The following is a 72089-nucleotide window of genomic DNA, read 5'->3' as shown; positions in this document are numbered from 1 at the left end:
AAGTTCACATGTTCTGCTTCAGCAGCCTGGGGTTCACCGGTTTGGATCCCGGATGTGGACCTACACACTGCTTGTCAAGCCATGCTGTGGCAGATGTCCCATATATAAAGTAGAGGAAGGTGGGCATGGATGTTAGCTCATGGCCAGTCTTCCTCAGCAAAAAAGGAGGAGGATTGGTGGCAGATGTTAGCTAAGGCCAAATCTTCCTCAAAAAAGTTTAAAGATAAAAAAGCTGTAAAATATGTATACAAGGCACATATCACACCCTCATTTAATTATGTTTTGACAGATACCTAACAAAAACTCAAAAATGTAATCAGTTATGTTGATTTTTATTATTTGTTTTTCTCTTTTGTGTCTCAGACATGACACAGGTACTGGTAAGACAGGTATGATGCTCAGTCCTTGAGCAAAGAATGCTCACAGTCTCATGTTAGAATCAACAATTTAATCAACAGAGTGAGAAGGAAAATGATGTCTTAGGCAGAGTATTATTTGCAAACAACAAACAGAGGCATTTGACTAGGACTGAAAAGGGAAGAAAAACTGAGTGGAAGTAAATGACTTGAGAATTTTAGCACAAAGATCTGCTTTACCAGGACCCTCCACTCTGTTCTCTATCTTTCCCATGTTGACTTCATAATCTCTAAGAAGGCATTGTCTTCCCACCTCAAGAGCTCTAATTCCCAGCCTCTCTGTCTAGAATCCTTACTTCTCCCCACCATCAATTGTATCCTTATTCCTAGTGTATTTCTAAAACTGAATTTCAAAGCATCTTTACTTCTCTGTACTCTGGATTTAGTTATTTTTCTTGAATTTAGTGGATCCTGCCTTTTTACTTCAGGGTGGTTTAGAGTTTATTATCAATTATTTGTAATATTATTTAATTAGTCATACTCATTTTCTTCAGGATGCATTTCATTAGGACACATTATTATGCAAACATTATTATACATTATTATGGATTCACCATGAAATGCAAAACACCTAGAAGTGCAATGTAAACTCTAATAGCTCTTAGACTAATTAAAATAATGCATAACATAAACATCAAACAAATGAAAAATTGGCACACTAAAATGGAGATTGGAAAGTTTTCCAAAAATAGAGAGTACCTTTTTAGAAACTGAGATATACAACGAAATATAGCATACTTAGGAATCTCCAAAATATTGGTACCATTCTGACTTAGTAAAATACTTACTTTACTAATTAAGGTATTTTAGACAACTTTATAGTATAATAAACGATTTGGAAAACACAAGGGTATGTTTGTTTACATATATAAATACATATTTATTTATCCTATCTACCTATTTGTTTAAAATTAACTTTTAATTTTTAGTTTTTTCAGGGCGTTTTTCACATCTTTGTTCCGCAGGCTATAAATCAGAGGATTTAACATGGGGATCACAAGGGTGTAAAACAATGAGGTCATTTTGTCTTGATCTAATGTGTAGGAAGAACTGGGACGGAAATACATGAAGAGCATCGTTCCTTGGAAAATTGCCATGGCAGTTATGTGGGAGATGCAGGTGGAGAAAGCTTTGAACCTCCCCTCAGCAGAGTGGATCTTCAAGACTGATAGAAAAATATAACAATAAGAGACAAGAACGCCTGAAATGGTGCTCAGTTCAATGAAGCCAAAAATGGTGAATATTGCTAACTCATTGATCTGTGTATTCGAGCAAGATAGCAAAAGGAGTGGCGGGACATCACAGAAGAAATGATTAACCTCCTTTGACTGACAGAAACACAAGTGGAATGTTAATGTTGTGTGTATCAAAGCATCTGCCATTCCCACCAGATAAACCCCAGCCATCAGCAGGGAGCACACTCTGCTAGACATATTGACTGTATAGAGCAAGGGGTTGCTGATGGCCTTGTACCTATCAAAGGCCATCACAGCCAGGAGTACACACTCAGAATCTGCAAATATACAGAAGATGAAGAATTGCAGAGCACAGCCAAAGAAGGGGATTGATTTCTTCTTGGAAAATATGTCTACGAGCATTTTGGGCCCAACTGCTGAGGAATAGCAGAGGTCACAGAAAGAGAGGTGACTGAGAAAAAAGTACATGGGTGTGTGCAACTGGGAATCCATCCTAATTAAAATGATCATTCCAAGATTTGCCAGAAGATTGATGAGATAAACGACCAGAAATGTGGTAAATAGGGTAATTTTGGTCTCAGGGTTATTGGTAATTCCCAAGAGAAAGAATTCGTTCAAGAAGGAGCAATTTCCCCTGTCCATCTTCTTTATCCTTGTTGTAAACTTTTGCAAAAATGATCAAGAAAATTATAGTTTGGCATTTGACTCTTCTGGATTTCTAAAAAGTGTTACCTGTAAGACAGAACATGGTTTGTTCCTGTAAATTGTTTTCTTTGCCCTTAGAATATAGCCCAACAAGTGTCACTTTTAAAGAGGCATTATTGTTTTGTGAAAAAACTAAAAATTTCCGACATTAGAAGTTGATAAACTTTAATTTTAAATCTGCATCTCACTCCTGAGATATGTGACTCATCTTGGCTCCTGTCAGCCAATGTCAGGCAGTAGATTTGAATGAGCTGAAAGCTCATTCTACATCCAAAATAATACAAAAGGCACAATATAGTTAGAGAGACAAGGCCAGAAGATACAGGATTAATATATGTTTGGCAAAAGGATCACATTTATTACATTATTCAAGAAACTCACTGGGGGGAGTGCCAAATGGGGAAAGGGGTCATTTGTACAGTGATGAATAAAAACTAGGCATTTGGTGGTGAACATGATGTAGTCTATATGGAACTAAATACATAATGATGGACTCCTAAAATCTGAGTAATGTCACAAACCAATGTTACCTCAATAAAAAGTATGCAATTGCATGTGTCACTGACAAAGATATTACATTAAATGAGCATTATTATTGTATTGTTTTTGGTGTATGGTGTCTTTAGTGTTTACTGAAACATGACCATGATTTGTAGAACTATTCTATCATTCTCCATCACTGGTTTGCCACAGAATTTATAACCCATTTGCATGAAGGATCTTGGCCAAAGCACAAACTCCTTCAGAAGTCAAAGAGAACTGCTAAAAAGAAGTGAGAACAGCAGATTATGATGAATAAAAGCACATATCATAGATTTTTAATTGACTTTTTCATTAAAATGAAAATGAGAGGAGGAAAAAATGAATGTTTCTGAGGTATATAATTTTCTGTTTCGTTTATTTGTGTAAGTATCATGTATGTATCTATTGATATATGAAAATAGTAATGTGCATTCTGATTTTATTTTTAATTTCTTCTAGACTTAAATATTATAATATGTGGTCTGTATGCACTTGGACTTACATATATTGGTATTTGTAATGTGTTATCTCTTGTTTTTGATAAAAGTAAAGCAAATCTTAAATTTACATATACAATGATATTACTTGCACAGTGATAAAAAATGATGTTTACTTATCAACCTTGATTAAAATATAAATAAGTTAAATCTTTACTATTCTCATAGAAATGGCAATTGAAGCCAATCAAATTCATACAGGGCTAGTAAAGAAATATCACCGTTTGGTTATTATATTGCGGAATTAATTCAACTGAATAAGGCAGGTATAAAATAATTCACTTACAAATTCTTCAATACATGATTGTTCCCTATATTCTTTAAATTTGTTCATTTAGACACTTACCTGAAATGAGCAAGTCTTTGTGCTCTTATCTTTGTTACACACACAATAGGCAGATTGCACTTTATTTCTACCTAGTGACTTTTGGGACCTAAATCTCTAAAGTAACTGCCTTCACTCTTCTGTGTTGTGTGAATGCTATTAATTAAATTTCTATTTCTGCATTTTTCCCTGTGAATGATGCAACAAATTTAGCAAAGGCTGAACTTCCAATTCTTCACTCATCACCAAAGTGATCAAGGACATAAATTTACCAGAATTTATTTTAATGTTATGTTCATGGCACATAGATCTATACCCTCCTCCAGTGAAACCAGATGTCTAATAAAATTCAAATAGGTCCTCTACATAATGATTTCCACTCATATTTATTGTTGATCATGTGTCTTCCATTTCTTAGAAACTCTCATTCACCTCCCATTTAGACATATGGTAATCTTATTTACTGCTTTTTTCATTAGTCATTGTCTGATTCCTTTCCTCCAACTACATGTCAATCACCCTCAGTTTAATGATTTTATGACTGTATAGCATCCACTACACTTAGTATGCTCTTTATTGAATGTTTTTAATCTCATCTCATATGTCTTTCTACATCCCCACAATTCCTAACACAAGGATTGGTGTGATTGATGACTCAGCACATGTGTTGTTAGTTTTTTATTGTGAACCTGATAGATGTTCAACACAGAGTAGAAATAAACAAATTTGAGGGCTTTTCTACAAATGTAGTTCATATGTACAAGGATGATTCTTAAAAAAAAAAAACTGTGGATAAATTTTTTAAAAAAATCCAAGTTCTGTTTATTTCCAAAAATACTTGTGTGCGCTATTATTCATGGTAGTGATTTGAAAGTTACTGGAAGTGTGAAATTTGTGTCTCCCCAAATCCCTCACCTACAGCTACCAATGTAATCTCTACCCTCCCTGAATCTTGATCAAAAGTATTGGTCTCTTTCATTGGACTCCTTCATTGGGACAGAGAGATAAATACTGCATTCCAATTTTCTAACCATAAAGTACTTTTACCTTCCTTTCTATAAATGTGTTTTTTAAGCACCTCTTCATTCAGCACTGAATTTGTGAGGGCAAAAGTTATGAATTCAATATAGTTCATTATGGAGATCTTAACAAATGCTTTGTGATTTTCATATATTATTTAATTTAACTCATCTTCATGTTTGTCATTACATATTTCAAATATTATCTTGTGTTTCCTGAGCTGTCTCTAATTACCTCATTATGCAGATTCCAGAAGTGTTCTACAGAATTAATCAGTAAATTCCTGGAGTTTCATAGACAATATGTTTTTCTGACTCCAAAGCACTTCTCTTAATAGGTTCCTGACTACAGTATAATGAAAAAAGTCTTTTTTTAAGAAAAAATACCAATTGACTACTCTCATTAAATGTTATAGTGTGTTCATATTAAATTTACAAAAACAGCGGTCTACAGATTCTTAGAGATCTAAGAGAACTGACTGGTCATCGAATGCCTGCTTCTAAACCAAGGCAAGATTCTGCCAGTGATGGAGGCATAGGGGAAAAATAGAAAGGAGTTCCAGATTGAATATAATCTGTTTTATTTTTCTTAGCCAGACAATTTATTATTAATTTTGGTGTTCAATGGGTTGTTGTATTGCACAAATCCAGGAAGAACATATAAAATGAGTAAAATGGTGCCCCTGAAGTTGTGCAATGTGGAAACCTTGGAGGATACTCTCTGCATTGGTCATCTTTTGAGTGACATTTTATATGTGAATCATTGCAAGATGCTGACAAGCACAAGTTTCTATGCATTCATTAGGGTCTACTGTTGATTGTAAAGTCCAATAATGTACTCTTGCTGTACATTTTGCTTTATTGTAGTTAATTTATTTATTTAAAACAATTCGAGTCAATACAAAATTTGTGTGCACAAAAGCAATTTATGAAGTGATAAGCATCAACTAGTGTAGGTACATAAATTTTACGTATATTTTTTTCTTCTAAATCTTCACTAGGAACTAGAAAAGGACATAGCCTTTTTTTCAAAGTTCCTATAAATCCAGACCACATCAAAATTTAAAATCATAAAACAAAGTATAATTGATTTGGGGAAAATGGCTCTTAGTGATATATTTCAATGCTTTTTCACTTTTTATTGTTACTTTTTGTAACTAAATTTACTAGCCTAGGAGGTATTGTTGAAGCCAAGCTCAAACTAAGAAATTGTAATAATTTGCTCCCCTTTAAACTAAAGATGCTGGTGCATTTGTGTTATCCAAGAGTTTCACTACCAGTATCTACTGCTCTGGAGCGTGTTTGAAGTAGTAGGAATTGTCCTTGATCACTTTATTCTGATTATTTTCAAAAAATAATTTTTTCATCAGGTACTTCTCTGTCTCCAGTGATGGCAAGTCTCTGGCCATCTGAATTGCACTTGGTTTAGACAGAACGTAAATTTAACTTCGTAAACATGACTGCCCTTGAAGAGCATTTAGTCTAACTTCCCTCCAATGTTTTCCATTAAAATCTGAGTTTTAGGGACTACATTATTATTACAAATTTGTTAACTAACCTCTTAAAAGAATTTGTATTTAATTGAAGACCATGAAAGAAAATGATTTAGTTGGAAATTAAGATATTAGAGATAAGTATGTGAGAAAAAGTCTGTATCTATATGACTTCCCTGGTGCCACCATAATACTATGTAGGCAATTGTCTACTTATACCCTCCCTCCTTCAGAAAACAGCTATATAGCCCTGAGTCACAGGCCGTTGTGAATTAGCTCAGTGCATGATAGTGATACCAAGGAAAACCAGGTTCATTAAATCTCCTTGGTGATGGGACCAATATTAGAAGTTCATAAGTTGAATAAGACAATTTTGATTTACAAAAAAGACAGCAATTTTAATAGCAAAAGGGATAATTATTCACTGAAATATTCTATGAAATTTCTACCATTTATTTTACAAAAATATGCCAAACATTAGTGTATACAAGGCATTACTAGAGATAAAATTCATAATAATAAAATTCTGAAGTTTCTTACACTATGATGGTGAATAGACGTTGTTTTTGGAAAGCTTTTTGGTATCTAAAATATATTGAGAGAATACTTAAATGATAAGTACACAGCTAGAAAACTTTAAAAATAATACCCCTTTAGCCATCACGCAGACCAAGAAACAGAGCATTATCAGAATCACCAAAGACTTCTACTTCCTCCCTCCTAAGTCACTAGTCTCTTACCCCCAAGGAATAATTACTTTCTTGACTTTTATCACCATAGATTAGTTTCATAGGGTTTTCAACCATCCATAATTAGATGCCTATAGCACGTACTGTTTCATTCAACAACAAAATTGAGCAGTCCATCTACATTGTTGCATGTAGTTGCAGTATATTCATTCTTATTATTGTATAGCATTCTTTTGTATAAATATGCAATCACACATGTATCTATTTTCATGTGGCGAGGCAGTTGTTTCCCTTTTTTTCTATTCCCCATAATTTTAATGTGAACGTTCTTATACTTGTTTTTGGGTAGAGATACATACACCTTCACTTATCTTGTGTATAAAACCGAGAGCTGGAAATGTGTGTGTGTCTGTGTGTACAAAATTTAGGTTTAGTAAATATTATCATACAGTTGTGCAAATCAGTATGTCAGTTCACACTTCCATCATCACACCATCAATGTGTGAGTCTTCTAGCTATTCCACATACTCACCAGTTGTTAATATCATCTGTCATTTTAATTTTAGCCATTATGTAGAGTATGTGATTCCCCTGATGACTAATGAAGTTGGATACCTACTTTTGTTAGGTGTCTCTTAAAATCAAAATGCAGAACAGAAAGCCGATTAAATGAGTCTCACTGGACGATATCGTGGCTCCTTCAACCCATGCTATCTAACTATATGTCATCATTGCCACTTCCACTTCAGGTCAAATTATCCTAGAATTGTGATATAGTCACACTCATCTGATACTCCTTAATCTCCCCAAAGACAGAATTTGGTTTCTGCATTATGCATTGAGAGAATCATATCAAAATGGATACAGAATGTGGTAGCTGGAATGCACAATAAAGTTTATCTAGTTCAAATCCATCTTTTGACTGGGTGGAAACCAAGGCCCAAAGAGAAAAAGTGATTTGTTGAAGGTCGCAATTACTGTAAATTGATGGTAGATTTCGGACCCAATTTTCTTATCATTGCTTTACCATTTCATAACGTGTTTCTAGAGACGATTTAAAGCAGGTTACACTTGCTTTCTCTTAGGAAAGACCTAGATACATCAAATTAGTGAAAATTCTTGCTATTTTGATTTAAGAAATTTTGCTAACCAGCTTTTCACCAGTAGTGAGCTAAGTGCTTGTATCATTATACATAGACCCTAATCAGTCATCGCTGGTTACCCTTATGGTTAGGGATGCCAATGCCTGGTCAGAAATAAGGAACTCTTGTGAGAGACTAGATCTATACTATTGACTCATTATGTACAGACATTGATAATATTTTATCTAAATTATAATATTTGTCACCAACTGGTGGTGAGCATTTTATGAGATGCTTGTGAGTTAGAGAAAGAGTTAAGGGAATAGTTAGGGTTGAGTTAGATAAGGCAAATTAGATGAAAATATTTCAATACTAGCTTTCCCTGACTTTCTATAGAAAGTCAGGACAGAAATCTCTTGCAGGTCATTAACCCATCCCCTAGTTGAACCTTGAATTCCCCAATGTTTCCACTAAGTAATTTTAAAAATCAATTAATTCCATTTTTAGGCTCTCTTTTATTGAGCTTGAAATATCTCATTAATGGACTTAACATTTTCTTCTCTCTAGTTCACATATTAGACTTAGATTTGCTTATAGGAGTCAAGATTCAGATGAAATTTGATTTAAAATATATTACAGTTGTTTTATGGGAGAGCATTGTGCTACTCGATGGCATCTTTATACTTCTGAGATTGACACCAAGCTTTGCTTGGGCTTTAGTCTGATTTGATCTCTCCTGCCAGACTGCTGTTCAAGGTAGTACATAATTCATAGGTAACATGTCCAAAATAGCATGGATTGAATGAGGAGATATTATGACTCAAAGAAACATTTCCCTATTGTTTTTCTCTACCTTTATATATCGCTCTATCAGGTCTCAGAATCCCAAAAAGACTATCACCCTAAAAAGCAGAGGAGTATCATTGTCCTATTTGGGCTTTGCTGTCCATCTGAAATTTTTTCACTGAAAGGTATTTTCCAAGGGCACCTACATAGCCTTAGATATTGAATGACATTGCTTGTGCAATTGTAGCAAACATATGAGTGTCCTTGATTCGTGTATGATCTTTCAGATGTGTGTCCTTGTCCTGTTTCTAACCAAACCACTTCTAGTGATTTGATCATCATCAAGCTAGAGCAGGCACAGATGAAATCATTAAATATCTTATATACATTCAGATAAGAGTTCCTTGGTTTAATTATTTTCCAAATTATTTATTTGTATGTTTTTAACTTTCCATTACTTTTAGCATCCACAACCACTTTATGAGCTTACATATAAGATACAAAAAAAATGAATTCAAGTCGCATACTAGACCCTCAGTGATTATTTTTGGTTTCATATGAATTAATATTAAAAAATAACTTTTTTGGTATCTTTCTTTTTTCTTTCTTTCTTTACCTAGATGCTATGCTGCTTCTTGGGTAAATTGATAAAATACACAGCCCTTAAACTCAGAATGTTCATAATCTCACACTGAAGATAAGGATTTAGAAAACGTAGTCATAGATTCAACAGTGTTCTGAAGAGCAGGGTGGTCTGTGGAACAAACTTGAGTACTGGACGGAAGGAAAGCCCCCTGGAGGAAGTGACTGGGTTGTGAATTACAGCTCTATAACCTACCACATTGGTTTTCTTTAAATTCCACAGAAATGACATGATTCTGCCCACTCAGGGCCCCTGTAATTGCTGGTCCATTTGCCTAGAATGCTTTCTCTACCTACTTGCATCTTTCAGTTTACTCCGATTTACTTTTTAATCTGAAACCTCAGATTAATTTTCTCCATTTTGAGGAAGCACTTTTTAACTTCCTTCACTATATCTGAACAACCTGCTTTGGGTTTATAGTGTTCAGTCCTTTTACATTGTGGCATAATTATGGTTTATTATAAATAGAGTCATGCACTGAATAATGATATTTCAGTCAATGATGGACCACATATACGAAGGTGGCCCCATAAGATTAGTATTGTATAGTCTAGGTGTGTAGTAGGCTATACCATCTAGGTTTATGTAAGTATACTCTGTGATGTTGGCCCAATGACAAATTGCCTAACAACGTATTTATAAGAAGATATCCCTGTTGTTAAGCAATACATGACTCTAATCTGATTAATTATTTAATTACTATTTGTCACATTCTTTAAATGATAAGACTCACTAATATAAAAACTGCTGGATTCAGGGGGGCTGACCCTGTGGCATAGTGGTTAAGTTTGTCACCCTCTGCTTCAGTGGCCCAGGTTTGGTCCCAGACACGGACCTATACCACTAACCAGTGGCCATGCAGTTTTAGTGACCCACATACAAAATAGAGGAATATTGGCACAGATGTTGTTTCACGGTGAATCTTCCTCAGGAAAAAAAACAGAAAAAAATTTTAAAAAGTGCTGGATTCACTATGAAATACAAAGCACCCAAAAGTGCAATGGGTATTTGGATACAGTCAATAACTTTTAGAAAATTATATAATGCACAAATGAAACATTGGTAAAATAGAAATTGGGCAAAATAAGAACTTTCCCACAAATAGGGAGTACCAAATATAAATTCAAGACCTAAAATGAAGCATGGCATATGTATGGAATGACAAATTTTGGTATGGTTATAAGATAGCATAAGTACTTATTGGATCACCCTACATTAGTCAAAACAATTTTGATCTTCATGTATTACAGTGTAAGTTCAGAGGAAAAATATTTACATGAAACTTTTCAATAGAACCACTTTTTAAGTCTTTCAGTACCTCTTTCCCATCCTTATTCTGTAGGCTGTAAATCATAGGGTTTAACATAGGAATCACAAGGGTGTAAACCAATGAGGTCATTTTGTCTTGATCTAGGGAGTAGGAAGAACTTGGTTGGAAATACATGAACAGTAGACTTCCCTGAAAAATTGCCACAGCAGTTAAGTGGGAGATGCAAGTGAAGAAAACTTTGAACCTCCTTTCAGCAGAGTGGATCCTTATCACAGCTAGGGTGATATATCAATAAGACACAAAAAGTCCTGAAAAAGTAATCAGTTCAATGGAGCCAAAAATGGTGACTATCACTAACTCATTGACCTGTGTGTCTGAGCAAGAGAGCAATGGGGGGGAGGGGACATCACAGAAGAAATGGTTAATCTCATTTGACCCACAGAAACATAAGCGGAATATTAATGTTGTATTTATTGAAGCATCTCTAATGCCCACCATGTAAGCTTCAGCCACGAGCAGAGAGCACACTCTGCTGGACAAGTTGACTGTGCAGAGCAAGGGCTGCCAATGACCTTGTACTGATCAAAGGCCATGACTGCCAGCAGTAGACACTCAGAATCTACAAAGGTAGAGAAGATCAAGAATTGCCGAGCACAGTCATAGAGGGGAATTGACTTGTTCTTGGCAATGAAACCCACCAGCATTTTGGGTCCAATTGCTGTGGAATAGCAGAGATCACTGAAGGAGAGGTGGCTGAGAAAGAAATACACCAGAGTGTGAAGCTGGGAATCCTTTCTAACTAAAATGATCATCCTAAGATTTGCAACAAGATTAATGATGTAAACAACTAGAAACATGGTAAATAGGATCACTTTGATTCCAGGGGTACTGGAATTCCTTCTCCAAGAGGAGGAATTCATTCCAAGAAGAGCAATTTTCCTCATTCATTCTTCTTTATTTTTCTTCTAAAATGCTACAGAAATGATCAAGGAAATGGTAGATCAAAGTTTTAACTCTTCTTGATGCGCACAAAAATATAATCTGTAAATCAGAAAGGACTTATTTCAGTACACTATATTCTTTATCATCAGAACATAGCCTAAACAAGTTTGATTGTTATGTTGTTTACAAAAGTTAAAGTGTCTGGGACAGGATTTTGAGAAAGTTTGATTTTAAATTTAGATGTCATCTATAAGATATGTGGCTTGTGTGAACCCTCACTGATGTATCTCAGCAATCAGTCATGAACTGAAAGCTCATTACATGTCAAAGGTAATACGAAAATGACGCCTAAATTAAAGACAAAGCTGGATTATACAGCCTTATATTTGAAAAATAAATATCCAATTTGGCTTAAAAGTGATTAATCTTAGTGAATTCTTCAAAAATCATGATTTGCTTAAGACGTATTAAATTCAGACACAATGAACATATTTGTGTTTCAAAAATAATGAACAATATGATGTTAACGTTTTTGGTCTACATTGTTTTACTATTTATTGAGACATTAAATATATTTTAATAAATTTTCTCTAGAATATATTTCTGAGTTGCCTCATTATTATTACCTACATGTCAGAGCAGTCTGGTGGCAAAGGACATTTCCCTTGACAAGAAAAAGCAAAAAATGCTAAAAACAAGTGGGTATACAGAATTTAACATGTACGTTTCCATCCCTTTAGATTTTAAACCTGACTCATTCATTAAAAATAGAGGTTTGAATAGAAATAATGAATATATCTTTGGTATATAGGCTTCTGTATGTGTGTGTGTGTGTGTGTGTGTGTGTGTGCATGTGTGTGCATGCACCTATGTCTCTCTGATGGAATATGAATGATGGTCTCATTATTTTCTAGATGATTAAAAGTGATATCTGGTTTGTATGGGGATGAATATACAGTAATTAGTATTTGTATTGTGATATCTCAATTTTTACTATTTAAAAATACTAGAAAAACACCTTAAATTTTCATATACTTTTCCACACTGATTAAAAAAATAAACATTATTCATCTTAATTTGGGCTAAGGTATAAGTAAAACTGTTCATTTGCTAATAAAAATGAAGTGAATTCACCCTGCTTTATTAAGGAATATCATTTTTTGCCATTAGGTTTCAGACGAATAACTAGAGGAAGTAAGTAAAAAAAATTTAGTTACAGCTTTCTAAATATTTGCTTCCTCATTTTTCCAAATGTAACGTTTTTATTCTTCACTTTTTAAATTTGGTGACTCAGAAACCAACCTGTGAGGAGCTTGTTTTCTGTGTTTACAGCTGTCAGCTGAACAATATAGACAGATCACATTTTACTTTTCTTAGTGATATTTGGGACTTAAATCGCTAAAGCCTACACCCTCACAGTTTTGGACTATGCAAGCATGCAATTAATTAGGTTTCTAGTTCTGAATTTTCCCCTGTGAATGCTTCAACAACTTCAGCAAACGCTGAACTTTTAATTCTTACGCTTGAACCAGATCGATCAATGTCAGGAAGGTAAAATTATTTCATACTGTGAGTCATTGCTACCCTAAGTCTACAGAATCTTCCTCCAGTGAAATCAGACATCTAATTAAACTCAAAGAAGTCCTTTACTTAATTTTTTAATTTCAATTCTTATTTATTCTGTTGAATTTATTGCATTAATGTGTTTAATAAATTATTTTAACTATTATTTATCTTTAATTATTTTTATGTTTCTTTCATTTCTGAAACAATGTCCTTCACCTTCCCACTAAAAACACACCAATTTTACAATGGTTATAATAAATACTTTTTTTTCATTAAGTCCATGTGATTCCATTTCTCCAGTCACATCATTCAATCAGGTGTCGATTGTTTTATGACTGTACTATGTCCGCTATACCTACCACAGTTTCTTTAAATTATCTTTACTTTATTCTTACCTATGTCTTTTACCACATTGCAATCTCCTTAGAAATAATAGCAGTGTTTGGCTAATTTGCATAGTTCCCGTAGCCCTAGCACCAGGACTTGCACAACTGATGTCTAATTCAATACTTCTTAAATATTTTAAGTGGTTAGGTGAGTGATGGACCGATAGTAAAAATAAAGAGGCTTTTGGAGACCATTTCAGCTAATATTGATCACACATACGTGAGTGTATGGAAAAAGCTTTAAGAAAATCCAAGATCCTATTTTTCTAAAAAAAATTTAGTTTTACCTTTATTCATTGTAATATTGCAAAGGTGAGAAGCATTTGAGTGTAAATTTGTGTCCTCTCTAAATATTGTTAAAATATCTATACTACCTAAAGTGATCTACACATTTAATGAAAGCTCTATCAAAATCCCAATAGTGTTTATCACAGAAATAGGAAAATAATCCTGACATTTGTATGGAACCAAAAGACACCTGGAATAGTTAAAAGTCTTGAGAAAGCAGAAGAAAACTAAAGGCATCACGCTTCCTGATTTTAAACTAACAATATTAATTCTTCTGATTCCAGAGCATGCAACATTGTTCTATTTATTTGTGTGTTCAATTACTTTCATCAATAACTTACAGTTTTCAATATATATATCTTTCACTTCCTTGGTTAAATTTATTCCTAAGTATTTTATTCTATTCTTTTTGATTCTATTATAAATAAGATTGTTTTCTTAAACTCTGTTTCTAATAGATCATTATTAGTGTATAGAAATGCAACTGATTTTTGTACAATGATTTTGTTTTTAGCAACTTTACTGAATTTGTTTATTAGTTCTAAGTGTTCTTCAGAGGAGTCTTTAGGGTTTTGTATATACAATATCATGTCATCTGCAAATAGAGACAATTTGATTTCTTGCTTTCTGATTTGGATGGCTTTTCTTTCTTTTATTTCCTAATTGCTCTGGCTAGGACTTTCAGCACTACGTTGGCTAAAACTAACAAGAATGGGAATCTTTGTCTTGTTCCTCATCTTAGAGGGAAAGATTTCACCTTTCACTGTTGACTATGATGTTACTTGTGGGCTTGTCATTTATTGCCCTTATTTATATTGAGGTAAGTCACTTCTACACCTAGTTTGCTGAGTTTTATCATGGAAGGATGTTGAATTTTGTCACTTGTTTTTTCTGCATCTTTTGAGAGGATCATATAATTTTTATCCTTCATTTTGTTAATTCGTTGTATTGTTTGATTTGCAGATGTTGAACCATCCTTGCATCTGTGGAATAAATCCCACTTGATTGTGGTATATGATCCTTTTAATTGACTTTTGAATTTAGTCTGCTGAAATTTTGCTGAGGATTTTCACGTCTACGTGCATCAAACATATTGGCTTTTAATTTTATTTTCTTGCAGTTTCCTTATCTGATTTTGGTATCAGGGTAATACTGACCTTATAAAATGAGTTTGGAAGGGTTCCCTCATCTTTGGTTTTTTCAAGAGTTTGAGAGAGATGGGTATTAATTCTTTGCATGTTGGTAGAATTCACAGAGAAGCCATCTGGTCCTGGACTTTGTTGGGAGTTTTTTGGTTACTGATTCACTCTCCTTACTAGTAATTGGTCTGTTCAGATTATCTGTTTCTTCATGATTCATTCTCTGTGAGTTGTGTGTTCTAGGAATTTCTCAGTTTCTTCTAAGGTGTCCAATTTCTTGATGTATAATTGTTCATAGCGGTCTTCTATGATTCTTTGTGCGATACCAAGTATAATGTATCTTCTTTCATTTGTAATATTATTTATTTTTGTCTTCCGTTTTTTCTCTTTGTAAGTCTAGCAAAAGACTTATCTATTTTGTCTATCCTTTAAATACCAGCTCTTTTTTGATTGATCTTTTCTATGTCTTTTTAATCTCTCTTTCATTTATTTACGCTCTGATGTTTGTTATTTCATTCCTTTTACTAACTTTGGACTTTGTTCTTTCTAGTTCCTTGAGGTATAAAGTTAGGGTGTTTATTTGAGACCTTTTTTTCCTTAATGTAAGCATTTCTAACTATAAAGTTTCATCTTAGAGCTGCTTTTGCCACATCCCTTAACTTTAGGCATGTTATATTTGTATTTTTATTTATCTCAAGATATTTTTTTGAATTCTCTATTGATTTTTAGTTTGACCCATTGGTTGTTCAAGAGCATGTTGATTATTCTTTATCTATTTGTGAATTTTCCAGTTTTCTACTTCTGTGTGTTGTCTAGTTTCATACCATTGTGTGCTTGGCATGATTTTAAACTTCAGTGGTATTCCCGAATGGAAGTCCTGTTGGTTATCAGAGCCAGGATATCTGGGGATATGTTCCTCAGATAGCAATCACAAAAGCTGGGGTGCAGATGTCTATGCAAGATCCTTCCAGGGATATACTTCTGACTTGAGGTGAACAAGAGGGAGAGAGTGGAGGGGGGTGCCCACAGGCTTTTCTGATCTCCAGGGAGGATCTCAGTCAGCCACACAATGCTTGCTAAATTAGCAGCCTGTCCCTGAGGCAGTAGCTTTTAATGTTTGCGTATAGATTCCATTCAGGGAAAGACTGAGAGATTTTCTGCCTGCTCTCTCAGTTCTGAGCCCTGGTGTGATAGCTGCAGCTAGTGCTGGCTTCTCTTAATAACTACTTCTTTATTTGCTACAGTCTCATGGGTCTTGTTTAAACAAGTCCCATTGGCTTTCAAGGATAGAGGATTTGGAGGCCTATCCCTCTGCTGAGAGTCTTAAAAGTTGGGCTTCTAGTTGTGGAGTCCAAATCGTTCACTTGTCAGGGAGAAGCTGAGAGCTAGAGGTTTCCTCCCAATTGTATGTCCCTGTGCTGGGGGTAGGATTTATTACAAAAGTCTGTCTCAGCTTTTCCTAGCCATTTCATTGTGGATATTTTTTCATTCTTCTGATGTGTAAGAGTCACTCAGCTGTTTTTTTGATTTCCTTCAGAGGGAATTGTGGCATGTGTAGCTGTTCATTTGGCGTGTCCATGGGAAAAGGGGAGTTCAGGAGCTTCCTATGTCACTATCATTAAAGACCTTTCCTTAACCCCAAAAATACTTTATTTGGACAATTATATTGTCCATCAGTCACTGGGGATGTGTGAGAATGATGTCATGTAGAGAACCGAAGAAGGGAAGGGAATGATAGAATGGAAGTAGAGAGGCTATAAAACATCATAGTATTTTGATGTGGTGTCCCCTATTTATGTAGAATATGGAGATAAAAGAGTCCTTAGACGACATCTCCCCAAAGTTCTGTTTCAGTCATGAATCTCCTAAAAATATATTCCTTGTAATGTGTTATTAAGCCTAATATATTCAGGGTGAGGAAGCACACAATTAATTCAATCAATCAATTCTAAGTTTGGAATTTCATTTACAGGGCTTAACATTCTCATCTCTTTAGTTCAAACCCTTTCATCCTGATAAAACTGTCAATATATTGATAATCAGTCTTTTGATTCTAAAATATATACTTTTCATAATGGAGGGAGATAAGTTAAAAAGGTGAAATATTTACTTCATCTAAATTAGCAGCGATCCACTGACATCCCATTTTTCTTAGACAATACATTTCAAACAGTGTTTTCTACCATGCTGCTACTCATAAGTAACAATTCCAGAAGAGCATTTGTTAACTGAGGAAATATAGTTCAGTTGAAAACCCTTAAAGCCTTTTGTCAAAAAGAAGAGAAATAGTCTCCATAATATTTTTTTTTTCTGTCATGATAATGTGATAGGTCACACTGTCCCACAAATGCTCTTTGGAAAATCAGAGAGTCTTCTTGGGTTTTACTTCCATTTTGAAATGATTTCCCACAAAGGCATTTTACAATGGCAACTAGAAAATCTAAGACATTCAATGGCCTTTAACTTCTATCATTCTAATGGATAATAAAGAGTAACCTTGAGTCTTTCAAGGTCCTTCAATTCTATAGCCATAACCATGTTGTCTCAACAAGCTGATTCAGTGCTTTAACTGTCAGAAGCAATAGCAGAGACAGATGAAACAGACAAATATTAAGAACATACATAGGCAAATCCTCTTTACTTTAAGTGTAATCGGCATGTATGTCTTTACAGAACCATTACTTTAGTATCCACATCCACTATACGTACTTTCATAAAAGTTATAAAATGTATATATACAAGCCACATACCATAACTTCAGTTAATTTTGTGTTACTGACATCTAATAGGCAGTCAAACATGTTATCTACAATTTTATTTTATTGTTTTTATTTGTTTGTTTTGCCTTTTGCTGTCCCAAACACTATGCAGGTACTTTGGATAACAGGGATGGAATTCTCAGTCCTTGAGCAAAAATGGCTCAAAATTGCATATTAGAGACGGTGATTGAATGAACAGGGTGGTATTAAAACAATGCTTAAAGGAGACAGCTGTCTGTGAACTATAAAAAGGGACATTTAACCAAAGCTGAGAAAGGGGAGGAATTGAAGAGAAGCTTCCTGCAAGAAGTGATAGAGGAGTTGATAGTAAATAATTACAGCGCAATGATGTAATTTATCAAGGCACTTTACATTGCTCTTTATAACCTATCCTTGGGATTCTTTAATGCTAAAACGTTATAAAATCGGCCACGGGAAGACTTCTGTACCTGTCAGGCTCTCTTTCTAGAATCCTTTCTGCTCCCCAAATCGCATTTCTTTTTAGATCTAAGACTATTCAGATATTCATTTCCATCCAGGGAAGCTTTTCTTCTACCGACTAGATTTTCACATTTTTTCTAGATTGTTAACCTCCAATTTTTAACTTTATGAAAGTTTTGAGCCTTATTAGGAATTATTTGAGTGTTTAGTTAAGTAACGTCTATTTATTTTTCTTCATTATAGAGTTTATTAGTATAGAAACTCCTGGATTCATCCTGAAATGCAGAGCATCTAAATGCACAAAGAGCACATAGTGAACACAATAAATCTTAGTACTTGAAATGATGCTTGAGTGAAAGTATGATTAAAAAAAGTGGCAAAATTAGAAGGTTTGGGAACATTTTCTACAAAAAGATGGATCACAACTAAATTCAAGACCATGGTAAATCTTGACAGATTTGGGGAACTGCAACATTTTCTTGTGGTCGAGCTTTATTACAGATACTCATTTATTTAAATATGTGAGAAAATTATGTTTCTCTTGTATCATATTATATAATTTTATGAAAATAACAATCATTAAATGTGTGAGTGTGTATGTGTACACACAAGTATTTAAAACCATCTTTTACTTCTCAATTTTTCTAGGGCCTCTTTCACATCCTTTTTCCGCAGGCTATAAATCAGAGGGTTTAACATGGGAATCACAAGTGTGTAAAACAATGAGGTCATTTTGTCTTGATCTAAGGAATATAAAGAACTCGGCCTGAAATACGTGAAGAGAATAGTTCCCTGGAAAATTGCCACAACTGTTAAGTGAGAGGCGCAGGTGGAGAAAGCTTTGAACCTCCCCTCAGCAGAGTGGATCTTCAAGACTGATAGGATAATATAACAGTAAGAGACAAGAACTCCTGAAATGTTGCTCAGTTCAACGAAGCCAAAAATGGTGAATAATACCAACACATTGACTTGTGTATCAGAGCAGGAAAGGAGGAAAAGTGGTCGTAAATCACAGAAGAAATGATTAATCTCATTTGACCCACAGAAGCATAAGTGGAATGTTAATGAGGTGTGCATCAAAGCATCTGCCATTCCCACCAGATAAACCCCAGCCAGGAGCAGGGAGCACACTCGATTGGACATATTGGCTACATAGAGCAATGGGTTTCTAATGGCCTTGTACTGATCAAAGGCCATCACAGCCAACAATAGACACTCAGAATCTGCAAAGGTACAGAAGATGAAGAATTGCAGAGTACAGCCATAGAAGGGGATTGATTTGTTCTTGGCAAATACATCCACCAGCATCTTGGGACCAATTGCTGTGGAATAACAAAGGCCACAGAAAGAGAGGTGGCTGAGGAAAAAGTACATCGGTGTGTGCAGTTGGGAATCCATTCTAATTAAAGCAATCATTCCAAGATTTCCCCCAAAATTAATGAGATAAACAACTATAAACATGGTAAACAGGATCACTTTCATCCCAGGGTTATTGGACATTCCCAAGAAAATGAATCCATTCAAGGAGGAGCAATTTTCTCCAATCATTCCTCTTTGTTCTTACCTAAATTTATGAGGAAATAATAAAAAAAATGATAGATACATTTTAACTTTTCCAGAAGTCCACAAATATTTGAACAGGAGAACACAATTTCTTTCTGTAATTGTTTTTTAATGCTCAGAAAATTATCCAGCCATGTTCCCATTAAATTACTCATCAATTAAAGAAGGGTTGCTAAGTATTTGAGAATGATAAAAAATAAATTGAGATAGATATTGGAAAATTTTTATCTGGTGTACATATCATTCATAATATACGTGAATTTCTGTAAGTTCTATTTCTCCAGACTTTAAGTTTCTTCTCTCTGGCGTAGATTTAGATGAATTAATATCTCATTCTACACTCAAAATAATGTGGAAGAGACGATGTTAGTGGGACCAGGCTGTAAGATGTAGGACTAAGCATTTTCTAAGCCTGAAAATAGTCACATGGACACAAAAAATGATTACCATTGTTACGTTCCTCAATATGGTTGGCTTAAAAGACTTGATGTTAATTCTAGAAACAGTGAGTATCATTAACGAATAATAATGAAAATGATTATGTTACTGTTCCTGGTCTAAATTATGTTTAGTTTTTGGTGAGACATGAAATAACCATTAAACCTTTCCTCTAGAAATTCTTATTGCTCTGTCACAATACTCATGCCCTATTTGTGGGAGTTGTCTGGTGCCAAAGATGACTCTCTTGACCAAAGAAAAGTGCTAAAAAGAAGTGAAAACAATAGAATACAACACATACATTTGCATCTTTTTGGTTTTTAAATGGAGTTTTAAATTTAAAAGATGTAAATAGAATGATGGACAATACATCTTTCTGAGATATAAAGGCTTCTCTTACTTGTGTATCTGTATATTTATGTGTGTGTCACGTGTTTGAAAGCATATATGCATTTGTTGATATATGAGAATTTATTTTTTCTTGGAGTTAAGTAAATATAGCATGTGGTTCACATGGAGGTGAATATGCATGTTGCTATTTGTAAGGTGCTATCTAAATTATTTCTGAAATAAAAAAACTTAAATTCATGTACATACTTCCCCAGTGATAAACAGTTCTCCTGTGACCCTGGATTAAAATAAAATCATTAAAATACTATTTTGTGAATACTAATAATTTCAGTCAGTTCTGTTCTGAGAAAAAATATAATTTTTTGATGATAGATTGCTGAGTTTATTAAACTGTGTCAGCAGCTGTAAAAATCAATCATTTATAAATTTCTTTTTCAAAAATGTCAAAAATTTCCCCTATGTTCCTTAAATTTGGAGACTCAGGAACCTACCTGAGATGAGTAGGTCTTTCTGCATTTGCTACAGGTGGCTGAAAAATAGGCAGATAGTGTTTTATTTTACCAGATAGCATGTGGTACTTAAATCTCTGACGCTTTCACCCTCAGGCTTCAGTATATGCTAACATGGGATTAATTATATTCCTTGTTCTGTATTTTCCCCTGCGAGTACAGCAAGAACTTTAGCAAAAACTGAGTCTTATTTCTTCACTATTGTCAACATGTTGATCTGACAGGAAGAAAGCTGCAAATTACTTTTGTGTTGAGCTTCACATTTACACTGAATCTGAACCCTCTGCCTCAAAGGAGAAATTCAATAAAATACAAAATGATCCCCTTCTTAGTAATTTTCATCTCCTTTCTATTTTTCATTTTGTTTACTCTATTTGTGAAGCATTCTCCTTCACCAACGCATTTGGGAATATTATTATCCTTTGATGGTACTAATTTTACTGAGACATAATTTTATATACTATAAAATTTACCCTTTCCATGTATGCACTTCTTTAGTTTTTTGTATTTTCAGAAAGTTGTGCAGCCATCACCACTATCTAATTCCAGAACATTTTTCACCACTCGGGTAAGTAACTCATACTCAACAGGCACTTCCCCTTCTTGCCGCCCCACTACTCCTGGCAACCACCAATCTGCTTCCTGACTGTATGAGATTGCCTATACTGGACAGCTCAGATCTTGGCATTATACAATATGTGTGTGTGTTGGGGGGGGGGTTGTTGATAGTGGTCTTCTTTTACTTAGCATAGTGTTTTCAAGATTCATCCATGTTTTAGCATTTTCAGAATTTCCTTTTTTATGGCTGAATTATATTTCATTTTATGAATAAGGTACATTATCCATTCATCAGTTAATGGACATTTAGGTTCTCTCTACTTTTTAACTGTTATTCATAATTATGCTTAAATATTCCTGTCAATGGAAACTATAAAGGTCACTTTCTTCAACAAGCATTGTCTCATTCTCATCCCCAAAATGCATCTCATCCATCCACACTTTGTTGATTTTATGACTCTATCACATTCTCTATACTTAGTAGACTCTTTTTTGAATTATTTTTATTTTATTCATATAAAAATCTCTATTACATTTAAGCCTTTATAAATACTTTCAGTTTTTAATTTTATATTTCCCAAAGTCTGTAGGACAAGGATTTACAAAGGTAATTGCACCCTAAATATTTATCCTTAAATATTTTAGGTTACTTGAAATGGAGGCTGGTGTATGAATAGCAATGCACTAGTTTTTGGAATTTTTTTCTGCTGATATATTTCCTATGTGCAAGTATGATCCAGTTAAAAACTTGTGCGTGGATAATCATTTTTCAAGAATAAATTTAGGGGCGGGCCCCGTGGCTGAGTGGTTAAGTTCAAGCTCCCCTTCGGCGCCCCAGGGTTCGGATCCTGGGCGCTGACGTGGAGCTGCTCTTTAGGCCATGTTGAGGTGGCTCCCACATGCCACAGCTAGAAGGACCCACAACTAAAATATACAACTGTGTACTGGGGACGTTTGGGCAGAAAAAAGCAGGGAAAAAAAGGGAAAAAGTGGCAACAGTTGTTAGCTCAGGTGCCAATCTTTAAAAAAAAATAAAACAAATTTAGTTTGCTACTATACATACTAATTCTTTAAGAAATTGAGAATAGTTGTAAGTTTGAATTTCCTGTCCTCCCCATATACTTCCCAAGAGATAACAGTGGAATTCTCCATACTTCTTAAACCTTGATTATCCATCTTGGAATCTGATGTGACTGGGTTACTTCCCAAGGTCCCAGAGTTAACTCTGATTTCACAAAGACAATGATTGAAATGCCTGTCACTTTTCCTTCTATATAGCCGCCATTCCAGTACTGCTTTATTCAGTGGCTTTGTAAGTATGTACAAAACAAAGAATAAAAAGGTTACACACATTCTCATGCATTTAGTTAAAGTGTTAAAAATATTAATAAAAGAATCTGGAATGAGAAATCTCAAAGTTCTGCAGTGGCCTATGATGGTTTGGCAGATTAAAGATGACTGCACACATCTTACACCTTTTCCTTAAAGACAATGTTCTTATATATCCTCCTGTTGAATTTTTGCTGTTCTTTAACTGCTTTGACTAACAGAAATATGCAGAACTATTGTATGTCACTACTGAGAGCCGCCACGTAGGAAGTCCAACTATCCTTCTGGGTAAACCGTATGATAGACTCTGAGACTATATGGAGAGGGAAGGGGGCCAGCTGAGTAGATCTTTCTAGGCATTCTCATCCTGGTGCCAGTTATGAGAGACCCTATAGCCTATCCCAACTCTCAACTGAATACTTCACTGTGACCTCAGTCAACATAAGGAAGAACAGAATAATTGACCAATGATCATTGTTTTAAGCCATGCAATGTTTATATAGTAAAAGGTAACCAGAATAGTATATAGAGAATATAACTAGAGAGAAACTTTGTTTCAGGAAGTATTTATTTTCACTATTACGTACTTTTATATTCTATAAATAAGGATGCTTGTTTCTAGACTCAATTCTTAAACTCTTCCTTTGTCTTTGATTCATCAGAATACTATCCAAATTTTCTATTTCTAAGTTTCCTTAGGAGAAATAATTGGTCTAGATAGTTCACAATAAAATTTCCAGTACTAAAAGGCTATGAAGGAACCCCAAAAGCACAGCATGAAAGGCTAACACATTCAGAGATAAGTATGTAAAATCAACTCTAAATTTCATTAATAGTGAGCATAAGTGTTGTTTTCAGGAATACCTGGATTCCATTAACAACGTTTGGAAATGGAAAATGGGAAAAAATACACTGATCTTACATCTGCAGTGTATCTTCACTTTTAGAATTATGATGATTCACAAGTATTAGTGTTATCACTAATCATCTTATAGTTTCCTCTTTACTTAGTGAAGTAAAACAATAACTTTTATAAGTAAGAATTTATGGTCCATTTTAATTCCCTTAGCAATTATTTTATTAACTCTCTACAGTAAATGAGTGATACCACAAAGCAGTTCAGAGAAATGTTATATTCAATAGTAAACTAATAGCTTGGGCAAGCATTGAAGATAGAGGATTGCCCCCAGAATATTGATTTGTATATAGCATGGCAATTTTGTCACTTGGCATGAGAAGAAAAATTAATGTTAGCAAGCACACACCAGAGGAGCGACGGTGGAAACAAGTGACCAGAACCCTACCTAAACCCCCTGCAATTACTCCTAAACACAGAGGGAAACTCTAGAGTTACACACTTGAGCCCACAGGGAGAGTCTCGCCCCGCCATTGGTGGGGAGATCCTGCCTGGTGTCCACGGCGCCCGGAGGGTCCCAGAGAGAATCACAGAGGATGTGGCGGCCCCCCAGCTGCCGTTGCCTGCCCCGTGGGGCAAGCGATTGCTGGAGATCTCAGAGAGGACTGGGGCTGGGTGAAGCTCCAGAGGCTGGCTCCGTGCCCCAGAGGGGAAGCTCCACAGTTCCGCCCGGGCAGCAGACACAACCCTCTGTCTACCATTAGCAGAGGGGCCACGCCCAGCACTCACAACTCTGGGAAAGCCCCGGAGAGAATCCCAGAGGGTGAGGATACCCCCAGCTGCTGTTGCCCACTCCGTGGAGCAAGGGATTGCCAGAGATCTCGGAGAGGACTGGGGCTGGGTGGAGCTCCAGAGGCCAGCTCTGCGGCCTGGGGTGGAAGCTCCAGAGTTCCACCCAGGCAGCAGACAAAACTCTCTGTCTGCCATTAGCGGAGGGGCCATTCCCAGCATCCACAACACCAGGAGGGCCCCGGAGAGGAGAATAACAGGCAGGGCAGCAGCTGACCAGCTACCACTGAAATTAGGATCTCTGGCTATCCCCCAGTCAGGGCAAAGGGCTCCCCGAGTTCCTGGGGAACAGGACTGGGGCTGGGTGGAGTTCCAGCAACCTAGCTCCGTAGCCTAGGGGGAAACTCTATAGGCACACAGCAGCCTCAGCGAAAGCCTCTGCACAGCACTAGTAGAGAGCACCCATCTGGCAGCCACAAGGCTGGAAGACCCCGGGACAAAAGTAGCATAGCTAGGTGAGCTAACCACAGACTGTAGAAGATGCCAATAGCTCTGCTGTGACCCATAGTGGACAAGTGAGATTTTGTGGGCATATAGTAGTGAAGCTAGCAAAAGTCAATGACAAGGAGAAAATACTAAGGACAGCCAGGCAAAAGAAACTAACCTACAAAGGAACCCCCATCAGGCTATCAGCATATTTCTCAGCAGAAACTTTACAGGATAGAAGAGAGTGGAATGATATATTTAAAAATCTGAAGGACAAAAGCCTGCAGCTGAGAATTCTCTACCCAGCGAAAATATCCTTCAAATACGATGGAGAAATAAAAACTTTCCCAGATAAACAAAAATTAAGGGAGTTCATTGCCACAAAACCTCCTCTTCAGGAAATCCTCAGGAAAATCCTCATTCCTGAAAAATCAAAAAAAGGAAAGGGGCTACAAAACCAAGAGCAGAGGAGATAAGTAGAAGGACAACAACAGAGAGTAGCAGCTCTTCATCAGAACAGATTAAACCATGGGACGAGAAACAAAGGAAATTGAAGAAAACCGGAAAACAAGACATAACATGGTAGTGGTAGGCCCCCACATCTCAATAATCACTCTAAATGTAAATGGATTGAACTCCCCAATCAAAAGACATGGAGTGGCAGGATGGATCAAAGAACAAGACCCAACAATATGCTGCCTCCAGGAAACACACCTCAGCCCCAAAGACAAACACAGACTCAGAGTGAAGAGTTGGAGAACAATACTCCAAGCTAATAATGAACAAAAGAAAGCAGGTGTCGCTATACTAATATCAGACAAGGTAGACTTCAAAGCAAAACAGATAAAGAAAGACAAAGAGGGACAATACATAATGATAAAAGGGACTCTCCAGCAAGAAGACATAACACTTATAAATATATATGCACCCAACACAGGAGCACCAAAATTTGTAAAGCAACTCTTAACAGAACTAAAAGAAGACATCAACAACAATACAATAATAGTAGGGGACCTCAACACACCATTAACACCAATGGACAGAACATCCAGACAGAAAATCAACAAAGAAATTATAGAATCAAATGAAAAATTAGACCAGATGGACTTAATAGATAATATAGAACACTTCATCCAAAAACAGCAGGTTACACATTCTTCTCAAGTGCACATGGAACATTCTCAAGGATTGACCATATTTTGGGAAACAAAGCAAACATCAATAAATACAAGAGAGTTGAAATAATATCAAGCATCTTTTCGGATCATAATGCTATGAAACTGGAAAGCAACTACAAGAAAAAAGCAGAGAAAGGTGCAAAAATGTGGAGACTAAACAACACGCTTCTGAACAAACAATGGATTATTGAAGAAATTAAAGAAGAAATCAAATATTATCTGGAGACAAATGAAAATGAGAATACGTCATACAAAATCATTTGAGATGCAGCAAAAACAGTCCTAAGAGGGAAATTCATCGAAATACAGGCTCACCTCACTAAACAAGAAAAAGCTCACATAATTAACCTCAAACGACACCTAACAGAACTAGAAAACGAAGAACAAACAAAGCCCAGAGTCAGTAGAAGGAGGGAAATAATAAAAATAAGAGCAGAAATAAACGATATTGAAACTAAAAAGACAGTAGAAAGGATCAATGAAAGAAAGAGTTGGTTCTTCAAAAGAATTAACAAAATCGACAAACTTTTAGCCAGACTCACCAAGAAAAGAAGTGAGAAGTCTCAAATAAATAAAATTAGGAATGAGAGAGGAGAAATCACAACAGATACCAATGAAATACAAGGGATCATAAGAGAATACTATGAAAAACTATATGCCAACAAATTGAACAATCTGGAAGAAATGGACAACTTCCTAGACTCCTACAACCTCCCCAAACTGAATCAGGAAGAAATGGAGAATCTGAATAGGCCAATCACAAGTCAGGAAATAGAAACAGTAATCAAAAACCTCCCCAAAAATAAGAGTCCAGGACCAGACGGCTTCTCTGGAGAATTCTACCAAACATTCAAAGAAGACTTAATACCTATTCTTCTCAAACTATTCCAGAAAATTGAGAAAGGTGGAGTACTCCCTAACACATTCTATGATGCCGACATCACTCTGATCCCCAAACCCGACAAGGACAACACAAAGAAGGAGGACTACAGGCCGATATCACTGATGAACATAGATGCAAAAATCCTCAACAAAATTCTGGCAAACCGAATACAGCAATACATCAAAAAGATTATACACCATGATCAAGTGGGATGGTTCAACATCTGCAAGTCAATCAGCGTGATACACTACATCAACAAAATGAAAAACAAAAACCACATGATCACCTCAATAGATGCAGAGAAAGCATTTGACGAGATCCAACACCCATTTATGATAAAAACCCTCAATAAAATGGGTATAGAAGGAAGGTACCTCTACATAATAAATGTCATGTATGACAAACCCACAGCCAACATCATACTCAATGGACAAAAACAGAAAGCCATCCCTCTGAGGACAGTAACAAGACAAGGGTGCCCACTTTCACCACTCCTACTCAACATAGTACTGGAGGTGTTGGCCAGAGCAATTTGGCAGGAAAAAGAAATAAAAGGAATCCAAATAGGTAATGAAGAAGTAAAAGTCTTGCTGTTTGCAGACGACATGATCTTATATATAGAAAACCCCAAAGAATCCATAGAAAAACTATTAGAAATAATCAACAACTACAATAAAGTAGCAGGGTATAAAATCAACATACATAAATCAGTAGCATTTCTATACACTAACAATGAACTAACAGAAAAAGAACTCAAGAACTCAATGTCATTCACAATCGCAATGAAAAGAATAAAATACCTTGGGATAAACTTAACCAAGGAAGTGAAGGATCTATACAATGAAAACTACAAGACTTTCTTGAAAGAAATTGACGACGACATAAACAGATGGAAAGACATTCCATCCACATGGATTGGAAGAATAAACATAGTTAAAATGTCCATACTACCTAAATGAATCTACGGATTCAATGCTATCCCAATCAGAATCCCAAGAACATTCTTCACAGAAATTGAACAAAGAATCCTAAAATTCATATGAGGCAACAAAAGACTGCGAATTGCTAAAGCAGTCTTGAGCAAGAAAAACAAAGGTGGCGGAATCACAATCCCCGATTTCAAAACATACTACAAAGCTACAGTGATCAAAATAGCATGGTACTGGTACAAAAACAGGTCCACAGATCAATGGAACAGAATTGAAAGCCCAGAGATAAAACCACACATCTATGGAGAGCTAATCTTCGACAAAGGAGAAGAGGGCCTACAATGGAGAAAAGAAAGTCCTTCAACAAATGGTGCTGGGAAAACTGGACAGCCACATGCAAAAGATTGAAAATTGACCTTTCTTTTTCACCACACACTAAAATAAACTCAAAATGGATCAAAGACCTAAAGATTAGGTCTGAAACAATAAGTCTTCTAGAAGAGAATACAGGCAGTACACTCTTTGACATCAGTTTCAAAAGAATCTTTTTGGACACTATAACTCCTCAGTTGAGGGAAACAATAGAAAGAATAAACAAATGGGACTTCATCAGACTAAAGAGTTTCTTCAAGGCAAATGAAAACAGGATTGAAACAAAAAAACCAGCTCACTAATTGGGAAAAAATATTTACAAGCCACTTATTTGACAAAGGGTTAATCTCCATAATATACAAAGAACTCACACAGCTTAACAACAAAAAAACAAACAACCTGATCAAAAAATGGGCAGAGGACATGAACAGACATTTCTCAAAAGAGGATATAAATATGCCCAATAGACACATGAAAAGATGTTCATCATCGCTAATCATCAGGGAAATGCAAATCAAAACTACACTAAGATACCATCTTACACCCGTTGGATTGGCAAAAACATCCAAAACCAAGAGCGACAAATGTTGGAGAGGTTGTGGAGAAAAAGGAACCCTCATACACTGTTGGTGGGAATGTAAACTGGTGCAGCCACTGTGGAAAACAGTATGGAGATTTCTCAAAAAGTCAAAAATAGAAATACCCTATGACCCAGCCATCCCATTACTGGGTATCTATCCTAAGAACCTGAAGTCAGAAATCCCAACAGTCCCTAGCACCGCTATGTTCATCGCAGCATTATTTACAACAGCCCAGACGTGGAACCAACCTACATGCCCGGAAACTGATGATTGGATAAAGAAGATATGGTATATATACACAATGGAATACTACTCAGCCATTAAAAAAGACAAAATTGGCCCATTCGCAGCAACGTGGTTGGACCTCGAGGGTATTATGTTAAGCGAAATAAGCCAGTCAGAGAAAGAGGAACTCTATATTACTCCACTCATAGGTGGAAGTTAACATATTGACAAGGAGATCTGATCAGTGGTTACCAGGGAAAAGGGGGGGTGGGGGGAGGGCACAAAGGGAGAAGAGGTATACCCACAACATGACTAACAATAATGTACAACTGAAATCTCACAAGGTTGAAATCTATCATAACATTAATAAAAAGAAACACAGATTATCAGACAATTGGGGAAAACTGAACATGGACTGATTATTAGATGATATTAAGGAATTATTAATTTTGCTGGATATGATCATGAAATGGTGATTATATTATGTTTATAAAATAAGTCTGTGTGTGTTAGAGATTTTTACTGAGGAATTTACAAGTGAAATGGTACGATGTCTTGGATTGTTTTAAAACAATTCAGCAAAACAGAAAAAGTACTGGTGGGAAGGGTGAGTATAAATAAGAGCACCAGAATGTTGATAATTGTTGAAGCTGAGTGATAGGTGTATGGAAGCTTATTACAGCATTCTCTCCACTTTACGTATGTTTGAAACTTTCCATAATAAAAAGGTATGAATTCCCTCGCTCACTTGTCTCCCCAGGTGAAGCCATTGAACTCAAAAGAGAAAGATCGTGTTAGATCAAATAAAAATGTTATAAATTAAAAAAACTTCATCAGCCCTTATTATTAATGATTACTTTGATAATATACCATGTAAAATAATATTTACTTCATTTGTTAAGTTGCACCTGGTAATCTTCTAGTTTTAAAATGGAATTGTTCCTCAGTCATCAAAGAAATTAACTTCCTTAGTTTTTTAGAAGTTTATAAAAAAGACTTTGCTATGATTTATTAAATGACAATTTTTTAAATGTGCTATAATTTCACTTATTTGAATCTTCTTGAGCCAATATTTTCAGTCTTCTCATTTAATTGTAGGAGGTGGCAAGCTAGAGAAAGATTTGCTCCCAATATTACAACACAAAGTGCTAGATACTCCACAAAATTTAAACATTTTGGGAATCCCCTGGATAGCTGGAGTCACTGAGAAAACAACTAACACAAGCATAGAGTTGCCAGTAATAGCATTCCATTAGGGGAGGGGGCAGGATGAGGAAGATCAACTGTGGGGGACACGTGCAAAGGGAAGACTTAAAGTTTAAAGTGGGTTAGACATTGAAAATATAAGCCAATTGCCGTTCTAAATATAACCTGTTATATTTAGAAATGTGAAGCTTGTGCACTGAGGTGGCCATAGTGTTAACACCACTGAAGTGCAGATTAATGCCTACACTTAATGTTAAGCAAAAGAAGTGAGTTAATTTCCAGGCAAAAATGCCATTTAATTAATTCTCTGTTGTCCTACAAATGATATATGTTCTTAAGCAAAAATTATAGGGCAACGCAAATAAGCAGAAGAAAACAACCCACCACAAAAAGACAAAGATATTGACAGAATTATGTTCAGATATAACCTAGGTATTAGAAACAGCAGACCAGCAACCTAAAATAAATATAATACTTATGGGCTCTAGTAGAAAAGGTAGACAACATGAATGAATAGATGGGGAATTTCAGCAAAAGTCATGGAAACTATAAGACTGAATCAAATAAAGATGCTAGATAAATTAAAAAAATAACAGACAAACAATATTTTAAAGGACACAACAATAAGTTCAATACAGATTAGGAAAGAATAAGTCAAATTAAGGATAGACAAATGGGGAACACTCAAAATTGCATGCACTCAGAAAAAGAGTGAAGAAAACAAAAACACTTAAGATCTGGGTAACAGTCAAATAGTAAAAATCACTATGACTTTAAACTCAGTAGAAAAACAGAAGAGAGATTGCTGGGAAGATAGTGGTGTGGGAAGACTGTGGGCTCACCTTCTCCCTGGACCCAAAAAAGTCACAACTACTCTTGGAATTACTCCTGAGAGAGAATTGAAAACTTGATGGAAAGAACACCTACAACAAGGGACAGTGCTGACTGAGGTGGGAGAAGCCGAAATTTCTTTCTGGAGAGTAAAAAGCCACCTTTTAATCACAACACTTCATGTCTTGGAGGAGAGTTAATGTATGAAGCATTTTCTGGAGGGGTAGGGGATCTGAGCCTGCCAGCTTTGCCACAATAAGCTGCTTTTGGACTCAGCACAAGCAAAACGAGTGTCATAATATTTGGCTTTGCTGGCCATTTACAACAACATGGAATACCCCTAGAAAAGCTATCAGACATAAGGGAAAGAAAAGCCTGCTCTTAAAGGGCCCAAGTACAAATTCACCCATTTTGGAAAGCAACATAAAATCACCAGAAAGAAAGATGCACAGTCCTTTGGTGATAAGAGACTCATTTCATAGGCTCTGGGTGTATCTCAGTGATAGGTGAGATCTCTGAAGGCTGGGACCACATCCCCAGGGATAGAGACCTTGATGGCAGCCATTGTTGTGATCTAGTACACGTGTGCTGACATAGATGTTGGTAGAAGTCATTAAAGTACTTCCCCTGGCCTACTAGGGCAGGGGACTGCTCCTCTCTCTAGAGCACTGATATAAGATTTAATCCAGCTCAGCCAGGGAAGGCAGCCTACCTTAGGGACTAGCTCAAACCAACAGAAAGCTTTTGTGCAACTTATGGGCCAAACAGGCAGGGTGCATTGGATATTTGAAGTAGGGTGAGTAGGTCTGCCTCTGCAGGGCATAGCGTGCATGAGGGTATGACATGTATGAGGGGTGGGCATATGTTGGAAGAGTGTGTGTGGCCTCTGCAGCAGGGTGACTGGGTCTACTTCAGTTTGTGAAGGCATATGCACAGGCCAGGTCTAGCTGATGGTGTGTGTGGGCCTGGAGGTGGTGAAGCTGGTTGGCTGAAGCAGACTTCTGCTCCTCAAATAACCACATAGGCATCAGCCCCACCTTCCAATGTCTGAAACAATTCTGTGCTGCCACACCTGGGGCTGGTTCCACTCAGCTGCACTCCCGAAAGAGCTGACAACAGCCTTTCAGGCTGGAGACCTAGAGCAATTGTAAGCCCCTGAGCCTAGAAATAAGCCACACTGGAGGCTTGCTTACTTAAAGGAAAAACCATAGCAGGAATGAGCTATTAGAACTTGCAGCCAACTCTGCTAGAGTTCCCCATGCCCAAGAAAGTGACTGAAGGGACCATAGCCACCACACACAGCTGAACATTGCAACCAGCAAGCCAGGGCAGAAGCCTAGCCTTCCCATGTACCTGCAGCAAGAGCAACCCTATCATAACAAAAAGACATCAGTAGCCCACACAGAGGACACACCTGAAACATTTGAAACTGGTGATGAGAGGGAAGCACACTCCTGGGCCTTATAAGGCATTTCTTACATAAGGCTACCTCTCCAACTTCAGGAGACACAGCTCATATACCTAATACATAGACATAAGCACAGAGAAAGAGACAAAATGAGGAGACAAAGTACTATGTTCCAAATAAGGGAATAGAATAAATCCTCAGAAAAATAACTAAATGAAACAGAAATATACAATTTTCCCGATAAAGAGTACAAACTAATAGTCATAAAGATGCTCACTGCTCTTTGGAGAAGAATGGATGAATTCAGTGAGAACTTCAACAAAGAACTGGAAAATATTAAAACAACCAATCAGAAATGAAGAATACTACATCAGAAATGAAAAATTCACAAGTAGGACTCAAGAGCCAGTAGATAATACAGAAGAATGGATCAGTGAGTTGGAAAAAAACTAGAGGAAATCACCCAAGCTGAAGAGATAAAAGAAAAAAGAACTGAAAAGAATGGGAACACTTTAAGGGACCTCTGGGACATCAAGTGCAATAACATCTGTATACTAGGTGTCCTAGAAGGAGAAGAGAGAGACAAAAGGGCAGAGAATCTATTTGAAGAAATAATAACTGAAAACTTTCCTAACCTAAGGAAGAAAAAGGCATCCAGGTAGAGGAAGCACAGAGAGTACCAAACAAGAGAAACTCAAAGAGGTTCAGATCAAGACGTGTTATAATTCAAATGCCAAGAACTAAAAATGAAGGCAGAATCCTAAAATCTTCAAGAGAAAGGCAACAAGTTACATACAAAGGAAAACCCATAAGGCTATTGACTGACTTCTCAGTAGAAACCTTACAGGCTAGAGGGAGTGGCATGATATATTTAAAGTGCAGAAAGGAAAAAAAAAAAGCATAGCCAAGAATGTTCTACCCAGCAAGTCTATCATTCAGAATGAAAGGAAGGGTAAAGAGCTTTTCAGACAAGCAAAAACTAAAAGAGTTTGCAGTGAATAAAAGTCTTCCAAGAAATGCTAAAGAGACTTATTTAAGTAGGAAATAAAAGGCCAGAAACAGGAATAAGAAAATTATTAAAAAAAAAAAAAATCACTGATAAAGGCAAATAGACACTAAAGGTAGCAGATGAACCAGCAATGAAGCTAGTATGAAAGGCAAAAGTCAAAAGTACTAAAATTATCTATTTCTATGATAAGAGGGTAATGGAGATACAAACAAGAAAAAGAGGTTAAATATGATATCAAAAACATAAAGTGTGGGACGAGTAAAAGAGTAGAACTTTTATCAAAAGGTCAAACTTAAGAAACAATCAACTTCATATAGATTGCTATACACATAGTTATTATATAGGAACACCATAGTAATCAGAAACCAGAGACCTATAATAAATATACAAAAAAATTAAGAGAATGGAACCCAAACATAATACTAAGTAAAGCCATCTAACCACAAGAGTAGAGAGCAAGAGAAGAAGAAAGGAAGATGAACTACTAAAACACCCCCCAAAAGTAACAACATGACAATAAGTGCATATTTATCAGTAGAAAATTTAAATATCAATGGACTAAATGTTCCAATCAAAAGACATAGGGTGACTGATTAGATTAAAAAATCAAGACCCATATATATTCTGCATACAAGAGACACACTTCAGACATAAAGGCACTCACAAACTGAAAGTGGAGTGATGGAAAAAGATACTCCATGAAATTCCAAAGAAAGCTGGGGTAGCAATACTTATATCAGACAAAATAACAGAACAGAAACTGTTAACAAGAGACAAAGAATGGCACTACATAAGGATACAGCAACAATCCAACAAGAGGATGTAACACTGAAAATATTTGAGCACCCAACATAGGAGAACCTAAATACATAAAGCAATTGTTATCAGACATATAAAGAAAATAGACAGCAACACAGTAATAGTAGGAGACTTTACCAATCCACTTATACCAATGGATAGATCATCCAAACAGAATATTAACAAGGAGACATTGACCATAATGACACATTAGACCAGATGGACTTAATAGATATATACAGAACATTGCATCCAAAAACCATAGGATACACAGTCTTTTGGAATGCACATGGAGCATTCTCCTGGACTGATCGCATATTAGGCCACAAAACAATTCTCAATACATACAAGAATTAGAATAATTCCAAGCATCATTTCTGACTGCAATGGTATAAAACTAGAAATCAACTTCAGGAAAAAAATCAGAAAAGCCACAAATATGGCTTTTCAATGGCAGCATTTTTAGAAAATGCTACTGAATAACGACTGGGTCAGCTAAGAAATCAAAAGAGACATCGTTAAATATCTGGAGACAAATAAAAATGAAAATATGTTATGCTATGGAACACAGCAAAAGTGCTTCTAAGAGGGAAGTTTATAGCAATACAAGCCTATCTCAACAAACAAGAAAAACATCAAATAAACAAACTAACAGTGCTCCTAAAAGAACTAGAAAAAGAAGAATAAACAAAGGCCACAATCAGTAGAAGGAAGGGAACTATAAAACTCAAACAGAAATAAATGAACTAGAGGCTAAAGCACAATAGAAAAAAACAAATTAAATGAAGAGCTTGTTGTTTGCAGAGATAAAATTGATGAGCCTTTGGATAGATTCATAAAGAAAAAGGAGAGCAGGCTCAAGCAAATAAAAGCAGATATGAAAGGGAAAAAATACAATGGACACCTCAGAAATACAAAAGGTTGTGAGAGACTACTCTGAAAAGCTATGTGCCAACAAATTGGATAATCTAGAAGAAATGGATAAATTCTTAGAATCATACAACCTTTCAAAACTTAATAAAGAAGAAATGTAGAGTTTGAGTAAACCAATAACCAGTAAGGAGATTGAAACAGTAATCAAAGACCTTACTGAATCTAAAAGTCCAGAACCAGAGAGCTTCCTTTGTCAGTTCTACCAAAGATTCAAAGAATACCTAATATCTATGCTTCTCAAATTCTTCCCAAAAACTGCATATGAAGAGAAGCTTCCTAACTCATTGCAAAGGCCAATATTACCCTGTTACAAAAAAACAGACAATAACAAAATAAAAAAAGAAAATTACAGGCCAATATCACTAAAAGAATAAAATACATAGGAATAAATTTAACCAAACAGGTAAAAGACTTGTACAATGAAAAATAGAATACATTGTTGAAAGAAATTGAAAAATAATCAAATAAATGGAAGATAGTCTGTGCTCTTGTATTGGAGTAACTACCGTAGTTAAAATGTCCATGCTTCCTAAAGAGATCTAGAGATTCAGTGCAATTGCTATCAAAGTTTCAACGACATTTTTCACAGAAATTGAAGGAAGAATCCTAAAATTTATATGGAACAACAAAAGAACCCAAATAGTCAAAGCAATCCTGAGAAAAAAAAATTAGCAAAGCTGGTAGTAACACATTCTTCATTTCAAAATGTATTGTAAAGCTATAGTAATCAAAACAGCATGGTATTGGCACAAAAACAGACACATTGATATCAATGGAATGGAATGGAATCGAGAGCCCAGAAATAAACCCACACATCTATGGACAGCTAATTTTCGACTAGGGTGACAAGAACATACAATGGAGAAAGGAAAGTCTATTCAATAAATGGTATTGGGAAAACCAGACATCCATATTGAAAAGAGTGAAGGTAGACGGTTATCTTATACCATACACAAAAGTTAACTCAAAATGGATTGAGGACTTGAATGTAATACCTGAAACCATAAACCTTTAGAAGAAAAGATAAGCAGTATCTTCAGCTCCTGAACATTTGTCTTAACAGCATAATTTCAAATAGCATTTCTGTCCTGGCAAGGGAAACAAAAGAAAAAATAAACAACGGGGACCACCTCAAACTAAAAATCTTCTGCATTAGAAAAGGAAACCACCAATAAAATGAAAAAACAACCTAACAATTTGGAATACATATTTGCAAACCATATATCTGATAAGGGGTTAATATTCAAAATACAGAAAGAATTCATACATTTCAACATCACTAATTATTGGGGAAATTCAAATCAAAACTACAATAAGATATCACCTCATGCCCATCAGATTGGCTATAATTAACATGGTAAGAAACAAGTGTTGGAAAGGATGCGGAAAAAAGGGAACTATCTGACACTACTGGTGGGAGTGCAAAAGGGTGAGGCCACTATTGAAGAGAGTATGGAGAGTCCTCAGAAAATTAAGAATAGAACTACCATATGATCCAGCTATTCCACTGCTGGGTATTTACCCAAAGAACATGAAAACACCAATGTGTGTGGTTTTTCGTGTATGGTGTAAGATAATGGTCTACATTCATTCCTTTGCATGTAGCTTCCCAGTTTCCCCAACACCATTTATTGAAAAGACTTGCCTTTCTCCATTATATGCTCTTGCGTCTCTAGTCAAAAGTTAGCTGTCCATAGATGTGTGAGTTTATTCTTGGCTCTTGATTCTGTCCCAGTGATCTGTGTGTCTATTTTTGTGCCAGTGCCAAGATATATGCACCCTTACATTCATTGTGGCATTATTCACAGTAGCCAAGACTTGGAAGCAAGCAGGTACTCATCAAGGGATGAATGGATAAAGAAGAAGAGGTCTATGTCTACAATGGAATACTACTCAGCCATAAAAAGATGAAATCTTGTCATTTATGACAACATGGATAGACCTTGAGGGTATCAGGCTCAGCAAAATAAGTCAGATGGAGAAAGCCAAATACTTTATGATTTCACTCATAAATAGAAAATAACAATAAATAAACACATAGAGACAGAGATTGGATTGGTGGTTACCAGAGGGGAAGGCAGAGAGGAGTGTAAAAGTGGTGACTAGGTACATGTGTTTGATGATGGATGCTAACTAGTCTTTGTGTGGTGAATATGATGTAATCTACACAGAAATAAAAATATAATGATTTTCACTTGAAATTTATATAATTTTATAAACTAATGTTACCTCAATTAAAATAATAAATAGAGTGAGAACATGTTCAACATACACACACACACACACACTAGGAAATTAAAGTTAAGTGTCATATATCTATTTTATTCCATAATACATCCTTTTGAATTTTAAATGTTATAGGTATTTAATTTAAAAAATGTCTCTTTATTTGAAATAAAAATCTCTTAGAAAAACAAGAACAAGCAAACAAACAAACAAGAAAAGAAGTAAACGTGAAGGAAGTCATGGCAAGGAATATGTGTAGAGACAATGACTAAGAAAATTCTGAAATTAATGAAAGACACCAAACCCAGATCCAAGAAGCTCAGAGAACGAAAGCAGAAAGAAAACACACCCATACCCCAGAGAAAAAAAGAAAAGAAAAGAGAAAATGTTGAATGAAAGAATCATTACATTGTGAACACAGATTTTCAACCTCAGGAATACTGACATTTTTCACTTGAAATTTTTGTTGTGGGGCACTATCCTGTGCATTGTAGGCTGTTTAGCAGTATCCACGGCCTCTACAGACTAGATGCCAGCAGTACTGCCTTGTAGTTGTGATATCAAAGATATTGCAGGCATTGTCATCTGTCCTCTGTTTGTTGGAGGAGGGGAAGGCACAATTGGGTACAAAACCAAATCTACTTTAGAAAACTGGTCTAAAGGAATAAAAAGGCAAGCATTACAGCAGATTTCTTGTCAGAAAATGTTAAAATCCTAAAAAATGGAGAGAAAATTGAAAATGTTAAAAGGGAAACAACAAAAAGTCAGTCACTCTAGAATGGCATCCATGTGAAAATATCTTTCACAAGGGAAAGACCAAACAATGCTTTTGGGAGTAACAAAAACTAAGAGAATTTATTAGCTGTAATACTGTCATGTACTACCATAAATATTAACATAAGCTATTCAGGGATGAGGAAAATACTACCAGACAGAAAATTAAAGCTACACGAAGAAACGAACACTGGTAATTATATAATGAATAAAAGTATTTATTTTTTCACATTTTTAATTACTCTAAAGGATATCAGACTGTCTGCAGGAAAACATATCAGTGAAATGGCATTTACAACGTCTGTAAAAGTTTACTTATATATATTACTTATATATAGTAATAGAATGATGGATAAGAGAAGACTTAGAGTTTTACTGCTTTATGATCCATGGAAGATCTACGATTTATTTAAAAGCTTATTTTAAACTCTTAGAAAATCTTTATAATTTTAAAGAAGTAAAAATAATGTCAAAAGAGAAGGTAAAATAAATGGAATCACAGAAAAATTCTTTCAATAGAAGACAAAAAAGGAAATAAACCAGTAATAGATTAAACAAATAGAGATATTAAAACAATGATTTTAATTCAGCCATAAAATTACATTAACTATAGAGAGTCTAGACAACTAAATTAAAGATGGAGGTTGCCATATTGGACATATAACAAAACAAATCTCTGCACTATCTAAAGAATTTTCCTTAATTATAAAGACATGTTGAGTTAAATAGAAAAAAATAGAAAATATATCATACATGGATATATTAACATAAAACAAAGTAGAACAAAATAAAACAAAGAAACAGAACAACACAAAATCTGAATATATATATACATATAACGTTAATAAACTGAACTTGTAATTAAAATATTCTCCCCTCCTACCAATAGCTAGACACAGATGGATTTATTGGTTATTTTTATTAAATGCCTATGTAAATATAAAATACCAATTGTTAATTAACCTACGTCGAAAATGAATGAGTCTATCCTCTTTCAGTTCATGTTATTAAGCCAGTATTACCCTGATAATAAAGTGACAAAAGAAACACAAGGAAAGATAAAATACCACAATATCCCTCAGGGTCCTAGATATAAAAATTCTCAGCAAAAATATTAGCAAAATAAATCCAAGAAAATATATAAAAGCATAATAGACCATGACCAAGTGAGATCTATCCAAGGCATGCAAGGTGGGTTTAACATATAAAAAGCAATTAATGTAATAAATTATTTATAGACAATAAAAGAAAAACCATATGGTCAACTCAATAAACAAAGAAAAGTATTGGACACAATCCAACATCCATTTGAGCTAAAAATTCTCAGTGAAGCAGAGAGATAAAATTACTTCAACCTACCAAACTTACTTCTAGCATTACTCTTGATCATTAGGGAATGATTGATTTCCCCCTAAAGTAAAAATCAATGCCGATGCCCACTCTCAGTACTAATGATAGATAGATAGATAGATAGATAGATAGATAGATAGATAGATAGATGATAGATTAATAAATAAGTCAGTCATCTTGATTTGAACTAAAACTAATTTTATTCACAGATTATATGATCTTTTAAGTAGAAAATTGTAACCATTCCACATACACATGCAAAAACCACCAGAATAATTGAGCTAATCACAGTCACACGATACAAAATCAATACACAAAGACTATTTTTGTTTTAAATAGCAGCAAAATAATATCTTAACATGAAGTTAATAAAACAAAGTGGGGGGGGGGTGTTAGCCCAGCGGGTCAGCATTTGAGTTCACATGTTCTGCTTTGGAGGCCCAGATTTTGCTGGTTCAGATGCTGGTTGTGGACCTACACACCGCTTGTCAAGCCATACTGTGGCAGGCACCCCACATATAAAGTAGAGGAAGACGGGAAGGAATGTTAGCTCAGGGTCAGTCTTTCTCAGCAAAAAGAGGAGGATTGGTAGTAGATGTTAGCTCAAGGCTAATTTTCCTCAAAAAAAGAGTGAAAATCCTAATATTAAAAAAAAGAAAATGTGATTCATGACAACATAAAAAAATAGAAATGAATTTAATCCAAGAAGTACAGCACTTAATACTGAAAATTACATAACATGGTAATTGGTACTGGTGTAAGACAGACAAATATATCAATATAATAAAATTGATGATCCAAAAATAAACGCATTAATGGTTAATTGATTTTTGACGAAGTTACCAAGGCTAACTATTGTGGAAGGATGATGTTTTCAATAAATGGTGAAGAGTAATTGACTATTCATATACAAAAAGATGAACTAAAACCTAAACTTCACACCAAACACAAACACTAATTCAAAATGGACCATAGATCTAAATTTAAGAAGAAAAATCATAAATTATATATCTGATAAAAGTTTTATACCAATAATATGTAAAGAACACTTACAACTAGGATACCATCATATGCCACATAAGGATGTTTTGGTTAATGACAGAACACATACAAGAAGCTGGTCCCATAAGATTAGTCCCATATAGCCTAGGTGTGTAGTAGGATATACCATCTAGGTTTGTGTAAATACACTGAGGTTTGCACAATGATGAAATTGCCTAATGACACATCTCTCAGAATATATCCCATCATTAAGTGACATATGACTGTATGGAAAGTCAAATACCGTTATTAAAACAGTCAAAATATTTGAATTGATATTTCAACAAAGAAGATATTATCTAAAAGTGATATTATGAGATGCAAAGAGGTAGAAAGAAATGCTTTGAGTTCAAGGTGTATTGTTCGAGGAGTAAAAAAATCAAAGACAGCCTTAAGAACAGCAATATTCCAAGTTATTCCTTTTTTTACCCACAGGTTTCTACTCATGGGGGGAATACACCAAAAATGAATTGGTGAGAGCTTTTATTTTCTTTCGTTAATTGTGAAAGATGATGTGGGAAGGGAGATCCGGAATGTCTCCTCAGCCTTGCATGCAGTCTTTGGCACATCAATTTTAGGAACATATTATATGGTAGTTGAGAATGTAAACATGATTTTCCGGAAACTGCTTCTCCTTGAAAAATATCTGTGTTCACCCGGTGATACACAGAGTCAAGTAGAACACTGTGGCCTAGGATAACATTATAAAGTCAGAAGAACACACCTAGAACAGGTCACTGAAATGATCCCATTTGATGCCTTCTAGCACTGGACATGAATTAGAGAAAATGCAGCCTGGGAACTGACTCTGGTTCTCTTCTTTTCCCCATTCCATCATTTAAGTAGGAAAAACTCAGAGAGCATTCTGGGGCCTTTCCCTGAAATTTATTTTGACTTTGTCCAAGCTATAACTCAGTGTCTGTGCCTCCATCATTTTCTTTGTAACATAGGCATAAAAACAGAATTATTCTCTTGGCTGGCTATCATGAAAAATAAATAAGTTAATACTTGTATAATATTTAGAACAGGTTGTATCACAATAACTGTCCAATAAATATAAACTACTATATACTTTTCTGACCAGTAGATTTATTTTGTTCCCAGTATTTGAAGAAATTCTGCTGTGGCTTCAGTCACTGTGACTTGCAGGAATTTAGGAGATATTATTAGAAAGGGAGAAGTCATAAGAAATATTCATGATATTTCAGAATTGCAATATGAGATGTGACCCACACGTATGATACCAGGATGTAATATCATAATGCACTATGAAGTCTGGAAAAAGTCATGTTTGGTTTTAAACAATTGTTTCAAAGATTAGTGTATTGAAACAAATTCCTCATAATATTCCATAGGGAATGTTATCTGTGCCTTATTTCACATATAGTATTAGTTTAATTTTAACTTATATTTTCTTATTTGTGTGTATATGTGTATGAGGATGGTTGGCCCTGAGCTGACATCTGTGCCAATTTTCTTCTGTTTTTTGTACGTTAGACGCTACCACAGCATGGCTTGATGACCAGTGTATATGTCCATGCCTGGGATCCGAACCCATGAGCCCCAAGCTGCGAAAATGGAGCATGCCAACCTATCCACTGTGTCACCGGGCTGGCTCCAATTTTAAATTATATTTATAACATAAAGATTATTGATTGATTTGGAATTCGAGAGACCCATTCCCCAAGAGCTTAAATTACAGTATAAATCTCTAACTGTATACTACATACACACTAACATCTTCAGGACCAGAGAGGAGATGCTTTTCTCAGGTATGTTAGCTAAAACTAGGCCCTGGTTACTTGAAAATGAAAATGGATATATTTTCCCAGCAAATAATTATTTTAAAAATATGCCTACCACTTCTGTCTTCTGATTAGAGAATGTTTAACAGAACCCATGTTCCTGTGCATTTACCATTTACAATGCTGTTGTCTTTTAGTATTGAGAAAGAATTGATGGTGAAATTAAAACAACTTCCCCTGTAAAATCAAACACTGATGTGTATGAAATAGAGAGTAAACAAAATGATAGTGTATTTTTCTCTTTCCTTCTCTTTCTACCATTTTCCACAACAAATTCTGTCATGGAAGCTAGAATTTATGACTGTGGAGGAGCTCCCTAATTGTCACCATAATTCTGAGTACTGAATTAATGTCTTTGAGCTGGTCATGGGGAATCAGGACATATGAACTATGTCTGCTCTGCACTTAAGCTGAATTATTTTGGATTTAGCATAAACTAGTTTCTTATTATTGGCCTAGGACATTAGGAAGAAAATTTTCCAAGTTGATTTTTCTGCTTTAACTCTGAAGTAGGGAAATAACTCAGTTTTTTTTTCCAGTTCACCTAATCAACAACTCCAGAGAACCTGGGAAAATTTTCACTTACATCCTTTTTAATGTGGAGAAAGGATTTATATTTCTAGGATTGTAGCCAAATCAAAGTGATAATACATGATTTCTCTGTCATATTTATTCATATCTCTATGCATGCATCTGCATTTACACCTACATATATACACCAACTGTGCTATTCGGTATCCTTTTCTTAAAAAAAAATTAACTGTCTCCAAAATGTAATTTCAAATTGCATGATAATTTCCTACCCTAGATTGTTAACATTATAAACAATTTTTAAACGTAGCTTTGGACTCAGTTATTTCCAATTTTATCAATGTAATTAAATATTTATTATAATAGCTTACAAAGAATAAAATCTCTCATAAAAAATATCTTATAGCTTTTACTGTTGTCAAGGTTGAGTTTGGATATATGTTGCCTAATTGCTTTCCAGAAAAGTGTATATAAGAGTTATAATTTTCTGAGTCGTTATTGACAGTGATCACTATCAACACAATTAAATTACATTGTTAATTTGATAAGTAAAAATGATGATGGCTTTTAGCATATATTTTAAGTCTCTTTTTATCATTCTGCATAATTCTAAATTTAAAGAATCCTTGTGAACCACTAATGCCCAAAAACTTAGTCAGACTCCCCAACAAGGGAATTGTATAGGACCTCCTCACCTGCTGCAAATTTATGCTACAGACAAACTGAACAAAAAAGTAGTATACATTATATAGGATCACAATAGCCATTACCCTACTTGACAGAACTTAGTACATTTTTCAGGAAAAAGAAGTTTATTTCCAAGAGGCTTTAAAATATATCATTGAATCTATTTCGGATTCCAACAAAACACCTATTTTAATTTATGAACTTAATGTATTGTTGTAGATAACAGTTGGGAATCATATAAGTTTTTGCTGATACTTAAGTTAATTTGGATATAAGTGGGATGAACTGAGACAGTGAGCATTTTGAATTATTTGACATTTTTTAAATACACTGTTCTATATTGATGTTATATTTTAAAGTTAATATAAATGTATTGTTTTCTCTCTTGTTCTCTTTCTAAAACAAACACAAAATTTATCATTTAGCTTCCCATCTTGATATATGGTGGAAATGGGGGAGGCGAATTGTACTACTGGGACACAGTTCATTCTTCTTCAATTATCTGATGCCCCTGAGCTGAGAGTCTTTCCCTCCTTTCTGCTCCTTCTCATATATGGAGTCATGGTTTTGGCCAAGCTGGGCATGATTGCACTGAGTCAAATCAACTCTCAACTTTACACTCCCATATTCTTTTTCCTGAGCAACTTGTTCTTTGGATTTTTACTATTCCATGACCATCATGTTAGAGAAGCTGTCCAATATGTTAAACAAGGTGAAAGCCATTTCCTTCCTGGGATGCATGGTGCAATTCTACTTGTTTTGCACATGTGTAGTTATTGAGATCTTTCTGTTGACTGTGTTGGTTTATGACCACTTCTTGGCCATCTGTAGCCCACTGTTGTATATGGTCTCCATGTCCAAGAAACGTTATATGGTTCTGGTTTCTGGCTGCTGCCTCTGTGGAACTGTGTGTTCTCTGGTTCACTTGTGTTATCTCTTGAAATTCCATTATATAGGCTGAATGTAGTTAACACTTCTTTCGTGACTTACCCCCTCTCTTTACTCTTGCTTGCTATGAGATCTATATCAATGAACTCACGGTCTTCATTGTGTGCACTTTCAATGACATTGTCGCCATCATGATATCCTCACCTCCAGTTGTTTATTCTCATCACCATCCTGAGGATAAGCTCTGCAGAGGGAAGGTGTAAAGCCTTTTTCACCTGTGCATCCCACCTCACAGCCCTCCTTGTCTTGCAGGGAACAGTCTTTTTCATTTATTGCCAGCCCTGTTTTGGCAACAGTATGGATACTGAGAAAGCAGTCACAGTTTTCTATACTGTGATGATTCCCATTCTGAAACCCCTGATCTAACTGAGGAAGAAGGATGTGAAAGAAGATTTCAAAAACGTATTGGGATGCAAATTGCCTCTTGAAAAGCTATTTTCTTAACTAGACTCAGGGTTTTATTGAAGACCTTTAATGAGGGGCTTGTTTTGGGTGGATGTTTTATTAAGACAAACCTTACCCCATTTATTGGAGAGTTCAAGTGCGTCTGCTACCTTCACTGATCTTCTCCAATGTCTAATTGCCTTGAATAGGGTTTTGGGTGATATTGTTAGACTCACATTTCTTGGTGTGAGATAACATCAATATATTTCTCACAAAGTGCACATAAAGAGATACATCTTTTTATTATCCTTAATGCATGCAACCATTCTTATTAAATTGACGTTATTTTTTACATGGAATTAGCATACATTTGTCTCATATTCTCTTTTTTCATGAAAATTTGAACTTAATTTCTTATATGTTTATTTCCGAGTATTTTTTTTTAGTTTTTTTGGTTAATTTCTATTACTTTTCCAACTGCAAGGTAATAATTTAGAACGTTTAAAACCTTCTCTTCTTCAGAATAGTAATAATAGCACTCTAATTTTCTAATACAAATTTTGTGAAAATTAAATGAATATCTTAAGTTCTTAGCACTATATATGGTATATTATAACTGATTAGTAAATTATCTGCTGTTATGACTGTTGTTTTTGCTTTTATCCTTTATTCTCTATTTCACCTTAAAGTCTTGATTAAACAAGTAGATCATATATTTGATACTATACCTGTTTGTTTCCATTCACTTGTTAATTTTTTTTCTCTATCTCATACTATTGTAAGCATTCCCTATATTTTCTAAACCTATCATATTTTAAACCAATGGCACTAGTTTCCTGTGACTCAGAAAAAAAATTGCTAAAAGTTTGATGGCTTGAAACAACAGACATTTATTCTCTTAAAGTTCTGGAGGTCAAAAATTTGAATTCAACATCAATGGGCCAAAATCAAGGTGTCAGCAAGACTATACTCCTTCAGGTGGTTCTAGGGGACAAATCTTTCCTTATCTCTTACAGCTTCTGGTGGCTGCAGACTTTTCTTGACTTGTGTTCTTATTACTTCAGCCTTCAAGGCTAGTGTCTTTAAACCTCTCTCTTCTCCATTTTCACTACATATTCTACATATGTGAGTGTGTGTATGTGTAAAATAACCTTCAGTTTCTCTCTTATGAGGACACTTGAGATGGGATTCAGAGCACATCCAGATAATCCAGGATCCTTAGCCTAATCACATCTGTAAGCAAACTTTTTTCAAATAAAATGACATTTACGGGTTCCAGAAATTAGAATCTGAGATATATAAGGGGGCCTTTTTCAAGCTTAACACACCCTTCTTTTAAAGGCCAACTCAGGGGCAGGCCCAGTGGTGCAGCGGTTGAGTTCGCACATTCAGCTTCTCAGCGTCCCGGGGTTCACCGGTTCTGATCCCCAGTGAGGACATGGTACCGCTTGGCAAGCCATGCTGTGGTAGGTGTGCCACATATAAAGTAGAGGAAGATGGTCACGGATGTTAGCTCAGGCCCAGTCTTCCTCAGCAAAAAGAGGAGGATTGGCAGTAGTTAGCTCAGGGCTAATCTTCCTCAAAAAAAAAGAAAAGGAAAGGAAAAAAGGCCAACTCATCATGTACCTTTCCTATATTCCTCCAATATTAACACTTCATTTGTTTTCTTACCTTCCAAATATTTCATTTCATATTTTTATTGTCTACATTTTTAATCATTTAAATGCAACATGGGTCTCTGTGAGTTTAGTGAAGTAGGAAGGAAGCTGGAGTTGAGATTATACACCAGGGTCCAGATTCAGATCCAGATGAGTGATTTTCAGGAAGACACTTAAACTTGCTTGACCTCAGTGCTCAGAGCTTTCAGATGATAAGCTGCCAGCCTCAGAGAGTTTTGTTGGACTTAAACATAATAACAAAACCACAAAGACCTGTCCCATAAAATGTATTCTTAATGATTCTTAATTCTAAAAGGAATTCTTTGAGGTTAAGGATCATTTTGAAATATTCTAATATCCCAGTTGACAATATCTACTCATCTTTTCCTTAAATAAATGAATAAGTAATAGCTAAAAGAATGGAGGAATATTATGCTTATGATGAAAAAATGGCTTTGTATCGGTTTTCAAATGTTTTAAATGGAGTGAGATTTCCCATTTCTCCGTGAGTCTATGCATTTTTTTTTTTTAAAGATTTTATTTTTTCCTTTTTCTCCCCAAAGCCCCCCCGGTACATAGTTGTATATTCTTCGTTGTGGGTCCTTCTAGTTGTGGTATGTGGGACGCCGCCTCAGCGTGGTTTGATGAGCAGTGTCATGTCCGCGCCCAGGATTCGAACCAACGAAACACTGGGCCGCCTGCAGCGGAGCGCGCGAACTTAACCACTGGGCCACAGGGCCAGCCCCGTGAGTCTATGCATTTTAAGATGAAGGTGGGAGAAACATCTTTATTTTTTGGTCCTCCAATTAGAACAGGGTTTCTCAATCTTAGCACTGTTGACTTTTTGAGACAGACAATTCTGTGATGTAGGTGTCTATCATGTGCATTATAACATGTTTAGCAGCATCTCTAACCTCTACCCATCAGATGTCATGTCCCACTCCCACATTTTTGACAGGAAAAATGTCTCCAGGCATTGTCAAATCTCCCATAGGGAGCAAAATCACCTGAGCTGGGAGTCACTAAACTAGAAAGCACTCTACTAGAGGTCTACTTTCTTCAGATGAACTTTCAATATTAAACCTTCCTGTGTTCAAGAAGTCTTTTCAGCTACAGATGTGCCTTCATTTTAGTCAGTTACTAATTTGATCTCTCCAGTATCTACAATGTCCTTTTCAGAGACCCTGGATGTTAGAGCTTCAGGTACACAGAGTTACTCTCACTTTAGCATGGATAACTATCAGTCTCCAGAACCTACTAAGATATAGACACTTTTCATATCTAAAGACTGGTTGTTCTGTTAGCAGGAAGGATGTCTGCTTTACATTCAGCTTCACAGAAACTTGAAATATCAAATTTCTCTTTTCCTTCCAATGTTACTGCCTAGGCAACACCCTTAGTTGTCTTGGAACTATAAACTATAGGGGTAGATATGTTTTTCTCATTCTCTAACTACTAGCATCTCAACTTTCTGGTGGGGATCCAGCTTTTCCTATTCTTAGTGGTCTCTGTCTTGGCATCTAATGGGAATTGGGGAAGTGTTCATGGCTAGTCATCAAGAGATCCAGTGATTGGTTTCTGGGTGGACACTAGTAAGCAAATGACTTAACTATGAGATTTTGCTAGAATTATCAGAAAAGAAACATTTCTTTCTGCAGAGATTAATCCTCTGAGCAGATATATGCTCAAAACTGCTCATATCACCCTTTGCCAGGGTCTATCTACCTACCTATCTATACACACACACACACACACACACACACATATATATATATTTAAAGTATTATCTTTCTTCATTAGGCAACATATTCTCTATAAATCTCATTTCCAGGTCTCCAATCATGCCATGAACTTTCCAAGCTCCATGTAATTGCTTATGCTGTTTCCTCTACCATCTCTCATTCATTATTCTATACTTGACAAAATTATTAATGTAGAGTCCAAGTTATCGCACTTTTCTCTGTTTCTTACCTAGAATAGTATCAGGCACAACATATTTACAGAACAAATGTATTTAGTGCATGAAAACTCTGATCTATTCTGGCCTTGAATGGCCAGAATTTCATTTGAAAATAAGTGCACATATAGCACTTATCAGAGTCAATAACTTCATTCATAATTGACATTCCAGCTACAAGTGGACTTTCAAGATCTTCTAATTCTCAATAGCTAGATAGATATATTTTTGCCTCTTTCCAGTTTATTCCACCATGCTATCCCATAGAACAATTTGATAGTTGTTAGATAAATTGCTTTGATCTGACTAAATCAAATTATATAGCAAAGATCATCATCCAGTCTTTATATAATAATCTACCATTTTGAGAGCCATATATATTTTTCTATGAGACATTCTTAGAATCTATAAAAACACACTACATCATTTCATTTTTGTTTAATCAACTCCTCAGTAGAACTGTTTAATTGCTCACGTATCTTTTCCCACTGGGATTTGGAAGTCAGGCTGTGTGTGTTCCTGGGATCTGATGTGAGATCTGAAGCTAATCTCAAAAACCTCAAAGCAAAATATAAAACATCTCGCATTATCTTTAGGAGCTACAGTCTTCCTAAGGGAGGCACAAATTTCTTCTATGAAGACAGAAAGCCTGTCTAAATGGATTATGGAAAATTTTGCAATGGGGCAGTTTTTTTAAATGTTTAACTGCCAAAATTGATTTTTCCAATGAAAAATGAACTTGCATTAACAGCAGTGTAGTAATAAGGTGAATGAAAGAAGGATAGTGATCTGGTAAGTGTTCTTAACATTATCCGAGGATATTAGAGCCAGATAGGATTTTAAGTTCTCATCTTCTTATAGTCACTAATTTTACACATGGGGAATCGATGTTTTGAGAATAAATCCACCTAGAATACCAATTTTTAAGTACTTAAGGTAATTGCAGCAAAAACAACAGCAATAACAAAAAAACACATTTAACTCATGATATCCTTAAGACAATCCTCAGCATTATTGGACTCTGATTCAGAATATAAATATAAACACAATTCTCATGATCTATCATTTCTTTTTAAAAGTTGAGTAGGCTTAGATATAAATTTAAGCTGACCCAATCTGTATATTATATTGTTTATTCTCACCTATGGTAATGCATTGGTATCAACAGTTGTCAATACACAAGTAAAATGCTTTGGATGAGGTTAAATTGTTGGCTTTAAGGGATAGAAAGAAAGTTTACAAAAGTGATGAATAGGGCTCAATATAGGGAACTGACTGCAGGAATATGCAAGTTTGCTGAACACTTTCTTCAGAAATCTCCCTTTTCATTCTCACCTGCCAGTTGCATAGAAGAACAGATGATTTGTCTCACCTTGAACTCCTCTTAAATTTTGTTTCTTGTATTTTTTTCCCTTTCATTATTCCTTTTGGCTTTTATATTTCATCTTTGAATCATGCAAGTTTCTTTCAGGCTTGAAATATACAACATTCTTGAAAGATTATTACAAGTGTTGTATATCTGCTCCATTTCCAAGATTGAATCAATGGTTCTTGGTTGGTTTTTAGTTAAGGGGGATTTCCTATTTGGACAAGCAATGTAGTTGGTATAAATGTATACCAAGTTAGGGATTATAGAAAAGGTTTTTTCCTTTTTTTTTTTTGGAGGAAGATTAGCCCTGAGCTAACATCTGCTGCCAATCCTCCACTTTTTGCTGAGGAAGACTGGTCCTGGGCTAACATCCGTGTCCATCTTCCACTAAGTTATATGTGAGATGCCCGCCACAGCATGGCTTGCCAAGTGGTGCCACGTCTTCATTCAGGATCCAAACCGGAGAAACCCCGGCCACCAAAGTGGAATGTGCAAATTTAACTGCTGCGCCTCCGGCCCAGCCCCCATAGAATAGGTTGTAGGAAGTGATATTAATTAAATTTTGTTTTAGGCATGCTGAAATGCACATGTGGCTACTTGATAGACAACTTTGCATTGGACAGATGGCTTCAGAAAAAGTATAAGAAAGTCAACACTATATAGATGGTATTGTTTTTAAAAACACATAGAATTATGTAGGAAGAGTGTACATGGTAAGGAGAGAAGTAGGTCAAGAACGAAGCCTAAGGAAAGTGCCATTGTATGTGAAGGAAGCTGACTAGGGGCATATTGAGATTAGGAGTGAAGTCAGGAGACGTGTCTAGAAGCCAAGAGAGGAGGAGATTTTAAGAAAAAAAGGAGAGGTCAAAGCTATCATCTGGAATAGAGAAATAAAGTTTATTACATGTTGAAAAATCTTTGGATGTTCAGCTAAGATATGATTTGGAATGTGGAACAAAAAGTGTTAAGCCCTTTGTTCCTTTGTTGATACAAAAGCCTATCTCTGCTGGCCAAAGTGAAAAAGAGGAAAGCACTGTAGATGCCTGTAAGAAAACATGGCAATGAAATGAAGGAAAACAAATGGAAGTAGATACAGGGTAATATTTTTAAAGAGGAAATTGACTTGAACTTTGTTATGTACTGAAAGTTTATGAGAGGAAGATTAGTAGTAATAGTATAAGTACCTTAATTGATACACATGGAGTTGGGTGCACTGTCGACGGGATTAACCTCAGAGAGGACGAGCACATTTTTCCCACAAAAGGAAGAGAGGGAGAGAGGGAGTCACTGATGAATCCAAATGCTTATATGATGACTTAATGACATAGTTTAGGATATACTTATTTGCTATTTTATATTTTTCTTCACAAAATAGAAATCATTTTCTGGCAGGAAGAAGCAGCTCATAGGATGAAACCTAAACAGAAATACGGTTTGCAACAGCAATTAAATAAGGGAAATATCTAGTTGTGTGTAATATGAGATTATATATATATATGTACATATGTATATAATTTTAAATTCTAACTTTTATAGACCTATAAAGTGAACATGTGTCAACGATTTTATTAAATCCATTAATTTATTAAGCTGTTATAATTGCTATACAAGAGAATTCAAAGATGTATAGGTCAGAAATTCACTAATAAATATACAAATAGATACAAAACTAGCTTTTTCCACAGGGTAATCAATTGTTTCTATGCAGGACAAAATGTACATGTTGATAGACAAGTAGGACTTGCATTTCTATCAGTTACCTACACGGTATAGATTTGTAAAAAAGGGCAAGGGCAATAAAAAGCAGAGATAACTCAGAGAAGTAGGTAGGTAAGCCTTTTCAACGTCTTTTAAATTTTTCACTACAGAGGGCATGGAAACACTCCTGGATATCATTATCATATTGCCTGGATTGAATTTAATAAATTTGTAAACATGAGAATTTCTCTAGTTGTATTCCATAGCTTGGATTCTAGATAAAATAAAATAGATTTCTTGATTGACTCAGAATTGCCAATCTAAGAACAGTGAAGGAACAAGATGGTGGTGATATTGAAACTGTAAAAGGAAATTCATCAACACTTTTAATTTGATGAGAAAGGTACTATCATTCTCATATTATAGGTGATGAAACTGAAACTCAGTGATTAATAAGCCTGCCCAAGGTTTCAGAATTACTTAGTAGCACAGCTAGGATTCAGTCACTTATGTAACTAAATCAGAATCTTTCTTCTTTCTATTTCATTATTGGATTTCAAACACCTCTAAGGAGTTCTTGTTCCTCAGAGGCAAAACCACGTCACAAGGTGAGAAATTCAGGACTTCTGCTCCTCTGTCTATACAAGGCTTCACCTGGAAGAGTAATGCTTTTATCTGTTGTAGAAATAAATACAACAGAAATGGGAACAGAGGCTACTTGTTAAGAGTTTGCTATTTAGCCCTGTGGCTAACCACAATCACTTGACATTGACGGAAGACGAGAGAGTTGAAGAAAGTGAAGCCCAGGCTTAAAGCTCAGCAACTGATTTGATGGTGGTGCCATTTAATGTGGAAAACAATTTAAGAAATAGAAGTGGTGAGTTATCAATTCAATAAAAAAGTGAAAACTAATGCCTTATACTACACTAACTGTATATATGCCTAGGTACTATCAGGATGCCCAAGTGGATTTAGAAGTACTGTTTTATTTATTTTAGCATTTAAAAATTTTTTTTCTGTTAATGTTGAGGTTATCATTAACATTGCCAATATTACTGTGTCACAGCTTCAGAAATCCAGGAGCACTGAAGAGAATGGAAGTGAAGAATGGCACTGTGAAGGCTGAGTTCTTTCTCTTGGGATTTAGTGACTGTCAAGAACTTCAGTATTCTTTTTGCTGTTTTCTTTTCATCTATTCTGTTACCCTGATATGGAACCTTGAGATGATTTTATTAATCACAATCAGTTTCCACTTGCACATCCCTATGTACTTTTTCCTCTGCATATTTTCCTTTCTAGAAACATCCTCCTCTTCTGTTATTGCCCCCAAATTACTTGTGGACTTGGTTTCCAGTAAGAAGACCATTTCTTACAATTGCTGTGCTACACACTTATATTTTTTCTGCTCTTTGATTGGCACAGAATCTTTCCTCTTGGCTGTCATGGCTTAAGACCAGTACATAGCAATCTGCAACCCACTGCTTTATACTGTTATTATGTCCAAGAAGATTTGCTGTCAGCTTGCAATTGGAGCATTTATGGGGGACACCATGAGCTCAATTACTCACACTACTAATACCTTCCATCTGTCTTTCTGCTCCAACCATTTCTTTTGTGATGTCTCCCCACTCTTCTCTCTGCCCTGCACTGACACTTGCAAGCATGACATTGTTCTGGTGATATTTGCTAGTTTGGTGGAGACTATCTGCCTTCTAACACATCTTCTTTCTTATGTCTGTATCATAACAGCTATTTTAAAAACAGTTCCTGTTCAGGGAGAAGAAAAGGTTTCTCTACTTGTGCTTCCCACCTCACTGTGGTCACCAATTACTGTGGTACCCTGATATTCATTTATCTGTGCCCCAGGACTCATCATTCTCTGAATGTGGAAAAAGTGACCTCTGTGTTCTACACACTGATTGAACCTATGTTGAACCCCCTAATTTACAGTCTGAGGAACAAAGATGTCAAAAATGCCTTTAGGAAAGTGATTAGCCAAATATTGCTTTCTTAAGGAAAGATGAAATTGAGTTTGACAATATTTCAACTTGTCTGTTATTTGACTTTTGATTCTAACTGATGGAAAAGTCAGTTTAATATGGATGTTCCCCGATTCGGCAGGGAATGAGGCCTCAACTTCAGAATAGGGTCAGTGCCAGGTCTTCTTACATCACTTGTATTATGTTTAATTCTCTATCCTTTTAAAGTTAAAATTTTTATCACACTCCTTCATTGTTGCTGGAATTATAAATTAGTATTGTCTGTAGAGGATAATTTGCTAACATTTTATATGGAGGATAATGCACGTAAGTTATGAAAATTAAATATACATGCACCATTTAAACCAGTAATTCCACTTCTAGGTATTGAACATATAAAAGTTCACCACTTTCAAAAGTATCCATTGCATCATGGTTTGCAGTAGAAAATGACTGAAAACAAACTAAATGTCTATTAACAGGGGACAGGATAACAAGTAAAGTTGATTTTTTAAATATTTATTTCAGAGGTACATTTACCCTGCACATAATGTTCTAAATCTCATATTCTTACTCCTTTTTTCTCTCCATTCTAAATTTTAAAAATTTTTTTGGTGAGGAAGATTGCCCCTGAGTTTATATCTGTTGCCAATCTTCCTCTTCATGCTTGAGGAAGATTGACCCTGAACTAACATCTGTGCCAATCTTCCTCCATTTTGCACGTGGGATGCCGTCACAGCATGGGTTGATGAGTGGTGTGTAGGTCTGCGCCCGGGGTCTGAACACATGAACCTGCGCCACCAAAGCAGAGTATGTGAACTTAACCACTATGCTACCAGGCTGGACTCCCTATTCTAAATTTTTAAGACAATTACTCCCAATACAGGATAAGCCATTAACATATCACAACCCTCTTTTTGTGAAAGAAAATAAATGCAATTCACTGCGACTCCTTTTCAATGAATTATTTCCATGTGAATACATGCACTTTGTAAGCTTAGCAGTTCAAATTGTACTCACTCTCAAAATCCTTCCTCAAATATTACTTCCCATATGATTTTCCTGACCACTCTTCAATTACAGATAACAAATCAAGTTCTAAACCTCACTAGGTTCTACGTGCTTCTTCTAAAACTCTCAGCATTCTCTGCATAATCATATAGTTATTTTTGACTACTTTATCCCTCTACTAGATTTATTCATTAATTATCATTCTTTATTTGATGATCACAGTATCTCCCCCAGTATAGATACTGAGTAAATTCTATGAAATAAACAAGAGTAAGTTTACTATGTTATTTATAATTTAGATTACATGCCTATAAGAGGCAGAAATTAAATATTTCTCTTGCAGTTTTTTTGGTTCATTCTCCAGAGCAGTACTCTATATGTGTGACAATTACAAAGTATTGTCAAGTATAGCGGGATTTTTAAAAACAATTTGCAAATATCAGATAAGCAAAAATGTGGCTGGTAAAACATTTTCTCAAGAATATATTCAGTCTGAAGTCTCTTGATGGGTAGGCAAGTAGCCAAAATGTCTGAGGGAGACTATGATCTGAGCACTGGAGATCTGAACTGAAACTAACAAATGATGGAACGATAGTCTGGTCAGCTTCTGGGGCATGACACATACAAAGAGTATTGATGGAAAGTCTAAAGTAAGTCCTAACATAAATGTGAGATTGAATAGAGGGAGAGAGAATCAGCTAGAGAGTAAAGCCTTCTGACAATCATAATATATCTTGGATTCTAAAACTAGACACGTTTCCATTCACCACAATGGAACTAACTTTACAGGAAGAGGTTTGTCCATACAGATCAGTGGTAAAGTAGGGCTCTGGCCAATATGGGCTTTCAATAGGGAAGAATGGAATGGTAGCTTAAGAAGGATGAGAACCAAGTGCTTCTACCTAAACACTGAGCCGGAAATATTCTCTGAAGTGCATGGGCTCATCACAATAGATAGACATCAGATCCTTTGCAGCTAAGTGTGCCATTTCAGCTCTGGCCTTGGGATAGGGACACAGAATGACATAAAATGAAGTACTCTGTGATTGATTATATAAGCTTATTTTTTGGCATTATGGGAGGTGGGACTTAGACCATCCAAGTGTTTTTAAGAATTTGACCTGAACATGGGAATGATATGGCCAGCTTGGGTAGCTATAAAGAAATCTCTACTAAACCCTAACCAAGAGTGAAAGCAGTCAGGAAAAATAATTCCTAAGATCACTGAGCAGACAGAAACAAACATGACCTGAGGCTAGGATGTGCAACTGGAATCTGACAGACTGGGTGAACAGGCTCTAAAGTGGATAAAGTTGGATCCTGGAAGTTCCCTGTCATGGCGTGGTGCCCTGAGTGATACCATCTTTTCCTTCAGCACTGGAGGTTTTGTCTCTGATAGGGAGTGAGTTGACTAAGGTCACAGAGCTAGCAAGTAAACAATACTATACCTATTTAAACTCAGGATAGTCTCACTTCGAAGTCTAGTTCTTATCTTAAACTCTGTCCCATCTTTATCATTTTCTTAAAATGAATATAAAATGAAAACCAAAAAAAAACCTGGTTTCCTGACTATCTGCAAAGACTATTAAGTCAAACTCTTTAAAAGAAAAGGTAAAGGAAAAAAAAAGGAAATGTCTATTTTCCTTACACATTTTTGTGAAAGTTGGCCAGTAAAGCTAATTTTGCATAACGATAATAGGTTTAGTTTTTATAGATATGATTATATTTAATACAATTTTAATAAAGTACATTGAGTTGGGGAGAAGTTTGGGGAGTGAATGATAGGTCTTACTATGTGATATCTTCTATAAAAAACAAATAAATTGACATTGTGAAAGAAAATCTTTATGAGACAATGAAATATTTTTTCTAACACTGTTCAATTCATAATGCAAGAATAGTAACCTGTTGAAAATTGCATGTTTTTAATATGTTATTTCATTCCTGTAATGTTTTGACTGCATAGCACTCTGCCCATTTTATACATTAAACGGATATATAAAATTAAGAAGAGGACCTAAATGAAAAACCTTATATAACCCATTACTCTCTTCACCCAGGAACCAAAAAATGTGTCTCCATGTTCCTTTTAGGACAGCAACCTAAAATACAATGAACACCCTTGAGAATCTGAAATTGTGTTATGTTTTTCACAGATTAATTACTAATTGATTACAGTCTGAACAACATATGCAATTAACTTAATTAGGCTTTTGAAATAGATGACAGGATTACCTAACATCTAACCACTCAGGATGACCATTAAAATTTTGTTTAGCATATGGTTCCAGTTTATTTCACAGATACACGGAGAGTCAATACAAATCATTACAAATGGAACTCTAATAAAATACTGCTTTTCATGGTTTTCCCCCAAGAACATATATTGATGTCAGTAATTCATTTACATCATAACTCTTCCTTTACAACTTAAACTGTATCAATAGGGCATTTCAGTTTTTTGTTTTTTTAACTAGCATCCTGCTTTGAACACATCAGGCAGATAGAGTCCTGTTTTCAGTGGCTTTTGGAGAAGTTTCAAGTCCTTTACCCCTAACTTTCATTCATGTAGTTTCTGTCCCTTCGTCAATATCAACATATCTTTTTTTCAGGGTGAGGGAAAGAAGGGAAATCCGGAGGCTGAAGTGAAAACTGTAGGGTGCAATATAAATCTAGAACTGCTGATCCTGGGGATGTCCTTTGATATAACTGAGGCAGAATGTTGACGAATAGTCTGAGAATATTTTTACATCAAATAATCCCTGTCTCAGACTCTCATTTCAGCCTAGGCCAAAAGACAACAAGTGTAGATGAATTTCATCTAAAATGAATATACTTGAATAAATTAAATAAAGGAGTTCCTTTGGGGTAAATTCACAGATGTGCTTTTTTGCATTAGTTTTTCAGGATACACTCATTTGTTGATCCAATAAATATTTTTGAATGGCATTCTGGAGCTGAGCGCTATAAATAGCAATGCAAAATAAATGGTACACAAGACAGACAAGGGCTGTGTCTTTATGGAACATTTAGTCTATGGAAGGAGATTTCTTAACTCCTAATTATTCATGTACTAATTATCGACTTCTAAGTATTATGATAGAACATTTTTAGCTTGATACTAGTACATAGGAAATATATAAACAAAACTAAATTATCCCACTATTGTTTCCTTCTGGCTAAGCAAGTTTATTAAACTCTTTGTTTAAAAAAACTATTGGAGCCTTAAGGAGGATGAGTTAAATTGACATGAGGGTTGTGGTTCTATGCCCATTCTGTCTCACTGGGGCATATCCATGAACGTAGAAGGGAAATATAAAAGGACCCTCTTTGCAAAACAGCAAAGTTAACTTACTAGTGCTCTTCCTTAGATCTGAGAGAAGATTAAGTTAAATAACCACTGCTCCCTACACTCAAATTTAGGCACAATGATTACTAAAAATAATATCAAGGGTGTACTGATGAGACTATAGGAATGTATGTTGAAGTGACTGAACTTTAACTCTCATAATCTTTAAATAAATACTTTTGGATGAAGACATGGTTTCACCAGAACATCAATTGCTTTTGTCAGGGCACCTTTCACATCTGGGTTTAACATAGGGATGACCACTGTGTAGAAAACGGAGGCCATTTTGTCCATGTCCATGGAGTAGCTTGAACTGGGTCAGAAATACATGAACAGGAATGTGCCATGAAATACAGCCACAGCAGTTAAGTGAGAGGCACATGTAGAGAAGCCTTTTTATCTCCCTTCAGCTGAGTTCATTCTAAGGATGGTAGTTATGATGTAGCTGTAGGACAGGAGGACGGGGACAATGCTGGACCCCCATAGCACAGCCAATGAAAGTGAACACCATTATCTCATTGATGGATGTGTCTGAAGTGGACAGGGCTAATAACAGTGAGATGTCACAGAAAAAGTGATTGATGATATTGGAATGGCAAAATGACAATTGAAATTTGCAACAGGTATGAACCGCGGAATCTATCAAGCCAACAATGTAGGCAATAGCCACTAGTTGGATACAGACTCTCTTGGACATGACAGTTGTATAAAGAAGTGGATTGTAAACGGCTACATAATGGACATATGCCGTGAGAGCCAACACGAGACATTCCACATCTGCAAAGGCCCGAAAATAATAAATCTGAATGGCACATAAACTATATGGAATTGTCTTTTGCTCAGATAAGAAATCAGCCAGCATCTTGAGAGAGACAGTGGAGGAGTAGCAGATATCACAGAAAGACAGATTGCTCAGGAAATAATGCATGGGTGTGTGGAGTTTAGAGTCCATCTTGATTAGCAGGATCATGCCTAGATTGGCAATCACAGTTATGCCATAGACCAGCAGAAAGAGCACAAGGAGCCCCTGCTGAACATCCTGTCTGTCAGAAAGTCCTAGGAATATGAAGTCAGTAAACATAGTGCAGTTCTCAACAGCCATCACTCAGGTCTGGAAATCCCTGTTTGTAGGAGAAAATGGAATTGGAGGGTAACATCATCTTACTAGCTTAACAGTTAAACTGCTGCTGTTTTCTATTTTTCAGTAACTAGAAAAAGATAAACAATGCTAAGTCTGCTTTAGGTAAACTGACTCTCCTGGAAATATATCCAATTTAATATAAATCAATAAAATGATAATGATAATAATGTTCCCTCCATCTATATATCATTGCAGAGAGTTTGTAGGAGCATTTCATCAAAATTTAATCATGTTATTTCCATACCAATATAAGTAGCATTTATTATCATTTGTGCTACTTACATCTAATATCTTATATCTAATATTAAGATTTGATGTCCTCAGAGTCCAGGCAATACTTCTTGCTATTAGTCAGTCCAGATATCCCCCATCTTCTGACAAGTTTGTTTGTTTTTTCAGTGTGGCAAGAATGTTGTTATTTTCTGTAATAGACAAACACATTTAAGTGAGAGGTGCAGGTAATGAACATATTCCTTTGCTATTCCCTCATAATCCGATATTGTAGAGCAGGCAGAGCTATGGCACGTTCCTGGATATGGATATATCTCCACTTCTGTATGAACCACTCAGGTCCTATCCAGTCTCAATAAACAAGGGATAAAGATAGTCTGTGATCAAGGACTCAGTGGATCTATTCACCAAAAAGTCCTCATGTGTTCATAGCCCCATGATATCAGAGAGAGTCATGTCAGAACTGTGCCCTCATCCCAATACCAAGAAATTAAAATTTTGTTTTATTGTTTTATTTAATCCTGTTTCTCTTGAGTATCTCTGAAGTCTGCCTTCCTTTGGTTTAAAAGAGATAGTGGTCCTTGGGAGGCCAATTGAATTCTATGTTCCACTGGTGTTTTTTACCCAAACTGACTGTCTTATATATAATGTCACATATGACCTCCTCTGTTCTGTAAGGATAGAAGTAGAGTGGAGTAGAGGGTAGATGAAGAACAGAAAAAGAAAATATGAATAATGATCTAGTGATCAATGTGCAGGTCTCCAAACATTTGGCCTAAACTCACTTAAATACCTGTGCCCAGAGAAACAGCATTAAAAAAAAAAAACCAAAAAACGCTTTCCTTTAAAACTAAAAATATTTTAAAAAATACATAAAAAGTGCAAGATTTAAAATAATAAAAAATATCCAACTAGCTGCAGGAACCATCCTTGCATTTCATTATCTTCCCTCGTCTCTATGTATGTATGTTTAAAATAAATAGATCAATGCAAGTAATTAAAACAAATGTAGAATATTGCATGCTTTCTTTTCCTTTTATAACATGTTTACAGTAAAAACCAATGATAAAAGAACTAAAGAAGTATAAAATATAAATCAGAGAAACAACAAAAAATATTAGTACCTGGTCCAGAACTACTCTTTTGTTGAATGCCATTCTGTCTATGGGAGGGTTCAGCATTGTCTCCTGCCTGACCTGGGTTATATAACATCTTTATCTGGTCCCGGATGTTGAACACTTTGTCTGTCAGGAATAAGTGACAGATATAATAATATGGCTTATTATCTGATCTATCATACAGTTAGGGTATCATGAAACACATACAGGGTATTTAAAATTTTTTTCTTCTGTCCTTCTCTACCTTAAAGCCCAATATTGTGCTTATTTGCCAATAGTAAACTTACTCCAGTCAATGATGCAATTTATTGCTAGTTCACCAACTCCTTTCTAAGCATTTTCTTTTAATTCCATAAGTTACAAAACACATACACACCCCTCATGTTCATACACTTACAGACACATGCACAAACACCTTCCTTTAAACACAAAATAAAGATTTTTCTAAATAAAACTTAGGCCATAAATAATTTTTTTAAAAAATAAAGACTTTTGTAAAAACAACAAAAATCTAACCATATTCACACTTCCTGGGGATAACAATTTTTTCCCATATTATTTGATTTTTAATTTTTAAATAAAAATGATTCCAGCAGAAACATATATTCTCTACTAATGGCCATTTGATGTATATGCAATTCTTCATATCATAAAAATTCTGATATATGTATAATTCTACCTAAATAATTTATCATAGCCATGTGTTTCTTTAAAATGAATTCCAACAAACAGCCTTTCAGAGTAAAGAGATTTGACTTTAAATAAAGGCACTTTTGACCTTTTTACCATTCTCAGTTGTTTTATATTATTTAACTATCACTGCATATTATCATATGTTTTACAAATTGTCACATGTGTTCTGAGTTGTCTCTAACAATCTCATACTACGAAACCGAAGTTGGAACGCAGTGGCAATAAGTAAACTTCTACAGTCCCATAAAGTTTCCTTGAACCCATAGCAATTACGCACAATAGGTTTCTGAATAAAGTGCAATGAAACAATTTGTATTAAAAGACAACTCTGTTAAATACTCTCATGCAGTGTTCAAGTGTGTTGATGTTAAAGTGACATTTGAAAATTAGCAACATTAATGACTCATTTGAAAATTAACAACATTAATGATTCATGAACTCCTAGATTTCTCAAGAGCACTCAATTGCCACTTCTAAACCAAGCATCTCAAGTGATTGATAGTAAAAGAGTTGTCACATTGGGAGTTAACCTATTTTAGTTTTTTCAGCTGGACATTTGAAAATAATGTTGGTATGAGAAAGTGAAGAGGGCAGCCACATTGCACAGTTCCAGAAACCACATAGAAAATACAGAAATTGGTGCCCTTTTATGTCATGCAACCTGACAGCTTTGGGGATAATCTCTGTATTGTGCATTTTTTGAGTAATATTTTATCCCGTTTGTGAATCGTTGCTCTACTGTTACCAGCATAGGTTGGATGTGTTCTTTAAGTGCCTACAGTTGATTGATATTCCAGGAAAATGTATAATAATCATGTACATTAAGCTGTACAACTTGAGTCTCAATGCAGTTAATTTATTACTACAAAATCCGTAAATACAAAATTTGTATAAAAAACAACAAAAGAAAGATGTGCAAGGCATGTAAGACAGTGTATATTTAAACATTTTAGTTGCTTCCTTTTTCTTCTCAAACCTCTGGTGGAGTAAATAGAAACAGATTTTGCAGTTATTTTTGTCCCCAAATAGTGCGTTTGCCTAATTTGTTGTTATGGAGTTTCCCCACACTCTCTATAAAGCTGGATTACTCTTCAGGCAAAATCCAATGAAATTCATGTATTTTTAACTTTTGAAAAAGTGATTTTAGGGATAATTGTTAATGTCTTTTCATAATGTGTTGCTTCTATTTGTGTGATTATGCCAATACTAATATACTAAAATAACAAATGTGATCCTGTGGGAGATATTGTTGATGCAAATCTCAAAACACCTAAGTAATTGCCAGTAAATTTCCATCAGGGAAACATAAGAAAATGATATATTTGTCGTACCTAAGAGCTTTACTGCCATTCTCTGCTTCTCTGGTGCACACTTGGAGAAGGAGGCAGAGTCGTCTTTGATCACCTTCTTCTGATCCCTTTCTACACTCATTTTCCCTCAGCTCTTCCCTCTCTCCAGGGATGCCAAATTTCCTCAAGCTACAGTCTGTGTAGGCAGGATCCAGACTTTATTTTTGTAAACATGGCTTCCCCTCCAGACCATGTGGTCTAACTCCCACTCCCCATGAAATCTGGAGCATGAGTAGCAATATACTGATGAAAATTGGATAATCTAAATTACTTCCCAAAGGGCTTCTTTGTTAATAGAGAATAGCCGGTGTCACTGGTGCCTCTAAACATAACAGCACATAGGCAACTATCTATGTATAAACTCTTTCATTTGGAAAACAGTTGTACAGCCCTGAGTTATGGGCTATTATGAATAACTTCACGGCATGATAATGGTACCAAAGAAAATCAGGTTCACAAAAATCTGCTTATCCCTGGAAACAATATTAAAAGTGCATAAGACATCTTTGCTTTGGGGAAAAAAAGGCAGCAAGGTTTAATAACAAAAGAGATAAATATTCTATGAAACATTCTATGAAAATTTCATCATGTATTTCACAATAATATGCTGAACTTTAATGTGAGGCATTACTAGAGATAAAAATTTATAATAATAAAGATCTGAAGTTTCTTATATACTAATAGTGTATACATTTTGCTTTTGGAAAAACTTTTTGATATATAATGCACATATAGAGAAAACTTAAGTAAGTATGCAGCTAGATAAATTTTCAAAAAAAACATATACTCCTGTAATCAGGACCCAGACCAAGAAACAGAACATTAGCAGAATGATCAAAGCCTTCTGCATGATCCTTCTTGTCACTAATCTCTTACCCTCAAGAAACAATTACTTTCTTGACTTTTATCATGATATGTTAGTTTCTACTTTTTTAAGCACACATAAGTGGATGCCTACAGTATGCACTGTTTCATTCCACAACATATTTGTGCAATCCATCCAGGTTGGATGGATGCAATTGCAGCACATTCAATCTTACCGCTGTTTAGAATTGTTTTGTACAGATATATTTTTATTTATTTATATACTTTCATGCTGATAGGCAGTTGTTTTTCCTTTTTCTATTACCAATAATATAATGTAAGTATTCTTGTGCATGTCTTTTGGTCGAAATAGACACTCATTTATCTTGCATATAAAATCAGGAGCTGAAATTATTTGTGAGTGTCAGTGTATGCAAAATTTAGATTTAGTAAATTTTTTCATACAGTTTTCCATGAAGTATGCCAATCCACACTTCCATTATGAAATTTTCATTGGTGAGTCTTCTGGATTTTAAATATCCTTGCCAATACTAATGTTGTCTTTCATTTTAATTTTAGCCGTTTTGTAGCGTATTATATTTCCTGATGACTAATAAAGCTGGAAATCCACTTTTATGAGCTGTCTCTTAATGTCAAAATACAGAATAAAAAGGCAGTTAAATGGGTTCAGCTTGATGGTTTTGAGGGTCCTGCAACTCATGCTATCAATCTGTCATCATTGACAACTCCATTTGGGATCAAATGGCGTAGAGATGCAATGTCTTCCATTGATATGAATATGTTCTCGCCCATATGCTATTTTTTAATCACTCCAAATAGAAATGACTCTATGCATTGATACATTTATACTAATATAGATATATAATGTGATAGCCATATTTTTAATAAAAAATATTCATTTTAACCCTCTCTTTGACAAGGTGGAAACTGAGGCCCAAAGAGGAAAAGAGATTTGTTTAAGGTCATAGTTATAGTGAGTTGAGAGTAGTGATTCAGGTCCCCTCTGTTGTCATCACCTGTTGACAGCATGTTTCTACAGAAGATTTCAAGCTAGGTTAAATTTACTGCCACATAAGAAAGACTCACACACATTCATATAGTGGGAATTATTACTGAATTATTTTAAAAGTTTTGCCAAGCAGCTTTCATCAGTATGGAGCTAGTTGTTTGTATCATTATACATAGACACTAATTGTCATCACTGGTTGTGTTTATGTTTAGGGATACCAAGGCCTGAGCAGAAATAAGGAACTATGGTAAAAAATTGATCTGTGACACTGACCCATTACACAAATTACTGAAGAAAACAAGGCACTGGGAGCCAGAGATGGGAAATGGAACCTACAAATGGTGGGATGATAGTTTGGTCAGAGGCTGGGGCCTGACCCGTGAGGAATATATGGCTGTAAAGTCTGGAGAAAGTGTCATATCTGAAGATGAGGTTGAGTTGTGAGACAGAGGATAAACTAGCAAGGAAGACCTTCCAACAGCGAAACTATATGCTGGGTTATAAATTGAAATAACAGCTCCATTTACTCTAGTGAAAACTATCTTTAAAAGTAAGAGTTTTTGTCCATACAGATCAGCGGTGAGGTAGGGCTCTGGCCAATGTAGGCTTTCAATAGGGAAGAATGGAATGGCAGCCTGAGGGTAATAAGACCAAATGTTTCTTCCCAAATACTGAGCAAGTAATGTTCTCCAACATGCACGGGTTCATCACAACACATAGACATTGGTTCCTCTGCAGCTAAGTGTGCCATTTCAGCCATGGCCTTGGGATAGGGCCACACAGAATAAAATAAAATGAAATACTCTGGGATTCATTGTCCAAATTCATTGTTTGTCAATGTGTGTTCTGGGACTTGGATCAGTAAAGCAGTTTCAGGCATCTGGCTTGGACACAAGAATGGTATGGCCAGCATGGGTGGCTGTGAAGAAACCTCTAGCCACCTCTAACCAAGAGTGAAGACAGTTTCAGGAAAAATAAGTCCTGAGGTGGCTAGACAGAGAGCTCCTAACATGACCTGAGGCTGGGATCTGCAACTGGAATCTGACAGACTGGGTGAGCAGACTCTAAAGTCAATAAAGATCGATCCTGGAGACTCCTTTTCATGACATGATGCCATGAACAATACTGTCATTTTTCAGCACCAGGGGTTTTGCCCCTGATGGGGAATAGGGTTTGTATGATCTTAAAGCTTTCCTTATCAACTTCATACATATATATATATATATATTCATAACGCATATTTAAAATGCATATATATCCTTATGTTGCATATATTAAACCCATGTTAAAGAAATGAGGAAATGGGTGTAGTAAGATTAAGTAATCTAAGGTCACCTAGCTAACAAGTAAATGGTAGTGCACATTTCCCCTGCTATCCAAAAGTTCACTTTAGGCCAATTTGCTTTTATGAAAGACCTACGTTAGTACCTGCTTTCACAAACTGGAAGGAAATTTAAGAGGCTTTTTCCTTTAATGAAAAAAGGCATAAGGCCAAAATAGCGTTCAGCACTTGTTTTGCCAGCAGCCCTTATGGAGGCAACAGGCACCCTGAGCAGCAAGAGTGGTGCCGCTAAGCTCCTTCTCCAGGGACTGCACTCAGCATGTCAGCATCAAGTGCCATAGCTTTGAATCGTGTCTGTGAGCATCTGGGCTTTATCTCTACTTATCTTGGGTTATTTTTGGAGTGGGGGAATGCTCAAAAATTTTTCCAATGTATACTAATGATAATTTCTTCTTCTATTTATGCCACTTCACCTTACAAAAATTTCATAGGGGCATTCTACTTCAGATCACAGGGGAAAGGATACAGATTGGAACTCAAGTCTATCTGACTTCAAAGTCCAGTTCTTATTTTAAAATCTCTCCCTTCTTGATCATTTTCTTAAACAAAAACAAAATAGAAGCAAAAACAAAAATATGCTGCTGTTCTGACCTTCTTAAAGGCTATTAAATCCGTGTTTTTAAAGGAAAAGGTATAGAAAGAACAGTAAGAGATATCTTTTATCCTTAAACATACATATGAAAGATGGCCAGTGAATCCAATTTTACATAACATGAATAGGTTTAATTGTATAGATATGAATATATTTAGCATACTTTAATAAAGTTGATTAAGTGTGGAAGGGGTTTGAACAATGATATAGAGGTCCTAATGTATGAAATATCTTATGAACAACAAATCAATTATTTGAGATTATAAAATAAGTTATCTAAGAGTAATAAATATTTTCATCTGTCTTAAAATTCTGTTCAATTATTAATTGAAGATATTTAACTTGCTGAAAATTGCATTTTTGTTTTTACTGGGTTGAAAGAATTTTCAGTTTCTTTTACACAAATAATAAAGAGTAGTTAAATAGAACAATAATCATTTGTAAAATACACTAGTATAGATAAAAATATCCTCAAATGTTGGTATATTAATGTGATATTAAGGTAAAATAAATAGTATGCAAAAACTAAACAGTGTACTTTCTGTATTTGAGTCTTTAATACTGCAGTGAGAGTGAGTTTATATTGGAGAAAACATAGGCAATCAGTGGAGATTGTTCTCAAGGTTATGTAGAGACTTTGAACCCCACAAAGATACATTCTCATACGTAGATAAGTTGAAAGACTTCAAGTGATATGCCCCTTTTTATTGACTGTGTCCCAATGTGTCTTTTTACATTGATAAGCTTCACCTGTGACTCACATAAGGCAGTGATGAAAGGTTAATTGTGTAGATTGGAGCTGGGCTTCATTGATTTCTCTGACACCACTGATTTCTTGTTTTCCCCAACTTCCCCTTCTCTCCATAGCCCCTCCGGAAAGGTCTCTATCAGCTGCTAAATATTAACCCACAAAAACCCCGAAAGCTGGGCGAGTGTGTGTTTACTCATGCTAATTAAAATATGATATTGATCATTCATCTGCAATCCAACTAATTAAATAGATATGATTTCTGTCCATGGTTTTGGAGAGATATCATGCAATAATATTTCCTCTGAAATGAGAAAATTCCACTTTGAAATTACAACATCTAATTGTGGTGAAAGTCTTCGGTAGTGTTGAGAAGCTGGAACCAGAAATCACTTCACATTGGTTTATTATGAGCTGTGACAACTCCAAATGGGCAGAAACAAAGATGAGAGTAGAAGCACACACACCCCTCCCTAGGGAGTTTTTAATGTGTTTCATTCTTATGATATTTGATGTGCATAACACAGCACATTTTATACACGAGAGCAATATATAAAATTACATAAGAGGATGTAAATGAAAAACCTATATGACACATTACTCTCTCCTTCCAGAACCAAAAAGAGTGTCTCCATGTTCTTTTCTTGACAACAACCTAAAATAAAATGAATAACTTGACAACCTGAAATAATGTTATGTGTTTCATATTTGGATTACTTGTTAATTGATTACAGTGAGAAAAATATAAGAAATTGTTATTAGAACAAATATTAATATAATCTAACATCCAGATACTCAGCAAAGACCACTATTAAAGTTGTTTTAGAATAGGATTACAGTTAATTTCACAGATACACAGAGAGCCAACATAAATAATTGCATAATGGAATACTAATATAAGTACTACTTTGATCTTTTGTTTTTATTAAACACATATATTAGTTAATAACTGTTCCTCTCAACTTAAATTGTATCAATTGACCATTACAGTTTTTTTTTAAATTTTAACCAGCACAATGCTATGAACATTCCAAGGGAGATACAGTCCTCTTCTCCAGTGCCCTTTGAGAAAGAAGGTGCAGATACCTACCCCTAACTTCCATTCATGAAGTTTCTGTACAGTTGTCAATTGCACCATGTCTGTTCTCTAGAGTGAGGGCAAGAAGGAAATCCACAGCCTGAATGTGAAGACTGTGAGATGCAATATAAATCCAGAATGGCTGATCCTGGGCATCTCTGCTGCTATAAGTAGGGTGGAATGATGAAGAATACAGGATCCAAGAAGTTCCCTACATTAAATGATCCCTGTTCCTGATACTTATTCAGTCTGACCAAAGGACAGAAAGCACAGATGGATATCATCAATCATGAACATACTGGAATAAAACAAAATAAAAAGAGGCTTTCTTCTTTTGGTAAATTTACAAAGACCTTTTTGCATCAGTTTTTAAAGGATGCTCATTCATTTAGTCAATATTTTGAATGGCATCCTGGAGTCAAGCATTGTAACTAACGAAGTAAAAATATGGGTGAACAAGACAGACAAGTGACTTGCAATGATGGAACTTTGAGTCAGGGCAGGAGTTTTTCATTTACTCATATGTATTAATTTACTACTTGTATACTTCTTAGTGTTATGATGGAACATTCATAGGGTGATATTAGTACTTAGGAAGGATACAAACAAACCTAATTTAATCCGCTAATCCTCCCTTCTGTCTGAGCAAGTTTGTTAAACTCATTGTTAAAAAAAATAATACTTGGGAGGGCCCGCCCAGTGCCACAGCAGTTAGGTTTGCACATTCTGCTTCAGCGGCCCGGGGTTTGCAGGTTTGGATCTTGTGTGCAGACCTATGCACGGCTTGTCAAGCCATGCTGTGGCAGGCATCTCACATATAAAATAAGGGAAGATGGGCACGGATGTTAGCTTGGGGCTAATCTTCCTAAAAAAAAAAAATAATTGGAGCTTTAAGAGGGTAAGTTGATTTGCCGTGGATGGAGGGATTGCTCTACCAATGATATCTCACAGGGGTACAACCATAAACAGAGATGGGAAATATAAAAATATCCTCTTTGCAAGTTAACTTATTACTTAGTCTTTCTTAGCTTGCAGAGAAGATTAAGATCAGAAATGACTGCTCCCTAAACTCAATTTAAGCACAAAGATAATTAATGTAAAATATCTAAAAGATACGTTGGTGACACTATAGGAATCTATGTCAAAGTAACTGAATTTTAGCTCTCAGAATCTTTGAATAAATATTTTTTGGTGAAAACACAGTGTCACCCAGAAGATAATTTAGTGCTAATTGCTTTTTTCAGGGCACTTTTTACATCATTATTCCTTAAGCTGTAGATCAGTGGGTTTAACATAGGGATGACAACTGTGTAGAAAACAGAGGACATTTTGTCTGTGTCCATGGAGTAACTCGAGCTGGGTTGCAAATACGTGCACAGGAGTGTAAGATGAAATATAGCCACAGTGGTTAAGTGGGAGGTGCAAGTAGAGAAAGCTTTGCGTCTTCCCTCAGCTGAGTTCATTCTAAGGATGGTAGTTATGATGTAGCTGTAAGACAGGAGGACAGTGATGATGCTGCATCCCAGAACACAGCTACCAAAAGTGAACAACACAATCTCATTGATGGTTGTGTCTGAGGTGGAGAGGGCTAGTAAGGGTGGGATGTCACAGAAAAAGTGATTGATGATATTGGAATTGCAGAATGACAATTGAAATGTGCAACAGGTATGGATTACTGAATCGACCAAACCTTCAATGTACACAATGGCCACTAGCTGGGTACAGACTCTCCTGGACATGGCACTTGTATAAAGAAGTGGATTGCAAATGGCTACATAACGGTCATATGCCATGACAGCCAACATGAAACATTCTGCATTGGCAAAGGCCCCAAAAAAATACAACTGAATGGCACACAAATTATATGGAATTGTCTTTTGCTCAGATAAGAAATCAGCCAGCATCTTGGGAGTGATAGTAGAGGAGTAGCCAACATCACAGAATGACAGATTGCTCAGGAAATAATACATAGGCGTGTGGAGTCTGGAGTCCGTCTTGATCAGCAGGATCATGCCTAGATTGGCAATCACAGTTATGCCATAGACCAGCAGAAAGAGCACAAAGAGCCCCTGCTGCACATCCTGTCTGTCAGAAAGACCTAGGAATATGAAGTCAGTAAACATAGTGCAGTTCTCAACAGCCATCACTCAGGTCTGGAAATTCCTGGTTAAGAAGGAAATGTAAGTGGATGGTAATATCACCTCAGTTTCCTAAGAGTTAAACTGCCGGTCCTTTCCATTTTTTAGGAATTAGAAAAAGAGATAGACAATGCTAAGTCTGTTTCTGATCTCCTGGAAATATACAATTGCATATAAATTGATAAAATTATAATGATAATAACACCACTTATATTTGTATAGCACTGTAAAGAGTTTGTAGACACTTTCATCCAAATTAAACATTATTTCTACACCAACCTATCTAGTATTTATGATAAATTTTGCGACTTCTATTTTATAGATTAAGAACTCGAAGTCCTCAGAGTGGTGGCAGTAGTTCAATTAATTGGTCTAGAACACCCACAACTTATGGCATGATATCCTGTAATAGAGAAGTACAGTTAAGTGACAGAGGCAGGTAATGAAATATGTCACTGTTTTTCCCTCATCGTCCAAAATCGTGGAGCAGCAGAGATATGGCAGTTCCTGGATAAAACACACCCACACTTCCCCATTAATCCCTCTGGTCCTATTCAGCCTCAATTAACAAGAGACAGAGATAATCTGTGATCCAGGGCCCACTGGAGTAAAGAAGGTGGTGGTTGCTGGAGAAGAGGGTGGAAAGGTCTCTGTGAGTGTTACACTACAGTGTCCAGACTAGAATACGCCAGGGCTAACCACACTCCCTCTGACAGCTGCTGTCACTGAGGGGAGATTATGAAGAATGTTTGAGACCTAACTGTAGGGATGCTGGTAGCACAGACGACAGAGAGGCAAGAAGGGAGTTTGGTTACTGTGTGAGTCCTGCTGCCCTAACCAACTAGAATCCACATGGTTTATTCACCAGAGGATCAGATGTGTAAGACACATGGTAAAAGTCCTTCTGTGTCCACAGTCCCACGATATCAGAGTGAGTCTGCACTGTGCCCCGTCCCAACTCGAAAAATTGTAACAATGTTTTATTGTTTTCTTTGATCTCTATTTCTCTTGAATGTCTCTGAAATCTGTCTCCTTTAGTTTAAATGAGTTGGTTGTCCTTGGGGGGGGGGGGTAATTGAATTTTATGTCCCACTGTTATATTTTGCACAAACCAGTTACGTTATATATAATGTCATCCGTGACCTCATCTTTTCTGTGAGAATCTAAGAAAAGTGAATTTGAAGGGAGATAAAGGACAGTAAAAGAACATCTGAATATTGATCTAGTGATCAATGTACAGGTCTCCAAAAACTTGGTCTGAATTCATTAAAATATCTGTCCTTGTAGACACATCTTTAAGGAAATATTTTCCTTAAAAATAAAAGTATTTTTAAAGTAATAAAAGTACCAGTAAGAAATTTAAAACAATAAAAACTTTCCAATCATCTCCACAATCCATGATTGCAAATTATTGTAAACCTTGCCTATGTATACATCATTTAAAAATAAATAAAGAGGTCAATAGAAGTAATTTAAATAAAAGTTTGTATCATATCTCATATCTTCCTTTGGTTTTATAGAATGATTTCAGTCAAAAAAGGAGAAAAGGAATAAAGAAATCTAAAATATAAGTCAGAGAAACCACAAAAAATATTAGTACCTGACCCAGAACTACTGACTTCTTTGTTACATGCAGTTCTATCCGCAGGAGGGTTCAGCATT

General features: G+C 35.6%; 3 protein-coding genes and 4 pseudogenes across 3 annotated transcripts; 2 read left to right on the top strand and 5 right to left on the bottom strand.

Annotated features, from left to right (window-relative positions):
- Positions 1-1327: 1327 nt before the first annotated feature.
- On the bottom strand, positions 1328-2254 carry OR5W2 (olfactory receptor family 5 subfamily W member 2). The gene is given in 1 exon segment (NM_001391753.1): positions 1328-2254. A coding segment is annotated over 1 exon segment (927 nt).
- Positions 10632-11591, bottom strand: OR5W63P (olfactory receptor family 5 subfamily W member 63, pseudogene; annotated as a pseudogene).
- On the bottom strand, positions 18780-19712 carry OR5W58 (olfactory receptor family 5 subfamily W member 58). Its single transcript, NM_001391745.1, is given in 1 exon segment — positions 18780-19712. A coding segment is annotated over 1 exon segment (933 nt).
- On the top strand, positions 44261-45199 carry OR5L29P (olfactory receptor family 5 subfamily L member 29, pseudogene; annotated as a pseudogene).
- OR9M9P (olfactory receptor family 9 subfamily M member 9, pseudogene) lies at positions 52883-53838 on the top strand (annotated as a pseudogene).
- OR5W77P (olfactory receptor family 5 subfamily W member 77, pseudogene) lies at positions 58329-59265 on the bottom strand (annotated as a pseudogene).
- On the bottom strand, positions 69495-70433 carry OR5W1F (olfactory receptor family 5 subfamily W member 1F). The gene is given in 1 exon segment (NM_001391754.1): positions 69495-70433. A coding segment is annotated over 1 exon segment (939 nt).
- Between the last annotated feature and the right edge of the window lie 1656 nt (positions 70434-72089).

This window comes from Equus caballus, chromosome 12, assembly GCF_041296265.1.
Source record: "Equus caballus isolate H_3958 breed thoroughbred chromosome 12, TB-T2T, whole genome shotgun sequence".
NCBI classification, from domain to species: Eukaryota; Metazoa; Chordata; class Mammalia; order Perissodactyla; family Equidae; genus Equus; species Equus caballus.
This window is presented reverse-complemented; position numbering and strand designations above follow the sequence as displayed.